This window comes from Mixophyes fleayi, chromosome 9 (genome assembly GCF_038048845.1).
Source record: "Mixophyes fleayi isolate aMixFle1 chromosome 9, aMixFle1.hap1, whole genome shotgun sequence".
NCBI classification, from domain to species: domain Eukaryota; kingdom Metazoa; phylum Chordata; class Amphibia; order Anura; family Limnodynastidae; genus Mixophyes; species Mixophyes fleayi.
The window spans coordinates 104,975,579-105,040,543 of NC_134410.1; the positions used below are offsets into that span (position 1 = coordinate 104,975,579).

Genomic DNA, 64,965 nt, shown 5'->3' on the forward strand with positions numbered 1-64,965 from the left:
TATATATATATATATATATATATATATACTATATAAATGCCTAGTGGCGTGTGTGAAAAAAACTCTGCACCCATTTCAAACCTATTCAGTTATTTTTCCATCCTACACTGGTAGGGCAACGGGTCTGGGGAAGAGAAATCAACATGCACAGATCTTTCCTGATCAGGATGCAGCCACTGGGACTTCTGCAAAGAGGCTCCACATAGGGATGTATCAATTTTCCTTGAAATCTTGTATCAATTGTCCTTGTAGGGATTCCCCACCATACTCGGGTCTCCCTATACAGAACCACTGATCAGCATCGCTCGTCTGGAAACAAGGAAGAAATACACAAGGACGAACAAACAGCAAAGACAGGGACCACTCACCTGAAACATCCTGTTTCTTTGACTGCTGTGTATTCATCTTCTTAGTGTCTGTGGAGGCAAACAGAACAAACTCTCCCCACTTGGCTGACTGGTCCTAATCTCGTGTTAGTGTATCCCACCCACTATAGTCTAGTTACAACATGGCTCTAGCAACTGCACTGGGTCTATGTGTAACACGGCAGCAGACTAGGTGTAGAGCAATATCCCTGACCAGACCCAACTTGCTGTAATATACCATGGAGTGGATGGGGAAAACAGCAGCACACAGCAATAAACTGACAATACATACATAACAGTCCAACACAGTACAATTGGACTACAGGGTGCATGTCCCTTTTTCTTAGATGTGGCCAATTTGACAGGAATATTGCAGTAACAATGGGGTTTAAGTTGATATGCACGTATCTCCAAATAGGACTTAACAGTAGGAGGCACAATCCCTGGTGTCTAGTGATGATAAGGTAGCAGGCTTACTACCTAAGTTGTCCCCATTAGTGTCTGTAAAAGGTGGGCATGGGCTCTAAGTATAACTGTCCCCACCTGAATCTAAGCCTAGTAATATGCTGCACAGGCTTCAAAGCCTGAAAAACTGTGTGCAAGGGAAAACTATGAATTAGGACTAAATACCCTAATAGCTACAGTCTTTGTGCCCAACTAATTGCTCCCTGGGCCTAGTGTCCGAAAATATCTCTACAGGCCTTGAGGTCAAAAGTGGTGTCATAAAAAAAAAAAGAAATCATACTTACCTGCTCCGTTCAGGAAACAGATCTTAACCCTACTACTTCCAATTCTTCCAGTGCTTCCAGCTGACGGGGCCTCTTTTCCTGTTCAACGCTTCACTTGATGGAAGAGGCTCTGGTCTTTTCAGTCTGCACCATCAGTCTGCTTCTCATAATTGAAGAAGATCCCACCTTCTCGCCGTCTGGCGCCTTTCTGATTCTTGTGTCTCCACCTGATCTACTCAGATCATCACAGGGCTGGTGATGAGCCTCAATTCGCTCATCATCCTGGCCATTGATTGGCTGACAGTTTATCTGTTCAGATTCGCTGTGACTGCTCTGGGAATACTGCATTATATTTCCACCTCCTTTTTCCGTTGTGGTCCCCACAATTAACTTATCCTTCCCAACTGCTGAGTCCAAGGTTCGCTTAAAGATATATCCCAAAAGGCACCTGCCCGAACCTCTTTGGTAGTGCCTTCCCATACAGAACCCAATTCAGACCGTCACCTTTCCCACCAAAAGTAGGTACTCAGAGAGTCTCTTCCGTGGCATGTGCCAGAACCTCACAGTAGTCGGGCACCTATCCTGTAGCTCTTGTCTCCTCTTTGGAGGGTGGCCACATCCAGCACACACCAGAGAAACTTTTCTCTTTTAAGTATTTCTTCAGCAGATATTTCCACTCGGGCCTATATTCTCAGGTACCACCAGGCTGACCTATTCACATGCTCATGGTTGAAGCATGTTGCAGAAGAGGTTCTTCTCAGTTGTACCTTCTTCTTCAGGGATCATCTCCTCTACAGGATTAATCATCCAATCATCCCCTGTATCCAGTGTCTTCCATCTCCCCAGTCTCTGGCTGCTGCAGACTAGGGTATCCTTGTCTGTAATCTTGTCCAAGTGGGTTGATCACCTGAAATCCAGTAACCAGCAGGTTCCTCTAATCCTTCCCACTAAATTCCAGCATAATGTGAGACCACTCTTCAAAGCCTTCTTCTTCATGCCTGCTCTCCTTTTTGCTTTAGCAATGCTCTCTGCAGACACTCAGTCAGCTCCTCCATCGTTATCACCATGCTGGGTCACTTGTATTCCGGCATGATCCACAGGTTGGACGTTGCCAAGCTTATTACGTCTTTAGGCCACATCCCTACTATACAATATCAATTTAGGCCAATGAGAGCAGGGTGCGGGGCCAGGGTGACATGGGTAGCCCCAACCCCACCCACTTCACCAATGATGCAGGCAGGATTCGGGAGGTTGCCCTGCTCTCGGGAGTACGGGTGAGCTCTCAAAAATTGGGGAGTCTCCCGGATATCCTGGGATAATAGGCAACTATGGATTTTACTTCATTTGTTTATTTATGGCAGCACAGTGGCCTAGTGGTTAGCACTTCTGCCTCACAGCAATGGGGTCATGAGTTCGATTCCCAGCCATAGCCTTATCTGTGTGGAGTTTGTATGTTCTTCCTGTGTTTGCGTGGGTTTCCTCCGGGTGCTCCGGTTTCCTCCCACACACCAAAAATATACAGGTAGATTAATTGGCTGCTATCAAAATTGACCCTCGTCTCTCCCTCTCTGTCTGTCTGTGTGTGTGTTAGGGAATTTAGACTGTAAGTTCCAATGGGGCAGGGACTGATGTGAGTGAGTTCTCTGTACAGCGCTGCAGAATTAGTGGCACTATATAAATAAATGATGATGATGATTTGAATGGGATTAGAAAATCAGTAAGCGTGGACATCAACAATTTGATTTCCTACACACTGTATGGATGGTTGGTGCATAAAGATCCATATTAAGTATACGACCAAAGGGCTCACTGGGCTGGGGGGCAGGGGAGACATCTGCCTTCCCCCCAACTTTGTCCCATAATGGGCTATCTTGGACTGGGTTACTCTCATTTTTTTATTTAAAATGTTCCTAATAGGCTGCTAAGCTGAGTCTAGCTGCCGGGGGTAAATTTGCCAGCCCCTGTAGAGAACCTATAACTAGCACCTCCAGAGCATCCGTTAAAAAGCACGTCTCCGCTCCTACAAGCTCATTTAATGATCTTATCTCACAACTAATATTCTGGCTTTTGCATGTGTGTGCAATGCAAGAGTATGACTGCACCAAGTCTGCATTTAGCAAAAAATTACACAATTCACCCAGCTCCTTCCATGAGAAGATGGAAATGATCACGTTGTAAGCCCTGCTATGTCGATGTGCAAATCTACTCACTTCCCATAACGAGGAGATGTAGTTGCACACAAGAAGTGTGATGACACAACACGTCAGTTGTGCTGTTTTTTTTTTTGTTTTTTTTTTGCATTTTTATAATTTACGATTTCGGTCTCTTAATTATGGCTGCTATAGCATCTAAAATTCCAGCAGTGTTAGAACTACCTATGAAATCATATCTACCTTTAGTACGTACTTTGCATTACTTAACGCTTAGTATTTCCTAAAATGAATCTCTTTCATCAGGGTTTGATTAGTTAAATATCAAGTTACACCAAATTTATAGTGAGGAGATGTAATTTGTCTTTGAAATGCATTCTAATGTATATTTATTTTATTTAAAGGGATGTCCTAAGAGGGGTTTCTTGAGCTCAAGTGATAAATAAAAAATGGGAAAAGTGTGTTTTAAAATATTTTTTCCCGTGACTAATTTTGGGCTTTATTTGGTGTGAGGGGTAAATCCATCTAGAAGATGCAATTTTGCACCTTTGTAAACCATGATGCATTTCACAGAGATAAATTTAGCGCAACCCTAAATTGCAGTGTGAAAATAAAGTTGGCCAGTATTTGTGTGCTACATGCAAAAGCATCCAGTATGTTCCCTGCATGCAAAATAAAATTGCATTTGCACCCCTTGCTTCACAACAGCACCTTTAGCTAGATTTGCTTTATTTATTCTGGATTTCTTTAAACTATGTGGCAAATGCTGTTAAAGATACACTGATAAATGGGGGATACTAAATGTCATGCATGAACCACGAAATATGTGGGCATACAACACATGTCTATTTGCGCAAATGTTCTTAACTTTCTGTACATTGCCTATGTTCATCCACCCCATCCCACCCACTCTCCACCGTTCAAGTCGTAGGCAGTCAGAGGGGTTATTTCGGACATGAATTGCATGCAATTGCATTCATTGGTGCAAGGTCCGTTCCTGAGCATGCACAGAGCTATTTCACACAAGAGACGGCACAAATAGGGACTTACATCTGAAGATAAATCAGGTCCACAAGTTTTCCCACTCAGGTAGTGTATATTGTTAGGCAGCACCACAGCTCAGTCAGTAAATTCTGGGATAGAAACCTCCTCTGTCTATGAAATACTATGAAGATATTAATCTACAACTCACACCACACTAACCAATCACACATAGGGCTGGATTTACTAAGCTGCGGGTTTGAAAAAGTGGGGATGTTGCCTATAGCAACCAATCAGATTCTAGCTATCATTTTGTAGAAGGTACTAAATAAATGAAAGCAAGACTCTGATTGGTTGCTATAGTCAACATCTCCACTTTTTCAAACCCGCAGCTTAGTAAATCTAGCCCATAGTCTTTAAGTATAGTGGATATCTTAGTGCAGATACACCATTTAGACTTCCTCTCGCTATTAATTCTCTCCACTCTCCTACAATTCACCATAGTTAGGAGACCCCCTCTCTGACTAGGGACTTGCTTTGAATGCTCACTGCAGCAAGAAATCCCATTGATCAACCGAAATTTCTCTGGTGCTGGTCACAGTTAAAACTTTCCCCACATTCAGGGCTGAATTGTAATCTCTTTCTGTGAGATTCTCACTGCCTCTGGCATCTCTGGTCTGTGGGAGCTCATTCTCTCCCTGCATGTGGACTCACTTCTACAGGGCCATTAATGACTGATTCTGTGTGTCTCTCAGACCTCAAACATTCTTTATCCCCATTCTATCGCTCTCAAGTGGAGCCACAGATTGTACGCTATGATTGTAAGAGCAGGGCCCTCTTACCTCTCTGTCTGTATATATTACCCAGTATTATTTTGTTCCCTATTGTAAAACGCTACAGAATTTACTGGCACTATATAAATTTTGATAATGATGATGAGACTCCTCCCTCTGTTATAGTATTGGGGACACTGTGTTGCCTTATTTGCCCCTTTCCCTGGCAGGAAGGGCTGCTGGGAATTGTAGTTTTCACAGCTCCAGTGGCACCATTTTGAAGGCCCTTCAATGCTGAGCCAGCTCCTGGCAGCTACGGAGTTTACATATGTGTTTAGTGACACTCTGGTCTTGAACCCGAATCTAGCACTTACCACTTGTTATGTCAATCCATTCATTCTTTTAAAAATTGAGTTTATATAACCCAGTAAATTTGACAGATACACTTATTTTAAGTGCTCTAAGCTCTCTGATTCCTGTTAAGATAAATAGTATGGTGGAGCCTCCAGAAATGGTATTTACTACGATGATAGTATTTTCAAGGTGATAACGGGCTCCCTAGCGGATGCACTTAAATTTTAATCTTCCATTATTCAGTCATTGTTGCAACTGCACTTTAAAGTGCTAAATCTCTTTATGCCACATTGTACGTCACGATGGTTATTATTTTTTTTAATTTTTATTTTTTTGTCTTTATGCTTGCTTTGTTTGTATGTTCTTAAAAACGTATAAAACGCCTAAGGCGTCATAAAGTGTAATTCAGATCTTATAATATCTCCATTTTTGCAAAACCACTTTAGAAAGCTTTTCTTAGTACATTTTAACTTTAGTAGTCACAAGCAGTATTTTCAGCAATCAGAATATGTCATTTTCTTCTCAACTCCAGGACTAATAACCCTTCACCAAATAATGTAACAGGCAATGCCAAACCAAACCTTTTATAGATTGCCATTCTGTATGACTTTCATAATGCAGAATCCTTGTGAGTGTACATTAGTTAGTGACACAGACACTTCCTGTCAATTTGATCAAAATAACTGAAACACAGACTTTGGATTACAATATTATGTTTTATTTAAATCTTGGCCTCCACCACCCCTTAACAGCCGTCCAGTCACACTCCTTTTTATTATTATTATTTTTTTTTAAATAACTAGTTTAGAAACAGAAAATAGATGGTTAAGAAAATTCAAATCAAAAACAGAAACATAACATAATCTTCTTCTTTTCTTCTTAATGCTGTTTGAAGTGCTGTGAAATTACAAAAAAAAGAAACATTAAGGCTCTAACATTTTTTTACAATGTAAAATAAACAGCTTCCTAAGTAGGCAACATTGTACAACATCTTATTGTGATTGTTGTTGCTGTGGGTATATAATATCCAACCTGCTTTTCCAAACCTCTACTGACATGCATCACCTCTATAGCTAGTACCCACACCTTATTGTGAATATATGTTGAAAATGCACTGTGACACAGAAAGGTTAGGTCACATAGTAGAATTGGGTAGTAAATCAGGCAACATGCAAATGGTGATTGTAAAAAGTGTCACAGACCACAACCCCCCTGGAGGTGGGGGTAAGGTGTAAAGGTGTCTTTTACAAGCTGTGACCAGTTACAAGACATTGTCAATATTTTGGGAAAAAATAATTATTGATAAGCTGTCCATCTTTACACCAATTTCCCTTAGCCAGAATATACCACTTATCTGTAAGTTATACTCTGAATTTAATCCCTTTATTTTTAACTGTTTTGCTTGTTATGTATGTCATGTCATCTTAGTTGTATTCAGTAACCTGTAAGCATTGTATAATTTGTATATTACATTTAAAAATGTAATAGTTCATGAACTTATTGCTCTAAACAAATTAATTTCCTGTTTAGAAGAGAGAGATTGCTTGGCTGGGTTAACTCTTTAGAAACCAGCGTGTGAAGGGTTAACTGTTTAGCTACCAGAGCACCGAGTGTGTGCAATTGGATAATTAAGTCATAGGTTTGCTACGGGCCTTATAGGTAGCTGTGGCAGTTTGTGGAGAGGTGTGAAAGCGGGTGTCTGTGTTGTGAAAAGGACCAGTAAATCTGTACCCTTAGAGAAAGAGGTGAGTGTGAGATTTGGGCTGGAATCTTTTGCGTTCCCTTACAGTAGGCTTCCAAGTCACTAGTGCGCAGAGGGCGGTTTGTGTCAGATAAAGGGGATCAGGAGTGGTTTCTTGACAAAATAGAGGTGTTATATTGTATGACTGATGGGATATATGATTAGATATTAAAGCAAGTAGTAGCTAGAGGGGGCTTATCCCTGACAGCCAGCATAGAAATGCCACTTGCCATCTACACGATAAAGAAAATACCTTTAACCAGGTATGGGTCCCGTGGTTGTTCCACCAAAGTCAATGCTCACTAACACCCTCTTGACCATAATCTAAAACCTTATGCCCAAGACTCCTTTCATAACTTATATATCACATATAATGCCATGGGGCAAGCTGGGCTGGGGTGCAGGGGAACATGTGCCCCCCCCGGTCCCATAATGTGCTATTTTGAGCTGGGTCACTGGGCCATCTGCTTTTTTTACCTTTAAAATGTCCCTAATAGGCTGCCAAGTCAAGTCTTGCCCCCAGGGCTAAAATGTGCCAGTCCTCCCCTGATAATGCCGGTTATTATCAAAACACAGTAAGCTTTCCTACTATTGTACTCTGATTATTCTACGTAAATACAGCTAAAGCTAGGTACACACTATAGGTTGTTCTCCTGATTATCGTGCCAAATTCCACAATAAACGACTGTTAGGTCTGATATTGCATTATTGTGTACGCTCCCACAATCATGTTTTATTGCACCAAAGCACATAGTATCATTTAATTTTATTTTATAACCGGACTAAAAATCACATGGAACAATGTCGAGCAAATTCTGCAGTGTGTATGCACTCACCATCAGCAGTGTAGGCAGATCTTCTTAGAGTTTACAGAGTCACAATCTTTTCAGCAGATGGTTATCACAGATGAAGAGCACAGATCTGAAGATAAATATTGTAAAATTGTGTACGTGTGTACGCATGAATCGGCATGTTGATCAGGACTTTCGGTCGTTGGAAAAATCGTTGAAGATATCACATTAGGAGACATTTTCTGTAGTGTGTAGCTAGCTTACCTTGCAAGTTGAGATATCAGAAAGAGGACAACTCCTCAAACTCTCCCCCCAACACCCACTTTCCAAATTCTTAATTTGTTATAACTTAATTTACTCTATTTTGTCAACCTTCAAATCCTGCTCGATTGCAACCATTATGGCCATTTTTTCTGTTAATGCTTGTATCTGATAAATGTATAAAAAGGTATAAAAATAAAATATAAATACAGTAGGACATAAACATATATTTACAGAATGCAATACCAAACATAAATATATAAAGACACAAACATACATATATAGGAAAATATACAGTGTATATATCTATGTACAAACTCTGCACCCATTCCATACCTATTCAGTTCTATTTCAATCCTAAACTGTTAGTATAATGGATCTGGGGAAAGAGAAAACACCACACACAGATCTTACCTGATCAATATGCAGCCACTGGGACTTCCTCAAAGACGCTCCACATTGGGATGTATCAATTATCCTTTAAATCTTGTACCAATTGTCCTTGTAGGGATTCCTCACCATCTCGCCGTACTAGGGTCCTCCTATAAGTAAATGCTGATCAGCATCTCCCAACTGGAAACAAGCACAAAATACACAAGGACAAACAAATGGTAAAGACAAGGACAACTCACCTGGAACATCCTGTTTCTTTAACTGCTGTGTATTCATCTTCTAAGTGGCTGTGGAGGCAAACAGAACAAACTCTCCCCACTTGGTTGACTGGTCCTATTCTCCTGTTAGTGTGTCCCGCCCACTATAAACTAGTTACAATAAGACTCTAGCAACTGCATTGGGTCTATGTGTAACATGGTAGAAGACTTGGTGTAGTGCACTATCCCTGACCAGACCCTACTCGCTTTAATACACCATGAAGTGGATGGGGAAAACAGCAGCAGGCAGCAATAAACTGGCAATACATACAGAACAGTCCAACACTGTACAATTGGACTACAAGGTGCATGGCCCTTTTTCTTAGATGCCGCCAGATTGACGGGAATATTGTAGTAACAATGGGGTCTTAGCTGATGGGCACATATCTCCAAATGGGACTTAACAGTAGGAGGCACAATCTCTGGTGTCTAATGATGATAGGGTAGCAGGCTTACTGCCTAACTTGTCCCCACTAGTGCCTGTAAAATTTGGGCACGGGCACTAAGAATAAATTCTGTGTCCCCACCTTAATCTATGCCTAGTAAAATGCTGCACAGGGTTCAAAGCCTGAATAACTGTGTACAACAACAAAAAATTAATTAGGCCTAAGCACTCTATTAGCCACAGGCTTTGTGCCCAACTAACTGCTCCCCAGGCCTAGTGTCCGAAAATATCTCTACAGGCCTTGAGGCCAACAGTGGTGTCAGTGGGGAATGTAAAATAAATCTGGAAATCATACTTACCTGCTCCACGCAGAATACAGATCTTAACCCCATCACTTCCTCTTTTTCCAGTCCTTCCAGATGACGGCGCCTATTCTTTTGTTTAACGCTTCACCTGATTGAAGAGGCTCTGCTCTTTTCAGTCTGCGCCATCAGTCTGCTTCTTTTAACTGAAGATGGGTTCCACCTTCTAGCACTCTGGCGCCTTTCTGATACTTGCATTTTCACCTGGTCTACACAGACCATCACAGGGGTTTGGCTTAGTGACAGCAGTCGCAGAGGCGTCAAATTGAAATGACGGATGATGAGTCGCAATTTGCTCGCCATCCTGGCCATCGATAGGCTGACAGAGAATCTGTTCCGATTCCCTGTGACCGCTATGGGGGTACATTTCCCCCTCCTTTTTCTGTTGTGGTCCCCACAACTAACTTATCCTTCCCGACAGCTGGATCCAAGGTTCGCTTACTGGTATATCCGGAAATGTACCTGCCAGAATCTCTTTGGTAGTACTCTTCCGTACAGAACCCAATTCAGACAGTTGCCTTCACCACCAAGAGTAGGTACTCAGAGAGTCTCTTCTGTGGCATGTACCAGAACACCACAGCGGTTGTGCTCTCCAAAGTAACTTTTCTCTCTCAGGTACCTGTTAAGCAGATATTTGCTCAGTTGTTTATTCTTCTTGAGGAATCACCTCCTCCACAGGCATCAGCCATTCGTCCACTGTATCCGGTATCTTTCATCACCTGGTCTCTGCAGGGCCGGTGCTAGGGTCCACGGCGCCCTAGGCATTTTTAAAAAAGCGGTGCCCCCCCCGCAACAATCGCGCCCCCCCCCCCCCCCCCGCAAAAATCGCCGCCCTCCTCCCTCCTCTCCTTACCTTGTCTCACACCCGCCGCCTTTCTTCTCCGTCTCCTCCCCTCCACTCACTGACACTAGTAAGTGGAGAGGCGGAGACGGAGCAGAGAGGCGGCGGTGGTGACAAAATAGTCTCTTCCCCCCCCTCCCCGTGCATCTGAATGCTGTGCGGCGGCCGTGACAGGTATGGTCAGCGGTCGCCGCACAGTTTTAAAGTCTTTTAGTATTCTGTGGCGCCCTCCAGGCGCCCTCCAGAGCCCGGCGCCCTAGGCAAGTTCCTAACCTTGCCTGATGGGAGCGCCGGGCCTGGGTCTCTGCCTCCTGCAGACTTGGGTGTCCTTTTCGGTGCTAACATATAATGTTTTAAAACAATTAATAAACAAAAACAGCATTCTACTAACCCGAATACAACACAAAGACCACTCTACTGTAGAATACATACTAATAAATAGATTGGCTAATCAACTTTTCCAGCACAAAGTCACTATGAAGGTCACCCCTGCCCCCAAGAAGAGGTTCCACCCTCCCAATACCCTCTACCTCTTCTTGGGGGTAGGAATGGCTTTCAAAGATAAAAGAAATACGATAATAACTTTGAGGATGCCGCTGACTGATATTGGTGCTACTTGACAGGGAGGCATGGAGTCTAACGCACACCAGGTATTCACCAGGGACCCCCGCAAAGAGGTTTGGGCTTGGCTGCGTGAGGTGCGCAGGTCACGGTTCTCCCAGCTAGTTAACAGTGCAGTGGGAGATAGCAGGAATTGTCGTACGGTCCGGGTCAAGGACCAATCGATAGCACAGTACACGAGGATGATCCAAAAGGAAGGTCAGGAGCTGCCAGGGATAGGTAACCAGATAGTCAATGGAGCCAAATCACAGGACAAATAGAGTGGTCAGGAAGAAGCTAGGAGTCAGGAACCAAAGGACAAATAATGGAAACAGGGAACAGGAGAAGGCACACTGAAGAGGTGAAACCAATACTCTGGCACAGGTGTGTGGGAGGAGGTGCCTTAAGTACCGTAGCCAAGCCCCTAATAGGAGGAGGACGCCGACGCAGTCAGGAACACCTGACTGCTGGCAAACATGGAGAAAGATGCGTCCCTTTGCTTAGCAACGGTATGCGAGCCCTACTGCGCATGTGCGCCAGGCGCACCGAAAGTACGTCCCGTTGCTAGGCAACAGGACGGGAGATGAGTAAGGAGACATGCACTCTGTGGAAATCCCTCTCTCCCATCTCACATTTCTTTAGACAAGCTTAACAAATTTGATAGTGACAACAGTCGCTGAGGCGTCAAATTAAATTGGTGGACGATGAGCCGTAATTTGCTCGCCATCCTGGCCATCATAGGCTGACAGCGAATCTGTTCAGATTCGCTGTGAATACTCTGGGTGTACTCCATTACATTTCCCCGTACTTTTTCTGTTGTTGTTCCCAAAACTAACTTATCCTTCCTGACAGCTGGGTCCAAGGTTCGCTTACTGGTATATCCAGAAATGTACCTGCCAGAATCTCTTTGGTAGTACTCTTCCGTACAGAACCCAAATCTGACAGTTGCCTTCCCCACCAAGAGTAGGTACTCAGAGAGTCTCTTCTGTGGCATGTACCAGAACACCACACCAGCTGTGCTCTCCAAAGTAACTTTTCTCTCTCAGGTACCTCTTCAGCAGATATTTGCTCAGTTGTACCTTCTTCTTCAGGAATCATCTACTCCACAGGCATCAGCCATTCGTCCACGGTATCCGGTATCTCTCATCCCCTGGTTTCTGCCTCCTGCACCCAGTCATGTCTGTCCTCTCTTTTGTCTCAGCAATGCTCTCTGCAGACAGGCAGTCAGCTCCTCCATTGATATCACCATGGCAGCGGAAACTGAAGCAGCGTCCCATTGCCTAGCAACGGGAATGAGGCCAGGGCGCATGCGCCCGCTATCCGGAAGTCCGCGGCAGCCGACGGGGGGATCAGACGTCCGTTCCCCGTCTGACAGGGAATCAGCGGGAACGGCGTCTGACAGGTGTGTGCAGATCCCAAACTGCTTCCAGCTCTACTCGTTATACAGTTTCCAAACTGTGTGCAGATTGTTCTTACTACAGCTTCCACGCTGCTCTCTTGTTCAACTCAGCGGCGGTTCCCACATCGCTACAACACTATCATTCCGCTGATCGTGTCACAGCTTCAATGCTGCTCCTGGCTCCACTCAGCAGCGGTCCTCTGACCGTTCCAACGCTGATACCCTGCTGATCGTGTTACAGCTTCCATGCTGCTTCCCTGCTCAACTCAGCGGCGGTTCCCATACCGCTACAACGCTTCATCTCCCAGCTGATTCCGGATCTACACAACTGGGTATGCGTTACTAACTATTGACTATTATCTATTCTACTCGCATACCAGTTGCATCCACTGTTGTTTATTGCGCAGGGTACAGGTACCCATGTAGACTGTGTTTCCGCATTGCTCCAGTTAGGACTAGCTGTCACTCAAGCTCGTTACCTACTCACGCTACTACCTGGCGTCATTGTGCATAAACTGCTGTGATCAGCTTCTCCCCACTGCAAGGCACCAGCTATATATACAGACTATTCATTGTGCCTTCCAAGACATTGCTCTACTCGCGCTGTTCCCATACAGCCACAGTTTGCCTTTCAACTTCACTCTCCTGCACCTGGACAAGTCCTCACTCCCTTCACAGCAGTGGTACAACTTGCTGCACGCAGACCACTGACTTCCCTGCTACATACCTGCACCTGGACAAGTCCTCCTATCACAGCGGTGGTACAACTTGCTACTCGCAGACCACTGACTTTCCTATTACCTACCTACATCTGGACCCGTTTCCTCACCATAGCGGTGGCACAACTTGCTGCACGCAGACCACCGACTACCCTGCTACCTACCTGCACCCATCCTATTCTTCCCATCAGAGCAGTGGTACAACTCGCTGTACGCAGACCACTGACACCTCCTCTACCTATCATCACCGATCCACGTTCACTCCTCGTGTCTACATTATCTCCAGTTTCCAGTTTACAACTCCAAGTCGTTGATTGCCTCAGACTATCTCTACTCTCCTGCTGTTGTGTCGCTCCAATCATTCACCTGCCTGCTTTGAGGTGCGTGCCATATCCACGCCTCTCCAGCAGAGTACCATCTGGTGAAACTCGGGTAGCAACTCCTAGTGCCCATGACAGTAAGATCAGACAATGACAGACCCAGGATTGGAACCAACAACTAAGGAGATGCTGCAGCATTTGATTACTCGGGTAGAACAACAGGATGCCCGGCAGCAACATCTGTTTCAGTGTTTCCAAACGCTGGCCACCCGAGCAGTCTCTCCACAAAATGTTTCAGTGACTGTTGAACCTCCAGCATCATCTTCTACCCCAGTGCCATCCCAGGTGTCTACAGCTTCCACGCTACACCTGCCTACTCCCTCAAAATATGATGGAGATCCAAAAACTTGTAGAGGTTTCCTTAATCAATGCTCTCTCCATTTCACACTTCAACCTCATCATTTTCCCACTCATAGTGCCAAAGTGGCCTACCTCATTTCTCTGTTTTCCGGACAGGCTCTGGCGTGGGCTTACCCCTGTGGGAGAGAAATGACCCCTTATTGGAGGATAGTGCACTGTTCATCTCCACTTTTCGAAAAAACTTCGACGAACCTGGCCGCGTTGTTTCAGCGGCTTCTAGCATCCTCCGACTTCGCCAAGGATCAGGCTCTGTGGCCCAGTACGTTATTCAGTTTCGAATACTTGCCTCTGAACTGCAGTGGAACACCGAGGCCCTTATAGCTGCCTTCTGGCAGGGTCTAGCAGAAAAGATCAAGGACGCTCTGACCACACAAGAGTTACCATCATCCTTGGACGACCTAATTTCCCTATGTCATAGGGTAGATATGAGATTCCGTGAGAGAGAGTCTGAAAGAACCAGCACCTCTAAAGGGTCCTCTACTCCATCACCTCCAATTCGTCAGCCTCCGCCTCCAGTGGAACCCATGAAGGTAGGTCGCTCAAAATTAACATCTCAAGAGAGGGATCGACGAATTAAAAATAGACTCTGCATCTATTGTGCTGACCCGTCTCACAGCTTGAACTCATGCCCCAAGAAGTCGGGAAATGCCAGGCCCTAACCTGTTCTGGAGAGGTAAGGTTAGGGGCCCTGGATTCCTCTCTATCTTCTATGGATGTCAAATTGTGTGCCTTTGATGTGACCATTCTGTTTTCCTCCAAATCCTTTAGTTCCCAAGCACTCCTGGACTCCGGTGCTGCTGGCAACTTTATCTCCAGTGCTCTAGTCAACCAGTGGTCCTCACCAGTGGTTCCCTTAAAAACCGCCATAGCTGTCACCGCTATAGACGGTTCTCACATTGTCAATGGACTTATCACTCACTGTACGTCTCCGTTGATCCTCCAAGTCGGAGTGCTACACCAAGAGAAAATCTCTTTTCTGATTCTTTCGGTTACTACCAGTCCCATCGTCCTTGGCCTTCCATGGCTTCAGCTTCACTCACCACAAATTGATTGGAATACTCCCCAAGTCACATCCTGGGGTCCGGATTGTCATCACAGATGTCTAACCCGAGTGGTTCCACTTAAGATCAACAAATCTTCCCTAACACCTGGCCCTCCAGGCCTTCCTCCACAGTACGCCCCGTTCACTGACGTGTTCGATAAGGCTCGGTCTGAACATCTGCCACCTCATCGGGCATGGGATTGTCCCATAGACCTGCTACCTGGCAAAAACCCTCCTAGGGGACGTGTATATCCTCTCTCTTTGCCAGAGACTCAGGCTATGTCTGAATACATCAAGGACAATCTACATCGCGGATTCATCCATCCTTCCAGCTCTCCCGCTGGAGCGGGGTTCTTTTTTGTTAAAAAGAAAGATGGTACATTAAGACCTTGCATTGACTATCGGGGGCTCAATGCCATTACCGTTAAAAACCGATACCCGATTCCACTTATCACCGAACTCTTTGACCGTATCAAGGGTGCCCGGATATTCACCAAACTTGATCTCCGTGGCGCTTACAATCTAACCTGGATCAAGGCAGGTGATGAATGGAAGACAGCGTTTAATACCAGGGATGGACATTACGAATATCTGGTGATGCCTTTTGGACTGTGTAATGCCCCTGCTATCTTTCAAGGATTCATGAACGAGATCTTCCGGGACCTGTTATACGTATGCGTTGTAGTCTATCTGGACGACATTTTAATCTTCTCTCAAGATCTGTCCTCCCACCATCAACTTGTGGCAGAGGTTCTCTTCAGGCTACGGAAGAACCTATTATTCTGCAAATTAGAGAAATGCTCCTTTGACTTATCCCAAATTCCATTCTTGGGATAAATCGTATCCGGAGTAGGACTGGAGATGGATCCGGATAAAGTTAACGCCGTTCTACTTTGGCCCCAGCCAACTACTCTCAGGGCTATACAACGCTTTCTAGGCTTTGCCAATTATTATAGATGTTTTATTTTAAATTTCTCAGCTATTGTTTCTCCTTGTCACAGACTTACCTGATCCCCGCCGCTCCGTCCAGCCGCACTTCCGCATTCAGGACCATGTGACCGCACCCGGAGGCGGTCACATGACCACAACCCTAGAGGCGGGGATTTTAAATCCCCTTCAGTATAAAAACCTCACTCTGACACTCGCTGAGTGTCAGAGCAACACTTACCTGTTCCTGGCTCCTGCTCTTCGTGGATTGCAGTGTCTTCCAGTTTCCAGTGTCTCCTGTGTGCTGATCTCTGCCTGTTTGACTTACCTGGCTCTCCTATCCCTGTGTACCGACCCGGCTTGCTGACCATTCTCCTATTCTTGTGACCCGTGTACCAAACCTGGCTTGTTGACTCCGAGTTGCCTTCTGATTCTGCCTGACTCCATTCCTGTGTACCGAACCGGCTTGTTTGACTCCGCTACCTCCGCTTCACTCCGCTGTACTACATCTTGAGGCGAACCTGGGGACCGCGACCTGCGACTCCTGGCAGCGAAGCCCACCCCGCCTTGCGGCGGTTCTTGGTGAACACCGGGGAGATCGTTAGACTCCGCACCTCAGGTAAGCCAGTGCTAATCAAGATTAGTAATATAGTATCCAGAATCTGTTACAGTTTGCTCTGACCATGGATACCACAGCTAAAGATCTGTTGGAGCATTTAGTAGGAAGGATGGATAAGCAAGAAGCTAACCAAGAGCAACTTTTAAAATTCCTCAAAAGTCTATCCACTCGGTTGGATGTTGTCCAGAACACCCTAGTGGCTGGTGGATCACCTGGGCCGGCAGTGGCCCCTGTACCTCAGGCCGCAGCAGCAGCTTCTTCCTCGCAGCTACGGTTACCTAACCCACCCAAGTTCGATGGAGACCCTAAAAATTGCAGAGGATTTTTAAATCAATGCTCCATACAATTCGAGCTTCTACCTGGGAACTTCCCCTCCGGAAAAACGAAAGTGGCCTATGTGATTTCGTTATTGTCCGGTCAAGCTTTAGCATGGGCTTCCCCCTTATGGGAGAGGGACGACCCCATTCTACATAACTTCAACCTCTTCTTGTCCACCTTCAAGAAAATATTTGATGAGCCAGGAAGGGTGTCCAATGCCGCTTCCGGCTTACTACGTCTCCGCCAGGGAAACCAGTCTGTGGGGCAGTATGCGGTCCACTTCAGAACCATGGCCTCTGAACTTCACTGGAACGATGAGGCCCTAGTAGCTACATTCTGGCAGGGCCTTTCAGACCGAATCAAAGACGAGTTGGTATCCCAGGAACTCCCTACGTCTTTGGACGACATTATCTCCCTCTGTGTCAAAGTTGATTTGCGTTTCAAGGAACGTAATTCCGAGAAGGAACAGTCGCGGCGTAGTATGATTCGCTTGGCCCCCAACTTCCAAACCCCTGTTCTTCCCCCTGAAGAGTCCATGCAACTTGGGAGGACCCGCCTATCAGCCGAAGAGAGGGAGAGGAGATTTCGGAACAAGTTGTGTTTATATTGTGGAGAGAGTGGCCATCTTCTGAGTTCTTGTCCCAAACGGTCGGGAAACAACAGGGCCTAACGAGTTCTGGAGCTGTATCGTTGGGCCTCTTTTCTCAGTGTCAGTCAGTTCCCAATAGTAATGATTGCCTGTCTATTCCCATTTCCCTTCAGTTAGGACAAAAGACCTTCCCGCAGTCGGCTCTTCTAGATTCCGGAGCCGCAGGAAATTTCATTTCTGCCACAGTAGTTAAACAATTCGCTATTCCCACACAAGCCTTGGAACAACCCATCTCTCTGATGGCCATTGATGGGGGAAGAATCCCTGAGGGGTCCATCCTGGTACGCACTATTCCTCTTCTACTTCAGATAGGAGCACTTCATCGGGAGAAGATTTCTTTTCTAGTAATACAGAGATCTACCAACCCAGTCATCCTAGGACTTCCATGGCTTCGTGTCCACTCTCCCACCTTGGACTGGAAATCTGGTCACATATTGTCCTGGGGACAGTCCTGCTTCTCTCGCTGCCTACAGAGAGTGGTTCCTCCAAATAGTCCCAGACATTCCCAAGAATTTCCTGTGACTCTCCTGCCTGAGCCATACCAAACCTTCTCTGATGTTTTTTGTCAACAAGAGGCCACTAGACTTCCCCCTCACAGAATCTGGGACTGTGGCATTGATCTGATACCTGGTAAACCCATTCCCAGGGGCCGTGTTTACCCCCTTTCCCTCCCGGAGTCTAAGGATATGGAGGAGTACATCCAAGAAAATCTAAACAGGGGCTTCATCCGCAAGTCTGCCTCCCCAGCTGGGGCTGGCTTCTTCTTCGTAAAAAAGAAAGATGGGGGCCTCCGCCCTTGCATTGATTACAGAGGCCTGAATGCCATTACCGTTAAAAATCGGTATCCACTGCCACTGATTTCTGAATTATTTGACCGGATGAAGGGTGCCACCATCTTTTCTAAACTTGACCTCAGAGGAGCGTATAACCTTATACGCATTAAGGAGGGGGATGAATGGAAGACGGCTTTTAACACCCGAGACGGCCACTTTGAATATCTGGTCATGCCTTTCGGGCTATGCAATGCCCCAGCCATATTTCAGAGCTTTATGAATGAGCTGTTTCAAGACCTCTTGTACCAATCTGTAGTCATCTACTTGGACGACATTCTCATCTTTTCTCAAGATCTAGCATCTCATCGTACTCATGTATTGGAGGTCCTCTCTCGTATCCGAAAAAATCAGTTATTTTGCAAATTGGAGAAATGCACCTTCGAGCAGAGACAAATTCCCTTCCTGGGATATATTATTTCGGGCACCGGTCTACAGATGGATCCCACAAAATTGAAAGCCATACTTGACTGGCCCCAACCTTCGGGCCTTAAGGCCACTCAACGCTTCCTAGGATTCTCCAACTATTATCGTCAATTTATCAAGGGGTACTCCTCTCTCGTGGCTCCCATCACAGCATTGACCCGTAAATCTGCTGATGCTGGTATTTGGTCCTCTGAGGCTATCCAAGCCTTTATATTATTAAAGTCTCTCTTTTCATCTGCACCCATTCTTCAACAGCCAGATTGTTCTCGACCTTTTGTCCTGGAGGTAGATGCCTCTTCTGTTGGCACAGGAGCCGTACTATCACAGCGAGGTCCTTCTGGAAAACTTCATCCCTGCGGATTCTTTTCCCGTCGCTTTTTACCTGCTGAGAGGAATTACGGGATTGGCGACAAAGAGCTCCTGGCCATCAAGTTGGCTCTCTCCGAATGGAGACATTTACTAGAAGGAGCGCAATTTCCTATCACCATATATACCGACCATAAGAATTTGCTTTACTTACGCACTGCTCGATGTCTAAACCCTCGTCAAGCAAGGTGGTCCTTATTCTTCTCACGCTTTGATTTCAACATCACTTTTCACTCGGGATCTAAGAATACGAAGGCAGACGCCTTATCTCGCTCTTTTGATCCAGCTGACATGGAATCCTCGGAAGATAATAAATTCATTGTAAATCCATGTCAAGTATTGGCAGCTACACACCTGAAAAAGGGTTGTCCTCCAGGCAAAACATTCATCTTGCCACATCTACGCACCCGGCTCCTTCACTGGGCTCATCACTCACTCTTCTCTGGGCATGCCGGCATTCGCAAGACCTGGGACTTATTGTCCCGAAGCTACTGGTGGCCTTCCTTGCTGGAGGATGTGAAGAGATTTGTTGCTGCTTGTTCCAAATGTGCTCAACACAAGACCTCTAGGAAGAAGCCTTATGGATGCTTGCTCCCACTACCCATTCCTGATTACCCTTGGTCACAGATCTCCATGGGTTTTATCACGGACCTTCCCCCTTCCAAATCCTGTACTGTAGTGCTTGTGGTCACGGATCGCTTCTCTAAAACAGCCCACTTTATTGCTCTCAAAGGCCTTCCTTCTTCCTCCTCCTTAGCCAATATTTTTATTAAAGAAATATTTAGCCTCCATGGCTGTCCTCAACATATTGTCTCCGATAGGGGATCACAATTCATATCAAAATTTTGGCGGTCTTTTTGCAATAAATCCGGGATTAAGCTTGACTTTTCTTCCGCATATCATCCCCAGTCCAATGGGGCTACTGAGAGAACCAACCAAGAATTAGAGAAGTTTCTAAGAATATTTATCTCTAGTAACCAAGACAACTGGGTGGACCTTCTCCCTTGGGCCGAGTTCGCCCATAACAACCATTTCCATGAGGCCATCTCTAACTACCCCTTTTTTGTTCTGTATGGCTGCCATCCTAGACTACCCACCTTCTCTCAAGTCTCATCTTCTGAAGTTCCAGCAGTGGACTCTCTGTTTCGTAACTTCTCTGATATTTGGGAACAAACCAAGACAAATTTAAAGCAAGCAACTACTCGTTCCAAAAAATTCTACGATAAAAGGAGAAGAATGACTCCAAGTTTTGCAGTTGGTGACAGGGTATGGCTATCCACCCAGAACATTCGTTTAAAGGTTCCCAGTAAAAAATTTGCTCCCAAGTTTATTGGCCCATTTGCTATATCTGAGATTATTAATCCCGTAGCCTTTAGATTGAGTCTGCCTCCCTCTTTACGCATACCCAATGTCTTCCATGTCTCCTTGTTAAAACCGATGATAACCAACAGATTCTCCACCTCATCCAGAACTCCTTCTCCTGCTGTGGATCGGGATCAAGTTGAATACGAGATTAAAACTATCCTAGATTCTCGTAAAGTTCAAGGTGCCATACAGTTCTTGGTAGATTGGAAGGGTTACGGCCCTGAGGAGCGCTCATGGGTAAGAGCCATTGATCTACATGCTCCCCGTCTACTTAAATCCTTCCATAAAAAAATTATTTTGAAACCCTATTAGGTGTTCAGAGTCCACCTTTATGGCAGGGGGTACTGTCACGGACTTACCTGATCCCCGCCGCTCCGTCCAGCCGCACTACCGCATTCAGGACCATGTGACTGCACCCGGAGGTGGTCACATGACCACAACCCTAGAGGCGGGGATTTTGAATCCCCTTCAGTATAAAAACCTCACTCTGACACTCGCTGAGTGTCAGAGCAACACTTACCTGTTTCTGGCTCCTGCTCTTCGTGGATTGCAGTGTCTTCCAGTTTCCAGTGTCTCCTGTGTGCTGATCTCTGCCTGTTTGACTTCCCTGGCTCTCCTATCCCTGTGTACCGACCCGGCTTGCTGACCATTCTCCTATTCTTGTGACCCGTGTACCGAACCTGGCTTGTTGACTCCGAGTTGCCTTCTGAGTCTGCCTGACTCCATTCCTGTGTACCGAACCGGCTTGTTTGACTCCGCTACCTCCGCTTCACTCCGCTGTACTACATCTTGAGGCGAACCTGGGGACCGCGACCTGCGACTCCTGGCAGCGAAGCCCACCCCGCCTTGCGGCGGTTCTTGGTGAACACCGGGGAGATCGTTAGACTCCGCACCTCAGGTAAGCCAGTGCTAATCAAGATTAGTAATATAGTATCCAGAATCTGTTACACTCCTATTGTGGCCCTGACCAAGAAGGGCGCCAATACTAAACACTGGTCCTCTGAGGCCCTTCAAGCTTTCCAAAGCCTTAAAGAAGCATTTTCTACCGCTCCTGTTCTTCGGCAGCCTGATGTAAACCTTCCTTTCTTTCTTGAGGTAGACGCCTCCAATGTCGGACTAGGAGCTATTCTCTCCCAAAGATCTGAGCAACAGAAGTTCCATCCCAGTGCCTTCTACTCCCGGGGCCTGCTACCCGCGGAGAAGAACTACACCATCGGTGACAAAGAACTGTTGGCAATAAAAGTCGCATTGGAGGAGTGGAGATATTTACTGGAGGGGGCTCATTTTCCTGTAACCATCTTCACCGACCACAAAAATCTCCTCTATTTACAGACAGCCCAATGTCTAAACCCTCGACAGGCGAGGTGGTCGCTTTTCTTTTCTCGCTTCGAACTCATTATAACATTCAAACCTGCTGCAAAGAACAGGAAAGCAGATGCTTTATCCCGAGCATTTGCCCCTCCTTCTGACACCTTGGATTCTTCCGATCACCCTATACTGGATCCCAAATGTGTGACTTTGGCCACTTCATCCACCAATATGCTACCGTTTGGGAAAACTCTTGTTCCTCCATCTCTACGCAAGAAAATATTATCATGGTACCATTCTTCACGGTTCTCTGGACATTCTGGTGAACGAAAGACGTTTGAGTTCCTTTCCCGGAGTTATTGGTGGCCTTCTATCAGAAAGGATGTCAGAGAGTTCGTGGCCGCTTGCGAGATCTGCTCTCAATTTAGGTCTTCCCGCAGAACACCAGCGGGATTGTTCCAACCACTACCTATTCCTACTAAACCTTGGACCCATATAAGCATGGACTTTGTCACCGAACTACCTCTTAGCAAGAGATGTAATACCATCTGGGTAGTGGTGGATAGATTCTCCAAGAAGGTTCACTTCGTCCCGCTAACCGGATTACCATCTTCTTCTACCTTGGCTGACCATTTTATTAAGGAGATCTTTCGGATTCACGGCTGTCCGTCCGAGATTGTGTCCGATAGAGGGGTACAGTTCGTCTCCAGATTCTGGCGAGCCCTTTGCAAGAACTTGGGTATCCGACTGTCTCTATCATCGTCTTACCATCCCCAATCTAACGGCCAGACCAAAAGGGTCAATCAAGATCTCGAGACCTTCATAAGGATCTTTTCCTCAGCCAATCAAGATAATTGGGTAGAATTACTCCCGTGGGCTGAGTTTGCCCACAATAACATGTACCATGAGTCTTCAACAAAAACTCCTTTTTTCGTGGTTTACGGTCACCATCCGTCTCTCCCAGAGTTTCCTGCCCTTCCTCCCACCCAAGTCCCTGCGGTGGAGAGACTCTGTGAAAACTTTAAAACTATCACCAGGTGAGATCATCCCTGAAGGAAGCATCAGCCAGATACAAATTCTTCGCAGATAAAAAGAGGCGAGCCATTCCACCACTCAAGCTTGGAGACCGTGTATGGCTTTCTACTAAAAATATCCGCTTGAAGGTTCCGTCCATGAAGTTTGCACCACGCTTCATCGGGCCATACAAGATCACTCAAGTCATAAATCCAGTATGCTTCAAGCTACTTTTACCCAAGAACCTCCGGATCTCCAATGCCTTCCATGTCTCCCTGCTCAAACCTCTTGTGATCAATTGCTTTTCTGCTCCTCCTTCTGTACCTAAACCAGTACAGATTCACCAAGAAGAGGAGTTCGAGATCTCTCAGATCCTGGATGCTAAAATTTCGCGAGGAACTCTCCGATTTCTCGTTCATTGGAAGGGCTTTGGTCCTGAAGAACGCTCATGGATTCGTTCTGATGACCTCAACGCTCCAGCCCTGCTTAAAAAATTCTATCTAAAATTTCCGGCCAAACCCGGTTCCAAGTGTTCTGTGCCCACCTTTAAAAGGGGAGGGGGTACCGTCACTCACCGGACCGTGAGTGCCTCTACGCTGGTGCAAGGTCCTCCATCTTTCCTCCCTACACCTGTGTGGAATCATGGCCGCTCGCTATCCTGCCATCTGCGCATGCGCAGGTCTCGCTAGTAGCTTCACCTGTCCATGGAGGTGATTGACAGATCAATCACCTCACCCTATTTGAGGCACCTGCAACCCTAGGTAGGGGCCTGATCTTGAAGTCTCATTCCCAGTGAACATCTATAGGTGTGTGCAGATCCCAAACTGCTTCCAGCTCTACTCGTTATACAGTTTCCAAACTGTGTGCAGATTGTTCTTACTACAGCTTCCACGCTGCTCCCTTGTTCAACTCAGCGGTGGTTCCCACACCGCTACAACACTATCATTCCGCTGATCGTGTCACAGCTTCCACGCTGCTCCTGGCTCCACTCAGCAGCGGTCCTCTGACCGTTCCAACGCTGATACCCTGCTGATCGTGTTACAGCTTCAACGCTGCTTCCCTGCTCAACTCAGCGGCGGTTCCCCTACCGCTACAACGCTTCATCTCCCAGCTGATTCCGGATCTACACAACTGGGTATGCGTTACTAACTATTGACTATTATCTATTCTACTCGCATACCAGTTGCATCCACTGTTGTTTATTGCGCAGGGTACAGGTACCCATATAGACTGTGTTTCCGCATTGCTCCAGTTAGGACTAGCTGTCACTCAAGCTCGTTACCTACTCACGCTACTACTTGGCGTCATTGTGCATAAACTGCTGTGATCAGCTTCTCCCCACTGCAAGGCACCAGCTATATATAAAGACTATTCATTGTGCCTTCCAAGACATTGCTCTACTCGCGCTGTTCCCATACAGCCACAGTTTGCCTTTCAACTTCACTCTCCTGCACCTGGACAAGTCCTCACTCCCTTCACAGCAGTGGTACAACTTGCTGCACGCAGACCACTGACTTCCCTGCTACATACCTGCACCTGGACAAGTCCTCCTATCACAGCGGTGGTACAACTTGCTACTCGCAGACCACTGACTTTCCTATTACCTACCTACACCTGGACCCGTTTCCTCACCATAGCGGTTGTACAACTTGCTGCACGCAGACCACCGACTACCCTGCTACCTACCTGCACCCATCCTATTCTTCCTATCAGAGCAGTGGTACAACTTGCTGTACGCAGACCACTGACTACTCCTCTACCTATCCTCACCGATCCACGTTCACTCCTCGTGTCTACATTATCTCCAGTTTCCAGTTTACAACTCCAAGTCGTTGATTGCCTCAGACTATCTCTACTCTCCTGCTGTTGTGTCGCTCCAATCATTCACCTGCCTGCTTTGAGGTGCGTGCCATATCCCCGCCTCTCCAGCAGAGTACCATCTGGTGAAACTCGGGTAGCAACTCCTAGTGTCCATGACAGTCTTCTTATTCCTCTGGACAGGCGCATGTGAAGTATCGCACAGATCTTACTTGATCGCGATGTATCCACTGGAGCATCAGCAAAAGGGCTCCACATGGGAGTGTATCAATTGTCCTTGAAGTCTTGTACCAATTGTCCTTGTAGGGATTCCACTGTTTCGCCTTTCCGATTGGCAGCACCTTATTATCACTATTCCGGGGGCACTCTGCTACAGTAGCTGGGGAGGCCATATCACTCGCATCAAAGTGGTGTTCATGGGAAGGTCCTCCACTTGGGGCTGATATAGGAAAACCCTGCAAAAAGCTCCTGGTCCTCTGCTCTTATTGGTGACCTTCGAGCCTCTTCTCTCTCAATGTGGTCAATATTAAACACTCCGGAGCTCGTTCTAATGGTTGGCTACAGGAAAAAAGAAATAAATGTTTAGGTATTGAAACCATGATGAGAACTTCACGAAAGCTAAATAGAGTTATGAAAAGGCAAAGTTTGGTTCTGCTATACTTTAATAATTAAATTGTTTGAGCTTTTGCAGTACAATTTGCCATGAGATGAACAAGATGCGATTAATGGCTAAAATCATTCACAAGCAGACATGAATTTTGAGAGCCTTCTTATCAAATGTCACAGTACAATAAAGTAATACTGTATAAAAGTAAAATTGTAATTTGTTTTTTTTTTGGGGGGGGGGGAAACTATAACACATAAATTATATCTTTTAAAATACTCTTTAGAAATTATATATATTGTTTTAATAAGTGAACTTCCATTTGTGCACATGGCCCGGGCAATAGAATATAATGTATTCCATATAAAATAATACTACTTAATAATGTTACATGGCAGTACAAATGTCATAAAAGTCATTTCAAACTCGCACCTATTGTCACCTTTTCTTCTCTTCTAAATTAAACATTACACATTTCCCTTTTTTTCCTAAAAAAACTGCTCAATAGGCCTCATGTGTATATTGAAATAGAGAACATCTGACCTGTCTTCTATTCATGTATCACATTTGTACTTCTATCTAATGTGGGTTTTTTGTTTTCTATTTTTTTTCCCCCAATTTCCATAGCAGAATAAGGGCAATATACCATATAAAGTGCACCTAGTTGGAGCAGAAGGCATCTCCTTAAAGGTAGAAGCAACGCCTGATCTCAACCAATTTTTAACGTGAGTAAAATTAAAATTGATTTACAATTGTACATTAGGGTACTGAGCGACAAACACCAGCACTAAGATTGCCCCTAAATATAAAGTCTCAATCACTTGAAGCTCATTTAAACTTGTCAATATTCCTGAAATCTCTTTTTGCATTATGGTGAAATATGAGGCACAGTTGCCTCATATGCTAAGCCATGTCCTTTTCTGTACACAGGTAGGTATAAGGTCTTGTCATGACAAAATGACTTTTGTTTTGGAGACCTGGATCTATCCAGATTTGTAAATAACACTTAGGGCTAGATTTACTAAAGTGCAGGTTTGAAAAAGTGGAGATGTTGCCTATAGCAACCAATCAGATTCTAGCTGTTATTTTGTAGAATGTACTAAATAAATGATTGATGGAATTTGATTGGTTGCTATTGGCAACATCTCCACTTTTTCTAACCCGCAGTTTAGTAAATATACCCCTTAATGTATTTTCACATATTGTTTTTAAGCAAAGCAGCTTTTTCCATATACTTACTGGGCCAGGAACATGTGGGGGAGCAACTCTAAGGGCTTCCAGCGAGACCCAATCTATATGCATGAAAAACTGATGCTGGCGGATGTTTCCATTGACTCCTAAACGCTGGGATGGATTTTTACACAGGAGCTGAAAAACCAGAAATAAAAGAGTTTCTGTCATCATTGTAGTATTGAGGTGTGTATGTGGGTATAAAGATTGTGATGACAGACATCCTAAATATGAAGCTGCATGGGGTTACTACTTGTCCCAGAGGCCAGAACTGATGGTAAATAGGTGTGATACCCTGAGAAGAAAGTGTTCCTGTGGAGCCAGTGTAAGTAATCCAGGTCTACACTACCAAAACTGTACGGTAAAGAACAACATATGGGGTGTGAAATATCCACATAAATAATCATATACTAATGTAAGATTCTACTGTTCATTTTGCAATAAGTCAATTAAGCTTTGAGTAATGTAGAGCAGAACACTATAATATGGATTAGAAAATCTTATTTACCTTGTTAATGATGTCTTTAGCCACATCCCCTGGTATTTTGGCCCGTCTGCGATTGTAGCCAGATGTTCCGGTAATCATTTCCTTAATGATGACTCCAAATGAAAACCAATCCACCCCGGCGTTATACTCCTCTCCTGCCAGCATCTACCATAAGAGAGAGATATTATATCAAACGTTAATCTATCATTAGATAGTCTACTTTATCCAATGTCTCTGTGTCTCTATGGCACTGATTCCTTGTTATTATCATCTCCTCTCTTTCACTCGGTTACTCTTTGTCACTCTTTGTGTTTTAGAAAAATGAAGATAATGTGAATGTCAGAACAGCTGGTTATTCAGCAAATAGGATTAGGAGTTTCTGACCCAACGCTGCCTCGTGAAAAGTCCATCCAATATTGCTGATTAAATATATTGCTGTCAACAATGTATATTACATAGAAATTTTTAATTCATGTATTTATGCAGCTACAATAATTAATTTCCGCTAGCAATAACTTGAGTGAACATTTATTGTTAGGGAAGTGGGTGCTTATTTACCATAGTATGTGCCACATTCCCCACATCTATTTAGTAAATGACATATTACATTATAAATCAGTATATATTCACAGTGCCATTCACTTTGACTTTGATCTTCATAGCAGCTGTAAGGTCAGCACAGGCTGAGCTGGTAGAACTGATAAAAGCCGCCAACATTACAGAAATGTACAGTACATTGTTACATGAAGTTTAGTAGAGATATGTGTTAATATTTGTACCTATTAAACGTTAAATAAAATTGACAGCTCCTTAAAGGTTTTTCTCAGATCTATTAAAACATTTACATAATATATAATGTCCTCACAAAACAGTAGAAATATTCCTTACTACTAACCTCTGGAGCAATAAATCCAGGAGTTCCAACGCACTCTGTGGCTGTCCTCTCCCCAAACATATTGACTATTGAAAGACCAAAGTCGGCAATTTTTAGATGACCGGACTCTGCCACCAAGATGTTGTCAGGCTTTAGGTCTCTAAAGAGAGAAAAATTTAATTATCTGTTTTACCTAGTGACAAATATATACTTTACTTATCAGTAGTATTACAGAGGTCAAATGTTACAGACAACTGCCCGCTAGGACAGCGCCACTTATGGGCCTATTTATTAAATGCAGGCCATATGGATGTTTTTTTTATCTCTGCTCCTCACAGCAATAGAAAACCACCAATCACATGATTTAATAATAACATATAATTTAGCTGCCGGTGATACTGGCCAGAGTGGTAAGAGTCGGGCCAGGGTTATGCCCATGTGTGCCCGGCTATCTGATTCACACATGCCCTGTAGAACTAAATGCGCAGACTTGGGCTTTCAGCTCCACTTGTTGAAAAAAAGTTTTAAAAAATATTATAGACATATTAAAAATAAATATTATACAATAATTTCTATGGGGAAACATGATTTACTGAAGTAATAAAATATTTTTTCTTAAAATTTTCTGTTACTGTCTCAATCTTTGGTAAATAGACTCAAGACCTGGAGAATCTTTTCTGTAACTAGGGCGATAGCACTGCTATGGATAGGAAATGTTCACCAGACACTGGGTTTTCTCAGTTTAATAAATAGGCCCGTTAGTGATGACAGTGTTTTAAATATTAAATTGAAGGATAATTAGAAAATAGACATCACTGTAAGTAAAAGACCTGGACTTGATTGTGTATGAAATTGAGAATAATACTATAATTACCGATGGATGATACCCTTAGAGTGCAGGTATTGCACCCCACATGTGATCTCCGCTGCATAGAACCTTAAAGAGAAGAAATTAATGTAACATGTTATAAATAAGTGATGGAAGAAAGCCTGATGTCACTACACTGTTGTTGGGGGATCCTGCTCCTTCGGTTATCTAACACTCAGATGTGTATTTATTTAACTGCGGGTTTGAAAAAGTGGAGATGTTGCCTATAGCAACCAATCAGATTCTAGTTTTCATTTATTTCGTGCATTATACAAAATGACAGCTGGAATCTGATTGGTTGCTATAGGCAACATCTCCACTATTTCCAAACCAGCAGTTTAGTAAATATACCCCTCAGTATTTTATCTTACTGCTTGCCCCCATTCCCCTAGTAACATCATAGCACTGCCCCTGTCACATGACCCTTTGTTATCACTAACAAAATAGCAATGTAGCGCACTCACTGATATTCTGTGATGCTGTAAACATTTGTATTATGCGATTGGCTCCCGATTGGTCGATTCCCACCCACTATAAAACTTAGGAAATAACAGACGTGCTGGAGATAAAGATCAAATAAATAAGGTGCGACAAACGCACTTTGATAAAGTGATTATCCTGAACATGCTCCAGTCCTTGTGCAACTACACTGCATCATGCAAGATCTGTATTTTATTGTTATTAAAGGAGTGGTCAACTTTTGGACAACTTCATCTTAATATGAATTGTCCACCTGCACACCAAATTTGGGGCATCCTTCTGGGTACCCATTCCTGTTACCTGAAGACTGGAACAATCAAATTTACATTTGAGGTACTTACGCTGCGCTGGTGATGTCCAAGCAGCCTTTCCTCTGCAAGAATTTGAAGAAGTCCCCGCCACTTGCGTATTCCAACCCCAGGAATAGGTGGTTCTGTTTGATTGGACACAGACAATGGAAAAGAATATGTTTACATAGAAGAACATAGCAACAACTATTTTTTAGCGAAGTTAGGTGAGCATACTTGCTTATATCAATGTCATTAACCAACAAAAGATGAAACCTGTATATGTGTCAGATGTGGAAAGATATAGAGAGAATTTGATTTTGTTTCAACAAGAAATACACCAATACCGTTGTCTGGAAGGCAAGATATGGATGGACGAGGAAGGCGCTACCAGATGCAACTTCTAGCACCCTGCGCTCCACCATCATCAGCTCCCTTTCCTCCAACAACAGATCCCTCTTCTGGATGATCTTAACTGCCAGTTGCTGACCAGTTAGAGGGTCCTCAGCAAGCAGGACCTAGAGATAGAGACATGCACAAGTGATATTTATTTTATTACCTGTAGAACCACCCAGGTAGCTCAATATATTTACATTCCTATGTGTATGTCAATGTTATTGAGAGTTAAGTTATATTGTCTTTCTGGTTTCAGTAACATGTTATAATTTAGAAGAAAAGACTTTTAAAAATCATTAAAATCTTTAACAAGATAGAATTTAATTGACATTTTTGAAGTAATAACAGAAATATGCTTTCAGTCAGCACAGTTGTAACGACATAATTGTTCATGATTCTTCTTCTACTACAAGCTGTGAGTCACACAGTTGTCATCTGACTTGAGTTGTCCAACCTCTGTCACAAGACTTACCTCCCCAAAGCTGCCCTGGCCGAGCTGATGGTAAAAGGAAAGCCTCTTGATGTATTTAGACGCTGTACCTCCAGGACCAGCTTTCTGAACACCACTTCCTCCTTATGGGGAGAAAATGATTTGAACAATGCAACATTTACCAATCAGAGATAACTGTACACGTAAAATGCATGTATTCTATAGTGTTAAACATTTCTGTAACAATAGTGGAATCAGCATACTGTAATTTGTACAACAGAGAGATCAACATAAATACAGGTAACAAGGGACAATCAATTGTAAATGGAGGAAAGATCGTTTCGCCAGGGCCATCTTTTCCATTGGGCACGGTGGGCAGTTGCCCAGGGGCCCCACGGGCAAGGGGGCCCCATAGGCAGGGCTCTTAATTAGAATAAATAATCAGGCAAAAGAAAAAACCTGCAAACAAAACCTTCAAGGGTCACAGAACAAGTACATCTATCTATCTCTATCTCTATATATCTATATCTATATCTGTATCTCTATACTTCTATATCTATATCTATATCTATATATATATATATATATAGGGGCCCCGGTGCACTGCTTTGCCCGGGGGCCCATAATGTTGTTAAGATGGCCCTGCGTTTCGCCATCAGCATAGGGAGGTTTTCTTTACTGTAAGAGCGGTTAAAGTGCGAGATTCATTGCCACATGTGGTTGTGATAATGACATCACTAACAGAAATTAAAAATGTATTTGATCCCTTTCTTACAAGTAATCATATATGAAATATGTAATTACTAGATCACATTGCAGGGGTGGTTGACCCAGGGGATTTATCTGATTGCCATTTTTGGGTCAGGAATGGAGATTTCACCTCTGAGATGTGTGTATCATAATAATGCTTCCCTGTCTTTGTAAGTAACATTAGTGTCTTCTCTCTCCTGCCAGCATCTCTCCTCTACCTGCTAGAGTCTCCCAGTCTTGTCAGTGTAACTCCCTGTCATGTCAGTTTGTCTCCCAGTCAAACTGACTGGGAGACAAACTGAGGTCCTGGGAGATTCTCTCTGCGTGCAGCTCGTGACAGGGTGATTTGTCATTACAGGATTAGAGCGCTTATCCCCACTATATGTTTATTTTCTTGATTAGCTAATGTTACACATGATGGACATTTTGTATGTGACTACTCACAATTGATTAATTCAGATAAGTTGGAAAAATGTTTTCATAAAGGTAGAAGTAAAAAAACATTATTACCTATTATCATATTTCCCACCAGTTCCGGGACTAGTTACAAATTTCATAGGGCAAAAGGTGCATAGTTTGTTGGCAGAGGTGTGTGTGATCATCAAAGAAAGTCGGTGTGGCAGAGGTGGATCAGAGGTGTTGCCTAAGTTGTCCCGCTTTTTCTTTGATGTTGTTGTGAGGTTTTGATTATTATACAAAGGGGGAGGGGGTTCCTGCCGCACTGGTTATTATTTTATATGAACCATAACCCTTCCCACTTATTTGGTATAATTACATTTCTATATGAGGTGCTACCGCTGATAACCACTAGGTTAATATCTGTTACAAAGAGAGGAAAAAGTGATGGTTATTCTGATTCCATGCACTAGGGAAGGTTATAAAATCTCAATATCCTTCATTGTTATGCATTAAGAACAATTTATTTTGAGTATATTGGATATTAAGTTAATAGTAAGAAAAATCTGTAGAATGAAAATAAGGGACTAAATTGCAGTATAACAACTGTAATACATCATCTGTTACTGCATATAATTTATTAGAGTAATCACTCTTTTCTGTGCTCTCTATGTATCATTCAATTATCTAAACTCGTAAGTGCAACTAAATACCCAAATCTATAATAAAATCAGTATAAGAAAAATGTTACAGATCAACAGATTAGCACTGGGATAATAGTTAGATTATAATGATAAATTAACTTTAAGAAAATGCTATCAATTTTTTCCCAGTTATGCTAGTTTAACTCAGGTTTGCTGGAAGAATGTTATTCATTTATATAGTTACTATTTAAAGACTTGAGTATGTTGTATAATATTGCAATAATCATATTACAAAATAATAGTAAAGATTTAGTGGATAATGAATATAATAAACAAACTTCTAATAAAAAAATCCTCGAAAAAGCACCTAGGCAAAATGCATGTCTGCGTTTCTATCTCTGCTTACTGTTTTAAAAATTAATCCCCTAAATTAATGAACTAATGAATAATATAATCTAATACCTCTTAGTGCTATTTGACCAATAATGTAAGGTGTCAACACTATAGTAAATATTAAACTAAGTATACGGACACATAAAACAATCAAATCTAAAATGCTTAGTACTATAAAATGTAAGTAGCTTGCAGACTTGTTCGATATAATTAACACTAGCTAAACATCCATCTGCAAGAAGATCACAAGCAAATTAATTTGATCGTTATTACACTTACCCATATCTAAAATTTCTGGGTCTGCTAGGTAAATAGATTAGTAATTCAACATAAATGAAGAAACAAACAGATAAAGGGGATACCAATACGAATCAAACTGGGATTCAAACTGGGGTTAATTCATTAAAAAAAACATGATTGAGCAGATTCTGCTGTTTATTATATTTATACAATTACTTTGCAATATGATTGTTACAATATTAAGGAACATATTTGAATCCTTAAACAGAAACTATGTCGCGGAATAACATTTCTCCAGCAAACCTGAGGTACAACTAGGCAGCATTTCCTGAACTACTTATTGCCTTATAAGGTAACTTATTCTGCTTGCAGTAAAATATAGGCAACATATGAATTTGGATACTGTATGAACTAACATCTAAAAACCTCATTTGAAGGGCCAATACCGCTAATAAGCACTAAGGGCTAGATTTACTAAGCTGCGGGTTTGAAAAAGTGGAGATGTTGCCTATAGCAACCAATCAGATTCTAGCTTTCATTTATTTAGTACCTTCTACAAAATGATAGCCAGAATCTGATTGGATGCTATAGGCAACATCCCCACTTTTTCAAACCCGCAGCTTAGTAAATCTAGCCCTAAGAGTTTTATAGTAAGGCTATACAGATTACTGACAAATGACTACAAGTGAGGGAATAAACATATTAAGTTGCTGCCAGTATAAGTTACAACATGATCTGTACTGATATTAATTAATTACAAACTAGATATAATAGATGCTGCTTGCTATACAGATATAATAACCTTTCTACACAACTGCTAAAACACTATACAATATATCCAAGTTTATATATAACCTATTGCATTGCTGACTATGATATTCTCAATGTTTTAGTGTTACCGTGAAATAATTGAATAGCATTTTCTTAAAGTTAATTTATCATTAAAATCGGAAAACCATCACGTTGCTAATCTGTTGATCTGTAACATTTTTCCTATACTGACATTATTGTAGATCTGATAGACAATCCTAAAAGCTCTGGACAATTGAATAATAAGTAGAATGCGAAAATAATAGAGATTGATTGATTAAATAATACACAGTAACAGATTATATATTCAGTTGTTATACTGTATTTTAGTGACTTATTTTCATTCTAAACATTTTTCTTACTATTATTTTAACATACAATATTCTCACAATTAATTTTTTTCAATGCATAACAATAAATATTAATGAGATTTTATAAAAATCCCTAGTGTTTCGCATGAGATTAACTACCGCTTTTTCTTCTCTTTGTAAAAGGTTTACGTTACAATTCTACTGCTTTTCGTGTCTTATATATCAATGCTACCATACCTGCTATTTCCTGGTCTTTACTACACTCGCCTTTCTGTCTACTATATCTCCACTCCACACCAATGGCCTCCCCAGCTGTTTTCTGTCTCTTTCTATCTCCAGTCTTGATGGAATCAATTTGATAAAAGTAACCCTCTAAGCTGACACTTTCTTCCTCCTCAGAAATCTGTTTCTTTCTCCCCTTGTCCATCTCTACATCTTTCTTATGAATCGTCTCTTCGCACCCTGCAGATATCCTTCTCTTTCGGTTTGCCATAACCATGGAACCACCATCGTCTGAACTTTCGATAATTATACATCCCTCTTCAGCATGTAGACTCTTAGGAATCTTCCCTTCGGACCCAGCAGATATCCTTCTCTTTCGGTTTGCCATAACCATGGAACCACCATCGTCTGAACTTTCGATAATTATACATTCCTCTACAACATGTAGACTCTTTCCAAAACCTTTAGTATGTGACTCTGCTGTAGACCTCTTTCTACCCTTCTTCTTGATGGACCCATATTCTTCTGAGCTATCAGAAATCCTTCTCTTCCTTAAAACCATCCTTCTCTTTCTCCTCTTATAAACCTGAAACTCCTCTTCCTCAAAACAAATATTTTTCTCCGATTTTGAAGACATTTCACCAGATCATGCAACTTGCCTGACTGACTTCCAACTGCCACACGGACTGGTGAAAATAAACATCAGCGTTGCTAGGATACAAGTGATGTCAAATAACATGGAACTCACTGCCACCAGCCATGGTTTAACTGTCAGCTCATCAGCCCAGCACATTTAAGCCTGTTTTATGCCATGTGAACCCACACTGTTACAATATTAGAGAAGCAAAGAAAAAATAGTTTACACCCTACAGTTATTGAAAATAGAAAACTGCTGAAAACACAGACATACAAAGAACATTACATGTAAACTATAAACTTTATTCTTGTCCACATATAAAAGATAATTCCTAATTAATGTATGTAAAGAAAATTACAGGTTAGCTGCAATCTTTATTTTTGCTTACAGATACGGAATAATTGCCTAATAAAGTACAAATTTTCACTATCATTAAGTCATCATAATATATATGTTAGACATTGCTGAATAGATGTAGGGCTGTGTTTGTGGGCAGCACTAGGTGAATGAAAATAAAATATGAGCAATTTGCATTTTGTCTGTGCCTTTTGCTCTACCTATTCTATAAATTATAAAACTATATTTATTACAATATGCTACAAAACAATACCATACTTTTCAATGAAAAGAGGAAGAAATGTAACAGAAAATTATATTAGACAGAGTAATTATTAAAAAGACATTCTCTTTGTAAGCAAAGCCGTCCATTAATGGAAATCAAATAATCTTATTGTACCTTTCAGGTTCACAAAACTATTCATAGATAGTTCTAATAGTATGGCATATGTGTTGTATTCTGCACAGACAATGCAATAAGTACAGAATATAGGAGAATTGGCATTTACATTTCCTTTTATACAAAAGGTGTGTGAAATAAATCTATTGAATTCATTAAACCCATAGATACACATTTTTCTTCTACCACAGATCATCCACCTTTTAGAGGTTCAAGTGGCTTTGCTATGGAAAGGGAGGGATTGGTATCGATTTGAGATAGGGGACTGTGTCGTGTATGAACATGGGTTTCTCGATCAAGAAAGATTCAAGAAGAGGGTCTAATTTTAATATCTGTCAATTGTTTTCCTAATCATTTACACAGCTATTCTGTTATCCTTATTATAACCGGAGATGAAGCTCAATGTATGTGAGTATTCACATTTCTTAATCTGTATAAAGAGCCTCTATAAATCATATCCTTCTCTTTTCCCTGAATCTCTCTATAAGGACAAGGAATTCATTATAATAATCCTTATCAAGCGTACAATTCTTTATAATCCTGAAAAGCTGACACTTTGGGATTGATATAAACCATTTCTGTGGCTACTTTGTGCATCCAGGTTTGTATTTGCATCCATGTTGCTAAAGGTGTAAAAGATTACATGACACTCATGGGATCTGATGAAAAGAAATCATAAAATGATAAAAGTATTATTAACAGTGTGTAAAAATTACATTAAAGTTATTATTTTTTTAATGGCAAAAAACCCTCTCCAAATCCAGCATGTTCCCTGTCCAAATAAAGATAAAATCTACAATATATATATTTTTTTCCACCAAAATATTGTTATTGTGGCATTGAAACAAACAAAGAGGAAAATTCCATATGTTGAAATGAGAAACAGGTAGCGTACAGGTATGAAATGGAACAGAGTGTTTTCCGATTGAAGTGAGACAGATGGTGCAGGTTATGGTGCAAGGCCAAGTGAGGGCGCAACACCTGCCTGCCCGTTACATACCAAATCCCCACCAATGAAGCAACAGTGTATTCCTGTAGTGGCAGCAACGCGGGACTCCACTGCCGATTAAAAAAGTTCCGGCGCAAGGAGGAGGGTGCCAGCTCCGTGTTCCTGCAGTGTTCTGACATGCAAATAATAGCGCCAGGACGGTGTCAGAACACAGGAGACTAGGAGCCGGCACAGAAGTAAGAAGAAAAAGGATCAAGAGGAAACAGGAAAAAGATATAGAAAGAAGAAGAGAAGCTCCGGTAAAGAAATTAATGCAGGGGCTGGGGAGATGAGAGGGCTGGAGACAAGGTGTGAGGGCTCTGGTGAGAACAGGAGGGAGGTTTGGAGGGGTGTGTTGTCTGGAGAGAAGGGAGTCCATAGAGAATAGGTGGGAATTCTGCATAGAATAGAGGGAGATTCAGGCAGCAGGGATTGGAGGGAAGGGGAAAATTTCTTTGGTGTACATAAATGTGATATATACTATGAAAACATAAGTAATATATAAAAAACATCAGTAAAACTTTAATTTGCAATAATAATTACTATTAAATGAGGGGAAATTTGCAAGCCATAATTTGCTTGTCGGACTGGTGGGGAAATTGGCCTTTGTATTAAAAGGAAATGTTAATAATTTAATTTCAGGGCGGTGAGGGTTTGTTTATTAAATATGGATGGTATTAACTTAATTTGGGTTTGGTGATGAATAATATTGTTTATTAAATGGGGATGCTATTAATGGTAGGGGTTGGTGAGAGGTGAAACGGGTCTATTATTTAAATGGGAATGTTATTAAATTAATATTGGGGCTGGTTGAGGTGGAATATGTCTGTTGATTAAATGGGAATGTTATTAAATTAAAGTCGGGCTGGTTAGGAGGAAGGAGGCCTAATTATTAAACGTTGGTGCTATTCATTTTATGTCGAGGTATATGGAGGGAAATAGACATCAAATGTAAATGCTATTAATTAAATTCTGGAAAAGATTGGGTAGAAGTGTGTTTAGGTGTTTTTAAACAGAAAAGGCTACTGATTTAATGTCTGTCTGGTTGTGGGGAGAGACACCTAGATTCCTCTTTTACTGCTCATCTTTATAGAAGGTGCATAGTAACTTTCTCTTCTACAAACAGAACCCCAATATTCCAGGATCTGGCCAAGCAGCAGCGGAGCATAAGACACCAGCAGGCAGGAGATACCGGCTATGTATAACCGCTATGAGGCAGCATCTACTCCCATAAAGGTACATTGGTGGGGCCAGTGTTCTGCTTTGCCCAGGGAACTAAAATGTCTAGTTACGGCTCTGCTTCATCCTAATCCTCTCATGTACAAGTAACAAACATCTCCAGAATAGCTTATTTATTTCACACAAGACACTGCAAAACCTTTATTCATGAACTCATAATCTCCCACATTGACAGTAACAATTATCTTCTTATTATGAATGTAGTGGTTACACTAATTTTCCTCACAAAACTTTCTTATACTGTTGCTCCGCTCTGCATACTTGGCTGCCTGTAACTGACCAAATTCAATATAAAATACTTCTCACATACTATGCCATAAACAACACTGTACCAACTTCTATCTCTTCCCTTGTCTCAAAATATCGCCTAACTCGCCCCCCTTTGCCAAAGATCTGTGCCTCTAATACACACTCACTGCTTTCACCCATTCACTATTACAGGATGCTTTCATGCTGCACCCACTCTGTGGAAATACCTGTCTCCCATCTCTTTAGACAAGCTTAACAAATTCCTGAACTATCTTCTTAACCTTCCTACACTATTCCATACATGCCAACTCTCCCGGAATCTTCGAGAGACTCCCGAATTCTAGGTAGGTCTCCCGGAATCCCGGGACAGCTGTCAATTCTCCCGCATCCAGATCAGAGCCGACATGTATTGGTGTAGGGGACGGAGCTTTGCGATTCGCATAATTTTGGCTCCGCCCCCAGTGATGTAATACCTGTTTTGGGTCTTTATACCACTGTAGAAAGTCCCAAAACAGGCATTACATCACTGGGGGTAAAACAATTTGACGAAATTCGTAAAGCCACGTCCCCTCCCCCCATACACCCCTCCTGCCCTACAGGAACTCCCGGACATGGCCAACATAAAGTTGGCAAGTATGTGCTATTCCATCCATTTATTACCCCTCTGTAGACTTCACTTTCTATACTGAAACAATCTTCTGACCCCCAATTCACCATTGCAGTGTGACTGATTCATAAAGCCCTATTAAGCACTTTTTCCTATTCAATTTGGCTGGACATGTAATCACTGGCACAAATTAATATTAAAGTATTAAAATAAAGATTGTAAGATTATGTGCAGGGTCTTTATACTACTTTGTCTATTTGTTAATACCCAGGTGGGATTCACTAAAGGGCAAACCGCATGGTTCTTGGGGTTATGATATGCAGTTTGAAAACCATGCAACTTACTAAAGAGCAAAATGCACATCAAAGTGCATTCTTTTATACCACAAGGTTAAAACTGCAATCCCGATTTTACTACACTGAAGGTAAACACAGCGTGCAATCATCATCATCACCATTTATTTATATAGCGCCACTGATTCCACAGCGCTGTACTCATTCACATCAGTCCCTGCCCCATTGGAGCTTACTGTCTAAATTCCCTAACATACACAGACAGACTAGGGTCAATTTGATAGCAGCCAATTAACCTACTAGTATGTTTTTGGAGTGTGGGAGGTAACCGAAGCACCCGGAGGAAACCCACGGAATCACAGGGAGAACATTCAAACTCCACACAGATAAGGCCATGGTCGGGAATTAAACTCATGACCCCAGTACTGTGAGGCAGAAGTGCTAACCACTAGGCCACTGTGCTGAACTAAATACACAAATAAAGTGAAATCCATAGTTGCCTATTATCCCAGGATGTCCGGGAGACTCCACAATTTTTGAGAGCTCACCCAGACTCCCGGGAGAGCAGGGCAACCTCTCGAATCCTGCCCGCTTCGTTGGTGAAGTGGGTGGGGTTGGGACTGCTCATGTCACCCTGGCCACGTGCTGCCCCATATGCAATGTAATAAGTGGTGGCTTTTCCCCAAAAAAATGTGGTATACCAATGAAGATAGCTCAAAAACTGCTGGAGTGATCTTGCTTGTTAGAACGGAAAAAAGTAAATAAATATTTATTTTTATAAGCCCAGCAATGCTGCTGCTAGAGGAGGGCATTGTAAAATTATTATTGGGCCCTTGCACCTATTGAGGACAGGCTGAATGCTGAATAGCACTGGGCCCCTGCTGATACCCTTGGCTGTTGGGTATCAGGGTAATACACTTAAAATATAGAACAAGCACTTGTGGCACTACAAGTGTCAGCATGCACTCACAGCCCATTACTGTCATTGTTTGCAGGCACTTGTAGAACTATACATACCTCCTAACATTTAGAATCCCAGAAGAGGAACAAAGTAAGCCCCACCCTTGGTCCACCCAATCTCCGGCAGCAAATTACATATTTCCATAAAGTTCCACCCACTTTCATGCTAAACCCCACCCCTTTTGCAGTCTGCAAATCGGGTTGTCCCGCCAAAATCGGGACAGTCGGTAGACATGTAAAAGGGTATAGGGGTATGTAGAAAGGGATACATTAGGAGTACAGAATATATTTAGATGGGGTACAGGACAATATAGCAGGGGGTGGGATACATTAGGGGTATAGGACATATTTATTAGGAGTATAGGGGAATATAATAGGGGTACAAGGGTATGATATATAAATGTGTTCAGACCTCACATACATTACTAAATTACAGGCTGTCCTCTCATATTACCCCCACACTAATACTACATATCTATAAATAAAAATAAACAAGTACTGACCAGCAGCATCTCCAATCCCTATAAACAGTCATGAAGTCTCCCGGACACAGTAACAGACACATACAGTCGAGTGCAGGATCCAAACAGAGCTGGAGAATGGTGGCCATTTTCCTGTGGTCTGACCATCAAAGTACAGAGGCATTAACTCTCCCTTTTTGATTATACCATCTATTTATCATACAGTGTAGTGCAGGATACATACATAGGTGTAGAGCAGCGGCTATTTTATTTTGGTCTAAACTATACAAGAGAGGTATAGTCACTGGAAAGTACTTAAACTCACTTGTCAGTTAACTTTGTCCTGAGTGATGTAGGATGGTCGGCCATCTTCTTGCGGCCTAAACCTCTATGCACAGAGATATTAAATTCTCTCTCAGATTGAACACATAATGTGACAGGATGGAGACTAATATCTGTTCTGATACTATCCAGGGGGGCAGTGTGCTTATCGGGACCCACTGTCAGGCGCCAGCATGCACAGGGTACACTTGCAACAACTAATGAAATATGAAATAGCAACATTATTAATTTATCAATGTGTGCACCAGTTGTAGTACACTTTGTCATGACACTACAAGTTCAAGTATGTGCTGATGGCATTATGCATGATGACCCCTCTCCAATGTCTATATTCGTATTCAGCAAGCAAATCAATGAAAAACTTATTTGACTAAAACCTCTCCGTATGTGGCAGATTTAATTCTCTGTGATATACCGTGATGTGCCTCCTGTTCAGTTGCGGGCAGAGTCAGACTGGCCCAGCGGGGGAACAAGGAAATTCTTGGTGGGCCCCAATGCCTAATAGCCCCGCCCCACCTGACAAGGGGTGGAGCCACAATACCGTTCCAATGTAATTTGTCACTGTGCTGCAGGACTTGTGTCCCCAGCTCATGACTTACTTGCGCTTAAATGACTTACATGTTCTCATTGGTAGTCAGAGGCGCTTCCTCCTTTAGGACTGCCTCCTGCCCATCACTGCCTGAGCTGACTACAGCAATGCCTGCAAGATACAGTCTTAAGTCTTAGTGAGTTACTGCCTCAGGTAAGTGTCTCTTGCAGGCATTGCTGCAGACAGCTCAGGCAGTCAGTTCTCCCATCAGAGAACTGACACAGTCCACAGAGCTCAATTCAGGAGCAGAAGAAGATCAGATATGCCCCCTGGGCCAGACAGAAAAAAAGGCTATTTCAGGTAAGTGAGAGGTATGTCAACATAGTGTGTGTGACATGTTAATACAATGTGTGTGTGTGTGTGTGTGTATGTGTGTGACATGTTAATACAATGTGTTTGTGGCATGTTAATACAATGTGTGTGTGGCATGTTAATACAATGTGTGTGTGTGACATGTCAATACAATGTGTGTGTGTGTGTGTGTGTGTGTGACATGTTAATACAATGTGTGTGACATGTCAATACAATGTGTGTGTGTGTGTGTGTGTGTGTGTGTGACATGTTAATACAATGTGTGTGTGTGTGTGTGTGACATGTTAATACAATGTGTTTGTGGCATGTTAATACAATGTGTGTGTGTGACATGTTAATACAATGTGTTTGTGGCATGTTAATACAATGTGTGTGTGCGACATGTAAATCGATTTAACACCGGGGGTAAATGTATCAAACCGAGAGTTTTCCAGCGGGTTAAAAGTGGAGATGTTGCCTATAGCAACCAATTAGATTCTAGCTGTCATTTTGTAGAATGTACTAAATGAATGATAGCTGGAATCTGAATGGTTTTTCAAACCCGCCGAGAAACTCTCAGCTTGATACATTTACCCCCAGGACTGGTTGGAATTTTCTTAATTTTACATACCCGTTTTTTTCCCAAATAAGGCATCAAACATTCCAGGATCCAGAAAATCAGCAAATGAGCTAAAGAAATCAGCATCCAGAAGTGGTGAAAGTGAGAAGAACAGGTAGAAGAGAGCAGGATAATCTGCCAACTGTCCTGAATCTGGTGGGACAGTCCCAGATTTGGGTGACTGTCGCTTAGTCAGGATTTGATTTGACTACAAGGAAAGTTGGGAGGTATGTCCCGCTTCACAGTGTACTGTTCATGAAGGCAGAACTGCGTGCATATAGTATTGCTTGTGTATTTGTCTAAAATGATAGCCATGTTTCATCATAGGGACCCCCTATCTAAAGTGCTCCGGACCCACCAGAGCCTTAATCCAGCTCTGGGCCAGGATGTCAGATTGACACATGGGGGTAAATGTATGAAGCTCCGATTTCTACAAGTCAACAGAAATCGGCGCCTTTGCAGGGGAAATTTAAAACGGCAATGACTTGTAAAGACAAACTTACCTTTGCAAGCCATAGCTGCTTTAAATGTCTCCTGCAAAGTCGCCGATACCCCCTAGTGCTCTGCTCCTCCTCCCAGTACCACCCCTAATATTATTTGGTCTAGGTTAACGATAAAACAATGAATAACTCTAATAGTATACAGGGCAAAACAAAAACAAGCCCTTTTGCTGACAAAAACATTTGGTTTTAAAGCAAACTGGCTTTTTGCATTTTAATAAATCCCATTATAATCAGCCAGGTATGTAAAAAAAAAAAAGTGCTGTAGGGAGAAAGAACATATAAAATAAAATGCAATATAAAGTGAGGTTTATTTTTTGTTGCATAATTTATTTTTATTATTCAAGATTTATGATTTATAATAATAAAGTATTGCTGCATTAAGCAACACTAAAAACACTCTTTTTGTATTGATAAATACATATTGTACCGAAAACCACCCTTTAAGGATGGTCCTCAAACTTATGGGACAGTGCTGTGCTTGTCCCCCAGGCTATAGTCTGCCAGCCAACCCCTGCTTCTGGGTACAAAACTAGAGATGGGCGGGTCCGGTTCTCCGAGAACCGAACCCACCCGAACTTTGGGTATCCGAGTACCGAGCTGAGCAGCTCGGTACTCTCCCGCCCGTTCCGAATCCAAATCGAGGCCGAACGTCATTGTGACGTCGTCGGAACTCGGGGCTCGGTTCTCGCGATACTTCAACTTTATAAATGCACGCCTCCACAGCAATCCATCGCCATTTGACAGAGGGAGAGAGCAGGGTGTAGTCATAGGCTAATTAGAGCAGGGACAGAGAATACAATATTGTTCTTGCAATTGCTCTAACCAAAATCGCTAGTGCAGAGAGGAGGATAGAGGTTTATTATTTTTTCTTCATATTTGGCACTCCCCAGCGCTTTTGGGGTGTCCCCCATAATTGTGCATAAATATTTCTGGCTGTCAAAAGTCATATCTGTCAGCAGTATCTACTAAATAATTTTTAGCACTCCTCAGTGCTTTTGGGGTGTCCTCCCTAATTGTGCATTAATATTTCTGGCTGTCAAAAGTCATATCTGTCAGCAGTATCTACTAAATAATTTTTAGCACTCCTCAGTGCTTTTGGGGTCTCCTCCCTAATTGTGCATTAATATTTCTGGCTGTCAAAAGTCATATCTGTCAGCAGTATCTACTAAATAATTTTTAGCACTCCTCAGTGCTTTTGGGGTGTCCTCCCTAATTGTGCATTAATATTTCTGGCTGTCAAAAGTCATATCTGTCAGCAGAATCTACTAAATAATTTTTAGCACTCCCCAGTGGTTTGCGCTCAGAATGGATTCAAAGCAGTCCACATATGATCTGAATGAGCAACCAGGTTCTGTCACCAGTCCTGATGTTAGTGTTCCCAGTACGTCATCTGGCCAAGGCGATGTCAAACAACAGAGTGTTTTCAAATTAGTGCAAAAAACAAAAAACAAAAAAAATTTTACTGTATTGAAGCGAAAAAGAAGTGTAACTGAGCAAAAGTTAAGTGACGATAAAAAAAAAATTGCAAGCATGCCATTCTACACACGCAGTGGCAAAGAGAGAATGAGGCCTTCACCTTTGGCTATTAGTGGCAGATCCCAAAAAGTTACCCAGCCTACAATTGGTGCACAACTACTGTTACGCGTCAAAGCCGAGCTGCAAGATAACAGTGAGGCATTACAGGAGAATATTTGCTCTGATTCACAAATGACAACAATCCCTGTGGAGAGTCCATCCAACAGTGGGGTGTCTAATCGTGAACATTCTGCTGATGTGTGCCTTAATAGCCCGAGTGTAGCCGGTGATACCCAAATTGAGGATGCCACTTTGGAATTAGAAGAGGATGAGGGGGAGATTTGTGTAGGCGACGAGGGCGCTAATGATGATGTTGATGATTATGATGCAGACAGATACCAAATTGCCTTTCTCAATTTCTATTTATATTCTAGATTATATAACGGCTGAATAGTTTTCTATTTTACTCCTAGTGGAGAGAGGATCTGATGCAGACAGATACCAAACTGCCTTTGTCCATTTCAATTTATATTGTACAGTATATAACGGCTGAATTTATTAGTATTTTATACAAGTGGAGGGGGGCCTAGAGAGACAGAAACCAAACTGGCTTTCTCCATGTCAATTAATATTGTACAGTCTATAACGGCTGGATTTTTTGGTATTTTATACAAGTGGAGGGGGCCCTAGAGAGACAGAAACCAAACTGGCTTTCTCCATGTCAATTAATATTGTACAGTCTATAATGGCTGAATTTTTTGTTTTTTTAAAAAAGTGGAGGGGGCCTATAGAGACAGAAAGCAAACTGTCTTTTTCCATTTCTTTACATATTTAACTATAAGTGTAGGGTGTAATATAGATTCAAAGACGATGGCTGCATTGCCAATATGCATAGATGGAGAGGAAGACAATCTGTTTTGTGTGTAGAATAAATGAAGGCCTACCAACGAAGAATTAAACAGTTTTTTTGGATGATTTATTACCTCAACAATTAGATTACTTATCTCTAAAACAGTTGGAGCACTAAATTGGGTTATTTTAGGCACAAAAACATGTATTTTCCAACAAAATAGCAAAACAAAACCAAAACCAAAACCAAAACACGCAATGGCGGTTTTGCAAAACCAAAACCAAAACCAAAACACGACGGTAATCCAGATCCAAAACCGAATCCAAAACCAAAACACGGGGGTCAGTGACCATCTCTATACAAAACCTTAAAGCCCTTTACAAAGATCCTTCAGCTTGTGTCGGCTGTAATTATAAGACAGCCACAAAGAGACTTGTATTCTTCATCAATGGAAAGTCTAAAGTTCTCCCAATAACGTCAATAGTAGACCACACTGCAAAAAGTTTTGATGAATTTCTGATGGCGCAAAAGCATGGGGAAACCTATTTACTATGGACAGCAGTGGCACAACTAATACCACCGTCCTCTTATTGATATTGCCATCTCAGCAGGGGATAATGAGGAAAAAAGGTGCTTTAATTATTTAAATACATCCCCCACCCACTGGAGTCCGAGATAATTATTTATATGTTTACTTTTTTTAACTTACTTTTTTTTTTTTTTTAAGAAAGCTGAACTGGAAGACAAGTTCCAGTTCCACTGTGCATGTGTGAACCAGCAATGCTGCGTCACGCCCGTGCTGAGGCTTCCTGGGCTGGCTGGCAAAGCAATACTCTGGTGGAAACTTTGTGCCACTGACCTCAACCACCTGACTCGTTCCCAGTGAACTGATAGGTTGAACATTGATTCTGCCCACAAAAATGGCGGCCTCCACTGTGAATGTGAGAAAGGACAACTTCACATCAATCAGCAACCACTGACACTTATTTCCACCACTGAGATAAAACACTAACATGTACCCCAGGTGATGGGAAGTGTTTATCAATAACCCCCTGTGTTCATATTTACTAAATACCCCCTAGAGTATTTATTTATGTATTAACAATAGGTTTATGCTAAGCCACTTCTTATGCATTTAAATGTTTTAAAAATCCCCCGTCAGACTAGTTTTGTAGATTATTTTTACCTTATTCTCAGTTATATTGAGCAGACGTACCTTATGACACTTAAGGATACGTATACTAGATGCAACAAATTTGAACCGCGTAAAAACCAATGGCAAATACTAATACTGTACCTACATATTGTATCACGGACATTGTGTTATTTGGAATTTAATCTAATAGATTTGTGTTTCCATCCCACAGGAGAGAAAGGAGAAAGTGGCAGGACAGAGTCATTATATGGTGAGTGAGGTGAATCCTATCAATAATATATACAGTATATCCACAGAGAGTCTGTGGCCGGAGGGTAAATGCACCGAGCTGCGAGCGGGTTTAAAAAGTGGAGATGTTGCCTATAGCAACCAGATTCTAGCTATAATTTGAATTTGATGCTACATCACTTTTTCAAACCCACAGATAAGTCGCAAAATAATTATAAACTCTCAGCGGTCACGTGTGTTAGATGTTTCTCTTGGAGTTGAAATTATTTTATTGGTCTTTATCTATCAGCTGCAAGGAGCTGTAAGGAGCTGCAGAACCAAGAGGCAGCGCTGAGTGACTGGTACACCATATACCCGGATGGCAGCCAGTCCATGAAGGTCCTGTGTGATATGGACACTGACGATGGAGGATGGATTGTAAGTCCTGGGAATTTGGACAGATAGATCTTACAGATGACATTTACTTTTCATAGAATGTTATCATCAGAACGGGAGTAACAGGTGCCCTGGCCTTTTGGAAGGGCAAGAACATAGGGCTTGATTCATCAAGTCTTTGTATCATCATCAGTTATTTATATAGCGCCACTAATTCCGCAGCGCTGTACAGAGAACTCACTCACATCAGTCCCTGTCCCATTGGAGCTTACAGTCTAAATTCCCTAACACACTTACCAAACTGCGAGTTTTGCTAAGTGAAGATGTTGCCTATTGCAAACAATCAGATTCTAGTCATCATTTATTTAGTACATTCTATGATAGAACATATGTTCATGTATGTGTTATATATTTATTATTGTGTGGTTCTGTAAAACAGATGTGCGCCCTAGAAGATTTATTGTGCGATGTGGTTTTCTATATGCTCAGCTAGAGGATCTATCCACAGTCATAATCAGCCACCACATGCTATTTACATACATGATCTCCTCTATTTACATAAATAACCCCCCTGAACCTAGTCCTACTTAGTCCCAGGTGATTACCCATACCCACCTTTGTGAGCAGTCTTCTGAAGTAACCGGAACGGTACATCTGGAACATGACCAGAATCAGGACCAGGCCCAGGACCAAGCAACCAGCAACAATTATACCCGTCCTGCTGCTCCCTAAGGACAATAAGTTCAGCACAAAGGTCTTAATGCAGAAAAATAGTTTACTAGTATAGATCGGATGTAGTGGGAGCAGGTGGGATAAATCACATCATATATGTCATACGTTAGTATTAGATGTATTTAGGGGACGGTGCAGAGAGATGGGATATAAGCAGAGGTCTGTACCCCGGCCATGGAGAACCGTCGGTCAGATTTCATATAATCTACCATCAATTACATCTCATTATCTACACAGTACCGCACTGATTCCACTATTCTAGGCTGAACGATCAACAAAATGTAAAATAAGGGGATTGGTCACCATCTGAGGACTCACTTCTTTACTTATACCTTCCTGCAAGTTTTACCAGATGGCGTTTTATATTTCTTTTTTTTCCAAACTTTGACAGAAATTTGGAGGACTGTAGACAAGTTTTCCAGTTGTATTTAATAGTAATTGCTCTTGTGTGACCCACATACTAAACAAGATGCAGACAATTAGATAACAACTAAAAGGTTTGAATGATGGGATCTGTGTGTAGATAGTTTTTAGTAATCTAAATCTTTGTTTGGTATTATTAGAGTACTTGTTATATTAACATTACATCAGGAGTAGAGTTTGAGACATCTGAAAGCTTTGATATTTTAAGAATTATAACCATAAAGAGGATGTCATCCTAATACAGCTCAGAGGAACCAGGAATATAACATCCAAATACACCCATTGTACCTGACAATTACATGCAATGCAGGTGTGTGGCCCATTAATGTACTTACCTGTAGGAGCAGGAGCTGTGGTTCCTGCAGATACCGGGATTGTGGTAGACGGTGTAGTAATGATGACAGGTGGGGTTGGCATTATCACTGCACAGAGAACAGAAGGATGGAGAGAAAAACACATTACTAGAAATACAGATTACATTTTACAAGAATTAAGTCACCATCTGATTGCACTATGTAGGATCCTCCATACAATCATATAGTTCCCCGTCATCTGTCACATAACAGTCAGTAGGTACAGACACGTCCTAGGATCAGTGTCAGAAGCTCAGTCCTGTAACATCACTCAGCGGCTGCACAGAAGCTACTTGTTGGGTTTGGTATTAATGAGCTGAAGCAAAAAAGTAAATAGGTTTTTCAAGGAAAAATAACAAACTTTCCAATTATTAAAATGTATTGTATTGGGGCAATATGTAAAAGACACAGGACATTGTTTGTCCACACTCCCTACACGCAGCTTAGCTCACAATGATACAGACAATGCTCCAACACAGTACATGGAAAATAAATACAATTACACACACAATGTATTCCTAGGCTAAAGTAGTCCCAAGTAATGAAGCTGCTACAGTCCGAGGGGCCAATTGGACGCCCCTCGATTACCTTGAAGACAAACACTTACACTTATTAACCCCCACAGGACCATGTTTCTCTGACATGTTTTCATATTTTCTCTACAAGTCGCTTTCAACTAGAGATGGTCACTGACCCCCATGTTTTGGTTTTGGATTCGGTTTTGGATCTGGATTACCGTCGTGTTTTGGTTTTGGTTTTGGTTTTGCAAAACCGCCATTGCGTGTTTTGGTTTTGGTTTTGGTTTTGTTTGGTTTTGTTTTGCTATTTTGTTTGAAAATACATGTTTTTGTGCCTAAAATAACCCAATTTAGTGCTCCAACTGTTTTAGAGATAAGTAATCTAATTGTTGAGGTAATAAATCATCCAAAAAAACTGTTTAATTCTTCGTTGGTAGGCCTTCATTTATTCTACACACAAAACAGATTGTCTTCCTCTCCATCTATGCATATTGGCAATGCAGCCATCGTCTTTGGATGTATATTACACCCTACACTTATAGTTAAATATGTAAAGAAATGGAAAAAGACAGTTTGCTTTCTGTCTCTATAGGCCCCCCTCCACTTTTTTAAAAAAACAAAAAATTCAGCCATTATAGACTGTACAATATTAATTGACATGGAGAAAGCCAGTTTGGTTTCTGTCTCTCTAGGCCCCCCTCCACTTGTATAAAATACCAAAAAATCCAGCCGTTATAGACTGTACAATATTAATTGACATGGAGAAAGCCAGTTTGGTTTCTGTCTCTCTAGGCCCCCCTCCACTTGGATAAAATACTAATAAATTCAGCCGTTATATACTGTACAATATAAATTGAAATGGACAAAGGCAGTTTGGTATCTGTCTGCATCAGATCCTCTCTCCACTAGGAGTAAAATAGAAAACTATTCAGCCGTTATATAATCTAGAATATAAATAGAAATTGAGAAAGGCAATTTGGTATCTGTCTGCATCATAATCATCAACATCATCATTAGCGCCCTCGACGCCTACACAAATCTCCCCCTCATCCTCTTCTAATTCCAAAGTGGCATCCTCAATTTGGGTATCACCGGCTAAACTCGGGCTATTAAGGCACACATCAGCAGAATGCTCACGATTAGACATCCCACTGTTGGATGGACTCTCCACAGGGATTGTTGTCATTTGTGAATCAGAGCAAATATTCTCCTGTAATGCCTCACTGTTATCTTGCAGCTCGGCTTTGACGCGTAACAGTAGTTGTGCACCAATTGTAGGCTGGGTAACTTTTTGGGATCTGCCACTAATAGCCAAAAGTGAAGGCCTCATTCTCTCTTTGCCACTGCGTGTGTAGAATGGCATGCTTGCAATTTTTTTTTTATCGTCACTTAACTTTTGCTCAGTTACACTTCTTTTTCGCTTCAATACAGTAAAAAATTTTTTGTTTTTTGCACTAATTTGAAAACACTCTGTTGTTTGACATCGCCTTGGCCAGATGACGTACTGGGAACACTAACATCAGGACTGGTGACAGAACCTGGTTGCTCATTCAGATCATATGTGGACTGCTTTGAATCCATTCTGAGCGCAAACCACTGGGGAGTGCTAAAAATTATTTAGTAGATTCTGCTGACAGTTATGACTTTTGACAGCCAGAAATATTAATGCACAATTAGGGAGGACACCCCAAAAGCACTGAGGAGTGCTAAAAATTATTTGGTAGATACTGCTGACAGATATGACTTTTGACAGCCAGAAATATTAATGCACAATTAGGGAGGACACCCCAAAAGCACTGAGGAGTGCTAAAAATTATTTAGTAGATACTGCTGACAGATATGACTTTTGACAGCCAGAAATATTAATGCACAATTAGGGAGGACACCCCAAAAGCACTGAGGAGTGCTAAAAATTATTTGGTAGATACTGCTGACAGATATGACTTTTGACAGCCAGAAATATTAATGCACAATTAGGGAGGACACCCCAAAAGCACTGAGGAGTGCTAAAAATTATTTAGTAGATACTGCTGACAGATATGACTTTTGACAGCCAGAAATATTAATGCACAATTAGGGAGGACACCCCAAAAGCACTGAGGAGTGCTAAAAATTATTTAGTAGATACTGCTGACAGATATGACTTTTGACAGCCAGAAATATTAATGCACAATTAGGGAGGACACCCCAAAAGCACTGAGGAGTGCTAAAAATTATTTGGTAGATACTGCTGACAGATATGACTTTTGACAGCCAGAAATATTAATGCACAATTAGGGAGGACACCCCAAAAGCACTGAGGAGTGATAAAAATTATTTAGTAGATACTGCTGACAGATATGACTTTTGACAGCCAGAAATATTAATGCACAATTAGGGAGGACACCCCAAAAGCACTGAGGAGTGCTAAAAATTATTTAGTAGATACTGCTGACAGATATGACTTTTGACAGCCAGAAATATTAATGCACAATTAGGGAGGACACCCCAAAAGCACTGAGGAGTGCTAAAAATTATTTAGTAGATACTGCTGACAGATATGACTTTTGACAGCCAGAAATATTAATGCACAATTAGGGAGGACACCCCAAAAGCACTGAGGAGTGCTAAAAATTATTTAGTAGATACTGCTGACAGATATGACTTTTGACAGCCAGAAATATTAATGCACAATTAGGGAGGACACCCCAAAAGCACTGAGGAGTGCTAAAAATTATTTAGTAGATACTGCTGACAGATATGACTTTTCACAGCCAGAAATATTAATGCACAATTAGGGAGGACACCCCAAAAGCACTGAGGAGTGCTAAAAATTATTTAGTAGATACTGCTGACAGATATGACTTTTGACAGCCAGAAATATTAATGCACAATTAGGGAGGACACCCCAAAAGCACTGAGGAGTGCTAAAAATTATTTAGTAGATACTGCTGACAGATATGACTTTTGACAGCCAGAAATATTTATGCACAATTATGGGGGACACCCCAAAAGCGCTGGGGAGTGCCAAATATGAAGAAAAAATAATAAACCTCTATCCTCCTCTCTGCACTAGCGATTTTGGTTAGAGCAATTGCAAGAACAATATTGTATTCTCTGTCCCTGCTCTAATTAGCCTATGACTACACCCTGCTCTCTCCCTCTGCCAAATGGCGATGGATTGCTGTGGAGGCATGTATTTATAAAGTTGAAATATCGCGAGAACCGAGCCCCGAGATCCGACGACGTCACAATGACGTTCGGCCTCGATTTGGATTCGGAATGGGCGGGAGAGTACCGAGCTGCTCAGCTCGGTACTCGGATACCAAAAGTTCGAGTGGGTTCGGTTCTCTGAGAACCGGACCCGCCCATCTCTACTTTCAACAGAATTAACTGAGCCTAGCCAACTAAAATTCAGATTATTATTTTCTGTTTGGTAGCATATCGGTAGGATTCATGTTTTTTTTTTTTTATTTGGATATTAACAGGGATAATGAGAAAAAAATAAGGGGAGCACATAGCCATAGTTTCACCATTTGTTATTGTTTTGCACTCAGAATACATTTAGCCATATGCTGTATATTGGAGTTTTTCTATGACTATAGGAATTCTCACCCGCTGGAGATGCAATTCGGCTACGGGGACTGTTTTCCGTATGTGGTGAGATTGTCCCAAACTCACTTCATATTGGCAAATAGTTTTTTGTATTTCAAGGGAGATAACAGGGACAGAGGTGGCAGTAGATCCACAATTTTGGCTTCTTTCTCTTCCTACTTCACCCTCTCTAATTACAAGAAATCCCTCCTCAAATTTAAATAATACCGCTATGGCACTCATTCCGGTGGGTGCACTGAAAATCCCCCTCACCGCCTGCCATCAAGGAACAGTTTGGCAGTATAGAATATTACTGTCCATGGATAACGTCACCTTAGCGGAGGTAGAGAAATTTCCCAAATTCTCCGCCTTTTGGTTCACAGATACTCCCACCTATAAATCTTACTTTCTACCTCATTCCTGACCCCCTTAGAGATGGATAACGAATGGATATTAGTTCCTCGGAAACACTAAACAACTTCTCCAGACTGAGCTACAAGTTACCATATTGTCTCCAGGCTCATACTGTTCCCTCCCCCAACTTTCTGACCCTATATCCTTTACCTGGCCCACCTACTCCTTTCTCGATCCCACCTTCCCTTTTTATGCTTAGTCTTCCTGCCCCCCCCCCTCCATGCTTTCCCTTTCGAGTTAGATCACATGTCTGTATGTTGTCATGCAATTAGGAAGTGGAAATTGTAAGTATTGTTCTTTTGTCTCAAATATACTTTGTGATGTTACTTACTTTGTGACCTTTGGTTGAAAAAATTGTAAATAATATTCTAATATATATATATATATATATATATATATATATATATATTAAAACAATGTGAAAAAGACTACGGCGCTCAGTGCAAACACCAATGATCACGTGTTTAAAAACCTGTGCTCAAAATATTTAAAATCACATACATTAGGCTGCTTCCCTTTGATACATCAGCTTGCAGATGTACAATCTAAATAAACAAATGAGAAAAAGAAGCGCCAGAACATAGTGTGATATTGCCAAGTTGGAGCAGTGATCAGATTGATTATCAAATTATCCTCGTACCAGATAAATAATATAATTTCGCTTATCTGAGACAGTATCCCTCTGCGAACTCCAAATCCTTCTTATGCAGATTAGGGTAATCCAGACTAGAACTCAGATAGAAAATAGCAAACAATAGAGTAGTGCGTTTTAACAAAAGTGAAACATCATTTAATTCATAAAATTGTATCCATAAACAGCAAATTCATTGCCCGTACATTATATAAAATCAATTCAAGCTTATCTGTGCACTAGAATCATCCACAGTCCAGTTATGATCTCGCCAGACACCGGTAATCCTGGCTCCTTGACATCAATATACCGACAGGGGATAAGATTCCTCAGCCCTTTTCAGGTAAGTGACAATGCGTCCTCAGCTGGTGATTCCAAAAACGAGTGCACCTCAGAAAAGATCCTTGACGCGTTTCGTCTATCAGACTTTATCAAAAGGATCCTTATGTTTCACTTTTGTTAAAACGCACTACTCTATTGTTTGCTATTTTCTATCTGAGTTCTAGTCTGGATTACCCTAATCTGCATAAGAAGGATTTGGAGTTCGCAGAGGGATACTGTCTCAGATAAGCGAAATTATATTATTTATCTGGTACGAGGATAATTTGATAATCAATCTGATCACTGCTCCAACTTGGCAATATCACACTATGTTCTGGCGCTTCTTTTTCTCATTTGTTTGTATATATATATATATATATATTTATATATATATAAATATATATATATATATATTATTTCATTTTTTTTTTGTTCTCAAATGCCCACTTGGAAATGGTGATATAAATATATATATTTATACACAAATACACTTGTAGGGAATGGTGCTTTAGTTGTGGAGCCGGGAGGGATGTGAATGATTAAATATGCATATTGGACCTCATTTAGAGTCGGACGCAAAGTCCGTTTTAGGCACATCTAACCAAAAACCACTACCACGCTTGTGCAGAAAGCCCCAAATCCGCCTGCATCTTGGACGCAATTAACACTTGCGACAGCTTGCGACTCACTACCAGAGAATGGGAGCAACACGGATTTGCGAAGGCGTGACCATGTAAATACATCCTAGTCGCAGTGAGGCGCAGACGCAACACACGTCAAAACAGGGCTAAAGCTGTGCGGCAGGAATTAAGTGGCGCAAGCAGTTAGCTAGCTGCGGGAACTGCTCGCAGCTCTATAGGGTATTAAGAGTGGGACACAAATGGGGTTTCTTGCCACTCGTAATACCCTACCAAGCTTCGGCACACTCCCACTCCTACACTTCTTAAACGGACTTTGCGTCCGACTCTAAATGAGGTCCAATATGTACACGCTATAAGTAATACTGTTGATAAAAATAAATCCTTTAAGCACACACACATATATCCATTATATATACAAATAAAATATAGAGTCAAAAAAGTTTCCCAGGATAATAGAATACTGCGCACAGTTTATGAAATTCCTTAGAATAGATGACTCTGACCTTCTATGGTGTAATTCACTTTAGTTCTGTTCCCCTCGTCATTGATTCTGGTCACCTTGCAAGATCCGGATAACAGAACATTGTTCGGGATCACACAGTTCCCACTGATCTCAGCCTCTTTTTCATACAATTTTGTAAGATTACCGTTCTTTAATCTACAGTAAAATCGGCGGCTTTGGTTGATAACAGTACAGTTAACATCAAGGTCTACGGGAGTCAGGTCCATACATAGAGCTGTACGTGGAGATACAGGGGAGGTCTTCTGTGTGACAGGTGGCGGAGCACCAGCTGAACAAAAATAAATAAATTATATTACTCCTTTTCTAGACAAAAAAGATATGTCATTACCCCAAGCTTTAGTAACTTGTGGTGGTACTACAAGTCCCAGCATGCTTTGCTGGGCTAAAGCTGCAGCTGCAGAGCCATAGGCAGGAAGTAGTGGAGGGGACTTAGGACCCATCAGATACAGATTATGAGTACAGGACACCGGGGACTGATATCACCCCTCAGCCAACTACTTGGGCACCTTCCTAAACTAGCGTCTATCAGTGTAACACCCAGCGGGTGTCTGCAGTCACACATTACCTGCTCGCCCCATGCCTAGGACACAGACGCACAAGACCAGATGGTACATGATGCCGATACAACCAATGTCCACACAGCCTCCTGTAGTGTATGAAGCTGGATGTCAGCGTACATAGCACCTGCCGGCAGCCAGCCCCGCCCTACTGTCCCAGGTAACACATCTGGCTGCGACCAATCAGCGACCAACACCTCTCGTGTGATAAGACAATTCGTACAATATATAACGACAATCGCAGTAGGAGATATAAACCGGGACATCTGTTATTACTGTCAGCACACACAGCTCAGGTTCTGTTTAATAAAAACCTGCAAACACTGAAGAAACTTCCCCGGGGGAGTTCATGCTCTACAACCACCTGCACAGCAAGGGATCTAGACAGGAGAAAATGTCACTTTCTGTACTTTAAATATTCACTTTCAACAAACATTAACGCAGGGTTTCCCAAACCCAGTCCTCAGGGCTCCCCAACAGTGCAGGTTTTCCATATCTCCTTGCTGGAGCACAGGTGTATTCATTACTGACTGATCAGGCCCGGCGCTCCCATTAGGCAACCTTAGGCAGTTGCCTAGGGCGCCGGGACCTGCAGGGCGCCGCTGACTAGATTTTCTAATCTAGTCAGCGGTTCAGCGGCACGAGAGAGATGCACAGCAGCGGCGGCGGGGCAGCCGCCGCTGTTTTTTAATGTCCGCATGATCACTGACGTCAGTCAGTGATCATGTGATAGTCTGTCCGGCGCCTCTGAGGTATCACACTGTCTGTCACTGACAGACAGTGTGAATAAAGTTATTCCCCCCTCCTCTCCCCTCTCAGCATGCATCGCGAGGAGCAGCTAGAGGAAGATAAGGTAAGTGAAATCTATTTTTTTTTTAATTTAGTGTGTTCGGGGGGCGCGGGCGGGGGCGGCTTGCCTAGGGCGCCGAGAACCCTTGCACCGCCCCTGTGACTGATACATTGTAACAGATTCACAGGTGGTCCTAATTATGTCACATGTGATCCGGAAAACCTGCACTGTTAGGGAGCCCTGAGGACTGGGTTTGGGAAACCCTGCATTAACGTATAAATCCCAGACAGATAGTAAGAATTTAATATATAGAATAAAAATACCTATACTGAGCAGTTAGTCAGAATTAAACAATAGGGACACGTCTATACAACGTTTCAGCAGTGGATGTATAGGTCCCTCCGCCGGGATGGTCACCTATAACTGGCCCAGCATACTTTCCCATCACCATTTATTTATATAGCGCCACTGATTCACATCAGTCCCTGCCACATTGGGGCTTACAGGTGAAATCTGGCACTGGCAGCGGCCAATCAGTGATCTGAGTGTGCTGTGAGGTGGGATGACGTATGGTGGTGTGGTTGTGGTGTGATTTGGTTGTGGTTGTGGTGTGATTTGGTTGTGGTGTCTACACATACTGTACTGACCGCCGCCCTTCCAGCATAACAGGTTTCCTAGACACGGATAAAATGCCATTTTCTACATTTTAAACATTTATCTTCAACAAACATTAACATATAAATCCCAGACAATAAGGACAGATAGTAAGAATTTAACATACAGAATAAAAAATAACTAAACTGAGCAGTTGCTCAGAATGAAACAACAGGGACATTACCAGGAAGATCTGACTTTAATTAAGTTTGACTGAACATTCTAAGGAGAATTATACTACTACTCCCATGTGTGTGGACTGTTCTTTTCCCTATTGAGACCGGAATGAGTATTCTTTAAGTGAAATCTGCAAGAACTTGATCATGGTTTCATTCTACATCATTTGATTATGTGGTGTTGATGGTTTAAATAATATTATTATATCTGCGTTTTATTGATTGTAATTCAGGCAATTTTGTTTTAAGTCGTTTTTTTTTTTTTGCTATTTTAGCTAAATAAATGGTTGTTTATTGTAGCTGCTCCTGGTTTGGCTTTTCATGTATCCTGCCATCGTTTAATTGATTTTTAAACTCCACAGTAACCACATTTCAGCGCTGCTCTATTTTCCTTGTGTTTATTATAGCAATCACCCCTTGTTCTTGCAGCTGCGGTTTGTGTGAGTTTAGTGCGGAAACTTTGTGTGTATCCTTTCATTAGCAGGAATATGTCTTTAAAACCTGGAACTGTACATGGAAATTAATTACATTTGAAACATGATACAATCTATTTCTATAATTGACTTTTTATTGCAACAATTTACTAAAGGTCACATAACGTTGAAGTATAAGATGATGGTTTCTCAAATATATATGTTTCTTGCTGTGATTGCCACTCACTTGTCTGAATGGAGGGAGTATCCTGCTATTTACCATCTCATATTCATGTAAACTTATTCAGTGAGCGCCTCTAAATTTTCTCCTTGTATAATGATTTATTCTAGATGGTTACAGAGCCCCTTGAGACAGCCAATGCTCTTACTCATTTCAAATTTATATTAGACTATTTCTATTACATAGCGCCCTACTTAAATATATGTGATTTGATTTAATATAATTTTATATAGTGTTTTTTGTTATATACTGTTCTTTAATAATCTTAGCCATATCCAATTATAGAATGCACCAATGGGTTTATCCGTCAGTGTCTTTATAATAAAACTAATGATCATTTGAGGTGGACAAGTTTTTACATTTTTTTTGGACTCTGTTTACCTAATTTTTAAGTAACTTAAATTAAAATAAGTGACTAATTAACAAGTTACCATTTGTGAATTCCGGTCATCATGTGTTTAATGACAGTGATTCAGCATTTCGTTCTACACTAAACCCAGATGCTGAAAAGTCCGCTGAATAAATCTATTTATAAACCCACAATTGCATCCTACAGACATATAATTCCACACACCAGACCTTTGTGTTAATTTGAAGGAAAGGAATTAATTTAACCTGACTCCGAACAGGACTCCTCTAATCAAATGATGCAACTTATGTTTCTGTATAAATAATTAACGTTCAAAAAAATGTATGGAAAAATCTGGGCCTGATTAAGAGTTCTGGTCGCCCTAGGCTAATACACCCGTAGCGCCCTCCCCTCCCTCCCCAAAATCATTAAAGGAAAATTCAGGGGTATTTTCCAGGAAACAAATTTACACTTTTTCTCTTACCTGTTCTTGCAGCTTTGTTGTCCTTTACCTGTCTTCTGTAAAGTTGTGGTCCTGTTTCCAAAATGTGCAAAGATTAAAAACCCATAATGATTAGGCTCTTTAGAGAGCATCCTCATGAACACCACACAATGCAGACATCATACCCCCCCCCCACTAGCGGCCAATTCATCAGCCCTCAACCAATTCATCACACCGCAGCAGCCAATTCATGACTCCCCTGCACTCTGTCCCTCTTCAAACACACGCTCTGTCCCCCTTCAATACACACATACACTCTGTTCCCCTTTCTGCACACGGTCCTCCCAGAACACACACTCTGTATCCCTGTCTGCACACACTCTGCCCCCCCAGTCTGTACACACTCTGCCCCCCCTGTCTGTAAACACACTGCCCCCTGTCTGCACACACTCTGCCCCCCCTGTCTGTACACACACTGCTCCTCTGTCTGTACACACACTGCACCCCTTCCTGCATAAACACAAATTTACTTACCTGTCTTCGTCTCTTCCGCCGACAATCAACTCCTCTCACTGCAGCTCCTCACCGACACAGTCAGGTCGTGATGATAACATCACGCCTGACAGCCAGGGAGGAGTAGGGAGAGGGGAGGAGTGGTTATGAGGGAGCGACAGTGTGGAGGAGGAGGAAGGGGCAGCTCAGTGTGCACGAAAATCAAGAGTTAAAAAATAAAAATCTTAAATGCTGGAAGCGTTGCGGCCCCTCAGGTCCCAGCGCACCCGGCTGCTGCCTGATCAGCCTATTGGTTGATCAGGCTCTGGAATAACTTCACCTAAAATCTTATTATGTAGATAGATGATTAATATCATTGAGATCATTAAGGGCCTTATGTAGAGCTGAGGAATGTTGGACTGCTAAGTGCAAAAAGCGCATTTTAAAACTATCTCCGCCTTTAGCCTCTCCCGGCTTAGAGGGGTGGAACGGGGGAGCTAGTGGTAGAGCCTAGAATAATAAGGGTGTGTTCATGCTCTTATGAGCTATGCAGATATCTGTTGCGGGTGCTTCTCCCCTGGTACAAGATCCATGCTGATAATGATGACATTAAGCACAGAAAAAAAAAAACATTAAACTTTTTTTTAAAAAAAATTGCTTGGCCCCCTCCGCCTCCCCCTCCCCCCAAACAACTGAAACAACCCTAGCGCTGCCAGCCTAGGCTGTTACTAGCAAAATCTGGGGAACAAAGGTGTGGGGTCACCCCCGAATTTACTAGTTCCAGCATTCGGCTTTGCTAACCAGGGCTGGTGGCACTATAGCAGCAGTGTGGGGTCCCCCTGCTGTAATGCCAAACCAACCCAAGGCTGGTCAGCAAGGGGCTGGATCCCCTAGGGAGAATGGGCCCAAAAAAAATGCGGGTTGTCCCCCCTCCACCTGGGATTAACCTTCTCATGCTGAAACGCACTAGGGCTCTTCCCACACACCCTGGGGTGGTAGTTGTGGGGTAATAATAATTAAATACATTTTATCTATTAACTTTATTATCTACTTGAATACTGCACATAACTAACTGGTGAAGGTCTGACATGAGGATTCCTAATACACCCAATAACCTCCTCCATCCTGGCGTCCATGGTATAGGTATCGCCCCCCCATTCCTTACCTGTCCAGATGCTGAAATCGGTTAGGTGAATCATTTCTAAAAATCATTAAATATTCAAAAACAGTTAAAACAACGACGGACCAAGTTTGAGTCGGGTTGAACGTGCTCCAGTTAAATTTGAATAATGTTGGTATTTATTTTTTAATCCCATACAATGTGTTGTCACTGCTTCTCCTTTCTGAGCTTCAATTTTGGTGGAATTGCCCGGATTCACGGAACCAGAAATGGGTGTGATCTACAGGGACAGTGTGTGTGGTATAAAGACTTCTTTGTTTTATCCACATTACTTATTTATTTTCTAGAATGTTTATATATTGAAGGTCAGCGAGATACATAATATCAAATGCAGTATTACTTCACAGAATATAAAGAGAATGTCAGAATACCAAATACTAAAAAAGAATAAATTAGTATTAATACAAACACGACAGAAGTCATTTTTCTATTGAAATCCACATTATTTATTGATACAAATTAGGTTTTGATGCAAATCTTATCCCCACATTTACACTGGAATCTTGTTGTCGTGGCATCATCTTGTGTCCAGAGATCTCTGACACGTTGGTCAGATGTAGAAGCCCCGATGTCATCCTCATGGGTGGAACCACCTCTGATATATCATACAGAATTCTTCATAGATCTGTGCAGGCCGGTGATGTGCCCAATGTAGTCTGTCCAGTAAGTTCTTTGGCAGTTTGGGCTCAGTTGTCCTTTCAGCCACTTTATAATCATATGGACACAGTTGTAGAATTCTGGGAGGTGATGTTGGGTTCAGAAGTTATCCCCACATCTGTACTGGAAGCTTGATGTCAGCAGATTCCCTTCCACAGCGGTTTGATCCTTTCTTCTCATCCCCCACATTAGATGTTATGGGGAGAATAAGGGAGCAGTGCCCACTCTGCTCTCCCCACAGCCACTAAGTCTCATTCTCTCCCCGAGACCATGATCGGTCACACTGGTCTTTCTTCATGTCATTAATCGGGGGCAGTACCGGGAGTGCTCTGTAGGATGGCTCTGTGCTTTGTACATTCCTGGAAAATTTTCAGATCTGCTCAATGTTGAGGAACACTATGCAACTCCTGTGACGGTAGCATGATGGTGCAGCCATGGCTGGCCGTGGAACCTTGGGTGGCCGTGGAACCATGGGTGGAGTTGAAACCATGGTTGGTCTTGTTGTCATCTTGCTTGTGTTCAGAGAGATGACATTATCTGAGATGTTGGCCAGATGTAGAAGCCACCACTGATACAGAATGCTTCCTAGATCATTGCAGGGCGGTGGTATGCCCAGTGCAGTCTGTCCAGTGCAGTCTGTCCAATTAGATTTTTGGCAGCTTGGGCTGAGATGTTCTTCCAGCCACTTTAAAATCATATGGACAGCTGTGGGATTCTGGTAGGCGATGTTTGGTGCAGAAATTATCCCCACATCTGCACTGGAAGCTGCTGGCCAACCCGGTCTTTCTGCCGCACAAGTGGCACCGCTTAGATGTTCTCTTCTCATTCCCCACAGATGTTATGGGGGGGAATAAGGGAGCAGCGCCCACTCTGCTCTTCCCACAGCCACTCATTCTCTCCCCGAGACCATGATTGGTCTTACACTGGTCTCTCTGTTGGCCATTAATCGGGGGGAGTACCGGGAGTGGACTGTGGGAAGGCTCTGTGCCATGCAGATTACCGGGAGGCTTGATGGTCTGCACAATGTCAGGAAGCACTCTGTAACTCCTCCCACGGTAACACGATGGGGCTGCAGTGGGCGGCCGTGGGATCGTGGGCGGCCGTGGAACCGTGGGCGGCCGTGGAGCCAAGTGTGGCCGTGAAACCATGGGTGGTGGTGGTGTCTTCTTGTTGGTATCCAGAGAGATGGAGTCATCTCTGAGACGGTGGTCAGATGTTGAAGCCTCATGGGCGGAACCACCACTCAGAGACTCTGATGAGGAAGTCTCCCTCTCTCTGGGCACCACCACCTTAGCTGAGGGGGCCACTTCGGATGTCTTACGTGGCACTTGGATGTTAACTCTCCGTTGCCTCAGTGGACCACCCCTCATGGCCACCACCAGCTTCAGGATGGAACCATTGGTGATCCTGTATTCATTGAGGCAACAGAGGTCCCTCAGCTCCACATCGCTCCAGATTAGATGTTGATTATATCTGGGGATGCCTTCCATGGTCTCGATTCTGGCTTTCACTCCGGCCACTGTCTCAAATGGGGAGACATAGATGTAAAAGCTCCCTCCCGTAAGTGGTTCAATGACCACTTCGATGGTCTCGAAGAAGGGAGCATGTCTAAACAGTGACCGGAGTCCTTCATCTCTGTCCGACATTGTATGCACGCGCAAGTCTCTGGTACCCGATAAGGGTGTAAACTGGAGGGTCACACAGTTCCTAGGGGAGGACTGCTGTAATACTCTAGCTCAAGTCTATCGCCTGTCCGTGAGAGGACCAATGAGTGGCAGTCTCAGTGGCTGTGTCTTTTATAAGTCAGGGTGGCCTCCTGTCACCGCCTACGTCACAATGCCCTATTATTATGGTGTAGGGACACCGCCCCACCCATGCCCCGCCCATGCCCCCGCCCATGCCCCCGCCCATGCCCCGTGCAGTGGCAGTGCCGTGATGTCACTAGAATTGTATTGAAGCTGTTGTGTCCTTTTAGTTACTTAAATATGGAGAAAATATATTTTATTCCTGTTTCCCCAATTACCCATTATTCCCTCAACTCCTGTGTTTATCTTACTACGATTTTAAATTAAAACAGGTTTGCGCTTCACTTCCCTAGACATTAATCCTCATCGGGTTAATATATTCTAACTAGAATGTTGTTTATTTAACATTTTAATTTTTTTTTTTTAGTTTTGCTATTCTTTAATAAACTTAAGCCACATCCAATTATAATATGAAGCAATGGGTTTAGCCGTCAGTATCTTTACAATAAAACGATTGATCGTTTGAAGCCGACCAGTTGTTTCATTTTGTTATATTACTGGACTCTGTTATTTTAAGAATGTTTTAAAATATTTAAAAATAAGTTGTTACTAAATAAGGAGTTACCTTTTGTAAATTGATATCATCAAGTGCTTAGTGACCGCGATCCAACCTATTCATGAACCTCAACAATTGTTTTCTACAGACAAAAAAATTCACACAGCTGAACTATATGTTACTTTCAAGGAATCGGATTAATTCACCCTGATTATGAGCAGGACTCGATCTATTCAAATTGTACAACTTATATTTCAGTATGAATAATCATGTTCTATTCAAACTAATTGATGAGCACCTTAATCTAAAATCGTATCATTTAGATAGACTTTTAATATTATAGTTTGAGGTAATAATGCAGAATTTCGATTTGTATATTAAACTGAAAATGAGCTGAAAGACTATGGCGCTGGGATCATTGTTAGATCAAATGATTTAATATAAATTGCCAATCAATTAACGCAGCTGTACTAGGAGACTGTATCCTCCAAAAAACTAACAACACATCCGCCTTCCTCATATTCATCTAATCTATATTCTTCTTTACCTAAATTCGTATTAGTTGAACACATGATTAGATTTAGGATTAGATATCTAACTATACCGTTCCAGCAACGGATTCCAGACAGGAACGGAAATCTCTCATGGATGTCTATGTTCACAGTCTTAGTTATGTTACCTCCGGAGTTTTAATCCTTTTCAGAAATATTTATCTGTATTTTCCAGCCACGAATGTAATAACACATTCACTATTGATACTGTATGTGTATATATATATATATATATATATATATATATATATATATAAATATATATATATATATATATATATATATATATATATATCTACTATATAAATGCTGTATTGGCGTGTGTGAAAAAAACTCTGCACCCATTTCAAACCTATTCAGTTATTTTTCCATCCTACACTGGTAGGGCAACGGGTCTGGGGAAGAGAAATCAACATGCACAGATCTTTCCTGATCAGGATGCAGCCACTGGGACTTCTGCAAAGAGGCTCCACATAGGGATGTATCAATTTTCCTTGAAATCTTGTATCAATTGTCCTTGAAGGGATTCCTCACCATACTCGGGTCTCCCTATACAGAACCACTGATCAGCATCGCTCGACTGGAAACAAGGAAGAAATACACAAGGACGAACAAACAGCAAAGACAGGGACCACTCACCTGAAACATCCTGTTTCTTTCACTGCTGTGTATTCATCTTCTTAGTGTCTGTGGAGGCAAACAGAACAAACTCTCCCCACTTGGCTGACTGGTCCTAATCTCCTGTTAGTGTATCCCACCCACTATAGTCTAATTACAACATGGCTCTAGCAACTGCACTGGGTCTATGTGTAACACGGCAGCAGACTAGGTGTAGAGCAATATCCCTGACCAGACCCTACTTGCTGTAATATACCATGGAGTGGATGGGGAAAACAGCAGCACACAGCAATAAACTGACAATACATACAGAACAGTCCAACACAGTACAATTGGACTACAGGGTGCATGTCCCTTTTTCTTAGATGTGGCCAATTTGACAGGAATATTGCAGTAACAATGGGGTTTAAGTTGATATGCATGTATCTCCAAATAGGACTTAACAGTAGGAGGCACAATCCCTGGTGTCTAGTGATGATAAGGTAGCAGGCTTACTACCTAAGTTGTCCCCATTAGTGTCTGTAAAAGGTGGGCATGGGCTCTAAGTATAACTGTCCCCACCTGAATCTAAGCCTAGTAATATGCTGCACAGGCTTCAAAGCCTGAAAAACTGTGTGCAAGGGAAAAGTATGAATTAGGACTAAGTACCCTAATAGCTACAGTCCTTGTGCCCAACTAATTGCTCCCTGGGCCTAGTGTCCGAAAATATCTCTACAGGCCTTGAGGTCAAAAGTGGTGTCATAAAAAAAAAAAAGAAATCATACTTACCTGCTCCGTTCAGGAAACAGATCTTAACCCTACTACTTCCAATTCTTCCAGTGCTTCCAGCTGAC

General features: G+C 42.3%; 1 protein-coding gene and 2 long non-coding RNA genes across 6 annotated transcripts; 1 reads left to right on the top strand and 2 right to left on the bottom strand.

Moving 5' to 3' along the window:
• Window positions 1–6,088: 6,088 nt before the first annotated feature.
• On the bottom strand, window positions 6,089–10,326 carry LOC142100893 (uncharacterized). Its single transcript, XR_012678930.1, has 3 exons — window positions 8,559–10,326; window positions 7,929–8,013; window positions 6,089–6,248 (listed from the first exon to the last, which is right to left on the bottom strand). It is a non-coding gene; the product is annotated as an uncharacterized LOC142100893 (long non-coding RNA).
• Window positions 10,327–23,356: 13,030 nt separating this feature from the next.
• On the bottom strand, window positions 23,357–41,135 carry LOC142100886 (protein kinase C delta type-like). 4 transcript variants are annotated; one of them, XM_075184781.1, is made up of 10 exons: window positions 40,440–40,701; window positions 40,157–40,274; window positions 30,221–30,321; window positions 29,700–29,870; window positions 29,407–29,498; window positions 28,592–28,654; window positions 27,739–27,877; window positions 26,865–27,008; window positions 26,366–26,494; window positions 23,357–25,080 (listed from the first exon to the last, which is right to left on the bottom strand). In XM_075184781.1, exons 4-10 carry the CDS (start codon window positions 29,778–29,780, stop codon window positions 24,937–24,939), a joined length of 792 nt encoding a protein of 263 aa, XP_075040882.1. In that variant the 5' UTR covers window positions 29,781–29,870; window positions 30,221–30,321; window positions 40,157–40,274; window positions 40,440–40,701; the 3' UTR covers window positions 23,357–24,936. The 4 variants fall into 4 exon arrangements, with proteins under 4 accessions (XP_075040882.1, XP_075040885.1, XP_075040884.1 ...); XM_075184784.1 differs by lacking the exons at window positions 40,157–40,274; window positions 40,440–40,701 and adding an exon at window positions 41,075–41,135; XM_075184783.1 differs by lacking the exon at window positions 40,157–40,274.
• On the top strand, window positions 41,133–46,639 carry LOC142100899 (uncharacterized). Its single transcript, XR_012678938.1, has 4 exons — window positions 41,133–41,345; window positions 41,988–42,070; window positions 46,191–46,229; window positions 46,497–46,639. It is a non-coding gene; the product is annotated as an uncharacterized LOC142100899 (long non-coding RNA).
• The last annotated feature ends 18,326 nt before the right edge of the window (window positions 46,640–64,965 follow it).

What these genes read in the sequence shown, in the direction of transcription:
- LOC142100886 (XM_075184784.1), bottom strand. Translation starts at nt 29,780, where the DNA reads ATGATGGTGGAGCGCAGGGTGCTAGAAGTTGCATCTGGTAGCGCCTTC. An exon ending in ATCTTGCCTTCCAGACAACG is followed by an intron (nt 29,499 to 29,699) that starts GTATTGGTGTAT and finishes CCAATCAAACAG; the next exon opens with AACCACCTATTCCTGGGGTT. An exon ending in TCTAAGGGTATCATCCATCG is followed by an intron (nt 27,878 to 28,591) that starts GTAATTATAGTA and finishes TTCTCTCTTTAG; the next exon opens with AGACCTAAAGCCTGACAACA.